Genomic DNA, 72,089 nt, shown 5'->3' with positions numbered 1-72,089 from the left:
CCATTATATTCCATTCCATTCCATTCCGTTCCATTCCATTCGGGTTGATTCCATTCCATTGCATTCCATTCCATTGCATGCCATTCCATTCTGGTTGATTCCGTTCCATTCCATTCCATTCGATTAATTTCCATTCCGTTCAGTTTGAATCCATTCAATTCCATTCCATTCCACTGCATTCAATTCCATTCCATTCGTGTTGATTCCATTCCATTCCATTCCATTCCATTCCTTTCCATTCTATTTCATTCAGTTTGATTCCATTCCATTCCATTTCATTCCATTCCATTCGGGTTGATTCCATTCCATTCCATTCCATTGCATTCCACTGCATTCGGCTTCATTCCATTCCATTGTATTCCTTTCCATTCCATTCCATTGCATTCCATTGCATTCGGGTTGATTCCATTCCATTCCATTCCATTTGATTCATTTTCATTCTATTCAGTTTGATTCCATTACATTCCATTCCACTGCATTCCATTCCATTCCATCCGAGTTGATTCCATTCCATTCCATTCCATTCCACTCCATTCCATTCCATTACATTCCATTCCATTCGGATTGAATCCATTCCATTCCATTCCATGCCATTCCATTCCTTTCCTTACGTTTTGATTCCATTCCATTCCATTCCATTCCATTCCGTTCCATTCTATTTCATTCAGTTTGATTCCATTCCATTCCACTCCATTCAATTCCTTTCCATTCCATTACATTCGGGTTGATAGCTTTCCATTGCATTCCATTCCATTCCAGTCCATTCCATTCCATTCCATTCCATTCTGGTTGATTCCCTTCCATTCCATTCCATTCCATTCGGCTTCATTCCATGCCATTCCATTCCATTCCATTCCATTCCATTCCAGGTGATTCCATTCCATTCCATTCCCTTCCCTTCCATTCCATTCGGGTTGATTCCATTCCATTGCATTCCACACCGTTCCATTCCATTCCATTCCATTCCATTCCATTTGAGTTGATTCCATTGCATTCCATTGCATTCCATTCCATTCCAGTTTATTCCATTCCATTCCATTGCATTCCATTCGAGTTGATTCCGTTCCATTCCATTGGATTCCGTTCCAGTTGATTCCATTCCATTCCATTCGATTCCATTCCATTCCATTACATTCGGTTTGATTCCATTCCATTGCATTCCACTCCATTCCATTCCATTCCATTCCATTCCATTCCATTCGAGTTGATTTCATTCCATTCCATTCCATTCCATTCCATTCCATTCCATGCCATTCGGGATGACTGCTTTTCATTCCCTTCCATTCCGCTCCATTCGCCTTGATTCCATACCATTCCATTCCATTCCATTCCATTCGGGTTGATTGCATTCCATTCCACTCCATTCCATTCCATTCCATTTCATTCCATTCCATTCCATTCTGGTTGATTCCATACTATTCCATTCCATTCCATTTCATTCCATTCAATTAGGGTTGATTCCATTCCATTCCATTCCATTTCCTTCCATTCGGATTGATTCCATTCGATGCCATTCCATTCCATTCCATTCCATTCGGGCTTATTCCATTCCATTCCATTCCATTTCATTGCATTCCATTCCATTCGTGTTGATTCCATTCCATTCCATTCCATTCCATTCCGTTCCATTCCAGTTGATTCCATTCCATTGCATTCCATTCCATTCCATTCCATTCCATTCCGGTTGATTCCATTCCATTCCATTCGGATTTATTGCATTCCATTCCATTCCATTCCATTGTATTTCTTACGGGTTGTTTCCATTCAATTCCATTCCATTCCATTGCATTCCATTCCATTCGGGTTGATTCCATTCCAAGCCATTCCATTCCATTCCATTCCATTCCATTCCATTACGGTTGATTCCATTCCATTCCATTCCATTTCATTCCATTCCCGTTGATTCCACTCCATTCCATTCCATTCCATTCGGGTTGATTCCATTCCATTCCATTCCATTTGTTTCCATTCCATTCCATTCAAGTTGATTCCATTCCATTCCATTCCATTCCATTCCATTCCTTTCAGGTTGATTCCATTCCATTCCACTCCATTCCATTCCATTCCATTCCATTCCATTCCATTCCATTCCATTCCATTCGGGTTGATTCCCTCCCATTCCATTCCATTCCTTTCCATTCCATTCCATTCGGGATGATTGCTTTCCGTTCCATTCCATTCCGCTCCATTGGCCTTGATTCCATACGATTCCATTCCATTCCATTCCATTCGGGTTGCTTTCATTAAATTCCATTTCATTCCATTCCATGACATTCCATTCCAATCCATTCGGATTGATTCCATACTATTCCATTCTATTCCATTCCATTCCATTCGGGTTGATTCCATTACATTCCATTCCTTTTCCTTCCATTCGGGTTGATTCCATTCCATGCCATTCCATTCCATTCTATTCCATTCGGGTTTATTCCATTCCATTCCATTCCATTTCAATCCATTCCATTCCATTCGTGTTGATTCCATTCCATTCCATTCCATTCCATTCCATTCCATTCCATTCCATTCCATTCCATTTGGGTTGATTCCATTCCATTCCATTCCAGTTGATTCCATTCAATTGCATTCCATTCCATTCCATTCCGGTTGATTTCATTCCATTCCATTCCATTCCATTCCATTCCATTCGGATTTATTGCATTCCATTCCATTCCATTCCATTCTATTCCATACGGTTTGATTCCATTCCATTCCATTCCATTCCATTCCATTCCATTCCACTCGGCTTGATACCATTCCAAGCCATTCCATTCCATTCCATTCCTTTCCATTCCGTCCCTTGCCGTTCCGTTACATTCCATTTCGGTTGATTCCATTCAAATGCGTTCCATTCCATTGCATTCCATTCGGGATGATTCCATTCCATTCCATTCCATTGCATTCCATTCCATTCCTTTCCATTCGGGTTTATTCCATTCCATTCCATTGCATTCCATTCCATTCCACTCCTTTCCAATCAATTCCATTCCATTCCATTCGGGTTGATTCCATTCCATTTCATTCAATTCCCTTCCATTCCATTCCATTCGGGTTGATTCCATTCCATTCCATTCCATTCCATTCCATTCCATTCCATTCCATTCTATTACATTCAGTTTGATTCCATTCCATTCCTCTACATTCCATTCATTTCCATTCCATTCCATTCTGGTTGATTCCATTCCATTCCATTCCCTTCTACTCCATTCCATTCCATTACATTAGGTTTGATTCCATTCTTTTCCATTCTATTCCATTCCATTCCATTCCATCCCATTCGGCTTCATTCCGTTCCATTCAATTCCATTCCATTCCGTTCCATTCCATTACATTCCATTCGGGTTGATTCCTTTCCATTTCATTGAATTCCATTCCATTCCATTCCATGGAATTCCATTCCATTCCATTCCATTCGAGTTGATTCAATTGCATTCCATTCCATTCCATTCCATTCCAGTTGATATCATTCCATTCCATTCCATTCCATCCATTCCATTACATTCGGGTTGACTCCTTTCCATTCCATTCCATTCCATTCCATTCCATTCCATTCCATTCGGTTAAAATCGGGTTGATTTCATTTGATTCCACTCCATTCCTTTCCATTCCCTTCCATTTCATTCCATTCCATTTCATTCGGGTTTATTCTACTCCATTCCATTCCATTCTTTCGGGTTTATTTCATTCCATTCAACTCCATTCCATTCCATTCCATTCGGTGTGATTCCATTCCCATCCATTCCATTCCATTACATTCGGGTTTATTCCACCCCATTCCATTCCATTCCATTCCATTCTATTCCATTCCATTCCATTCCATTCCATGCCATTCCATTACATTGGATACGGGTTGATTCCATTCCATTCCATTGCATTACATTCCTTTGGGTTTGATTGCATTCCATTCTATTCCATTCCATTCCGTTCCAATGGTTTGTGGTTGATTCCAATCCATTCCATTCCATTCCAATCCATTCCATTCCATTCCATTCCATTCCATTCCTTCCATTCCATTTGGGTTGAATCCATTCCATTCCATTCCATTCCATTCGGTTTGATTCCATTCCATTCCATTCCATTCCATTCCATTCCATTCGGTTTGATTCCTTTCCATTCCATTCCATTCCATTTTATTCCATTCCATTCCATTCGGGTTTATTCCATTCCATTGCATTCCATTCCATTCCATTCCTTTCCCTGCCATTCCATTGCATTCCTTTCCGGTTCATTCCATTACATTCCATTCCTTTCCATTCCATTCCATTCCATTCTTTGGGGTTATTTCCATTCTATTCCTTTCCATTCCATTCCATTCCATTGCATTCCATTCTATTCGGGTTGATTCCTTTCCATTCCATTCCATTCGATTCCATTCCATTCGGGTTGATTCCGTTCCGTTCCATTCCATTCCATTCCACTCCATTCCATTCCTTTCCATTCCTTTCGGGTTGAATCCACTCTATACCATTCCATTCCGTTCCATTCCATGCCATTCGATTACATTCCGTTCGTGATGATTCCATTCCTTTCCATTCCATTCCATTACTTTCGGCTTGTTTCCATACCATTCCATTCCATTCCATTCCATTCCATTCCATTCCACTCGGGTTGATTCCATTCCATTCCATTCCATTCCACTCCATTCCATTCCTTTCCGTTCCATTCCATTCCATTCGGTTTGATTCCACTCCTTTCCATTCCATTCCATTCTGGTTGATTCCAACCCATTCCACTCCATTCCATTCCTTCCCATTTCATTCCATTCGAGTTGATTCCATTACATTACATTACATTACATTCCGTTGGGATTGATTCCATTCCATTCCCTTCCATTCTATTCCATTCATTTCCATTCCATTCCTTTCTGTTGGATTCCATACCATTCCATTCCATTAGGTTTGATTCCATTCCATTCCCTTCCATTCCATTCCATTCGGGTTTATTCCATTCCATTCCATTGCATTAGTTTCCATTGTTTTCCATGCCATTCCATTACATTCCATTGGGGTTGATCCCATTCCTTTCCATTCCATTCCATTCCACTCCTTTGGGGTTGATTCCAATCCATTCCATTCCATTCCATTCCATTCCATTATATTCCTTTCCATTCCATTGCATTCCATGCGGATTGATTCCATTCCATTCCATTCCATTCCCTCCCATTCCATGGCATTCCATTAGGGTTGATTAGCATCCATTCCAATCCATTCCATTCCGTTCCATTCGGGTTGATTCCATTCCATTCCATTCCATTCCATTCGGGTTGATTCCATTCCATTCCATTCCTTTCCATTGCATTCCATTCGGCTTGATTCCATTCCTTTCACTTCCATTCCATTCCATTCCATTCCGGTTGATTCCATTCCATTGCATTCCATTCCATTCCATTCCACTCCATTCCATTCCATTCCATTCTATTCCATTCCATTCCATTCGGGTTGATTCCATTCCATTCCATTCCATTCCATTCCATTCCACTCCATTCCGTTGCATTCTATTTCATTCAGTTTGATTCCATTCCATTCCACTCCATTCAATTCCTTTCCATTCCATTCCATTCGGGTTGATTGCTTTCCATTGCATTCCATTCCATTCCAGTCCATTCCATTCCATTCCATTCAATTCTGGTTGATTCCCTTCCATTCCATTCCATTCCATTCGGCTTCATTCCATGCCATTCCATTTTTTTCCATTCCATTCCATTCCATTCCAGGTGATTACATTCCATTCCATTCCATTCCCTTCCATTCCATTCGGGTTGATTCCATTCCATTGCGTTCCACTCCGTTCCATTCCATTCCATTCCATTCCATTCGAGTTGATTCCATTGCATTCCATTGCATTCCATTCCATTCCAGTTTATTCCATTCCATTCCATTGCATTCCATTCGAGTTGATTCCGTTCCATTCCATTGGATTCCATTCCAGTTGATTCCATTCCATTCCATTCCATTCCATTCGAGTTGATTCCATTCCATTCCATTGCATTCCATTCCATTCCATTCCATTCCAGTTGATTCCATTCCGTTCCACTCCATTCCATTCAGGTTGATTCCATTCCATTCCATTACATCTCATTCGGGTTGACTCCTTTCCATTCCATTCCATTCCGCTAAATTCGGGTTGATTCCATTTGAATCCATTCCATTCCGTTCCATTCCATTCCATTCGATTCTGGTTGATTCCATTATATTGGATTCCATTCCATTCCATTCAATTAGTGTTGATTCCATTCCATTGCATTCCATTATATTCCATTCCATTCCATTCCGTTCCATTCCATTCGGGTTGATTCCATTCCATTGCATTCCATTCCATTGCATGCCATTCCATTCTGGTTGATTCCGTTCCATTCCATTCCATTCGATTAATTTCCATTCCGTTCAGTTTGAATCCATTCAATTCCATTCCATTCCACTGCATTCAATTCCATTCCATTCGTGTTGATTCCATTCCATTCCATTCCATTCCATTCCATTCCTTTCCATTCTATTTCATTCAGTTTGATTCCATTCCATTCCATTTCATTCCATTCCATTCGGGTTGATTCCATTCCATTCCATTCCATTGCATTCCACTGCATTCGGCTTCATTCCATTCCATTGTATTCCTTTCCATTCCATTCCATTGCATTCCATTGCATTCGGGTTGATTCCATTCCATTCCATTCCATTTGATTGATTTTCATTCTATTCAGTTTGATTCCATTCCATTCCATTCCACTGCATTCCATTCCATTCCATCCGAGTTGATTCCATTCCATTCCATTCCATTCCACTCCATTCCATTCCATTACATTCCATTCCATTCGGATTGAATCCATTCCATTCCATTCCATGCCATTCCATTCCTTTCCTTACGGTTTGATTCCATTCCATTCCATTCCATTCCATTCCGTTCCATTCTATTTCATTCAGTTTCATTCCATTCCATTCCACTCCATTCAATTCCTTTCCATTCCATTACATTCGGGTTGATAGCTTTCCATTGCATTCCATTCCATTCCAGTCCATTCCATTCCATTCCATTCCATTCTGGTTGATTCCCTTCCATTCCATTCCATTCCATTCGGCTTCATTCCATGCCATTCCATTCCATTCCATTCCATTCCATTCCAGGTGATTCCATTCCATTCCATTCCCTTCCCTTCCATTCCATTCGGGTTGATTCCATTCCATTGCATTCCACACCGTTCCATTCCATTCCATTCCATTTGAGTTGATTCCATTGCATTCCATTGCATTCCATTCCATTCCAGTTTATTCCATTCCATTCCATTGCATTCCATTCGAGTTGATTCCGTTCCATTCCATTGGATTCCATTCCAGTTGATTCCATTCCATTCCATTCGATTCCATTCCATTCCATTACATTCGGTTTGATTCCATTCCATTGCATTCCACTCCATTCCATTCCATTCCATTCCATTCCATTCGAGTTGATTTCATTCCATTCCATTCCATTCCATTCCATTCCATTCCATTCCATTCGGGATGACTGCTTTTCATTCCCTTCCATTCCGCTCCATTCGCCTTGATTCCATACCATTCCATTCCATTCCATTCCATTCGGGTTGATTGCATTCCATTCCACTCCATTCCATTCCATTCCATTTCATTACATTCCATTCCATTCTGGTTGATTCCATACTATTCCATTCCATTCCATTTCATTCCACTCCATTAGGGTTGATTCCATTCCATTCCATTCCATTTCCTTCCATTCGGATTGATTCCATTCCATGCCATTCCATTCCATTCCATTCCATTCCATTCGGGCTTATTCCATTCCATTCCATTCCATTTCATTGCATTCCATTCCATTCGTGTTGATTCCATTCCATTCCATTCCATTCCATTCCATTCCATTCCAGTTGATTCCATTCCATTGCATTCCATTCCATTCCATTCCATTCCATTCCGGTTGATTCCATTCCATTCCATTCGGATTTATTGCATTCCATTCCATTCCATTCCATTGTATTTCTTACGGGTTGTTTCCATTCAATTCCATTCCATTCCATTGCATTCCATTCCATTCGGGTTGATTCCATTCCAAGCCATTCCATTCCATTCCATTCCATTCCATTCCATTTGGGTTGATTCCATTCCATTCCATTCCATTTCATTCCATTCCCGTTGATTCCACTCCATTCCATTCCATTCCATTCGGGTTGATTCCATTCCATTCCATTCCATTTGTTTCCATTCCATTCCATTCAAGTTGATTCCATTCCATTCCATTCAAGTTGATTCCATTCCATTCCATTCCATTCCATTCCATTCCTTTCAGGTTGATTACATTCCATTCCACTCCATTCCATTCCATTCCATTCCATTCCATTCCATTCCATTCCATTCGGGTTGATTCCCTCCCATTCCATTCCATTCCTTTCCATTCCATTCCATTCGGGATGATTGCTTTCCGTTCCATTCCATTCCGCTCCATTGGCCTTGATTCCATACGATTCCATTCCATTCCATTCCATTCGGGTTGCTTTCATTCCATTCCATTTCATTCCATTCCATGACATTCCATTCCAATCCATTCGGATTGATTCCATACTGTTCCATTCTATTCCATTCCATTCCATTCGGGTTGATTCCATTACATTCCATTCCTTTTCCTTCCATTCGGGTTGATTCCATTCCATGCCATTCCATTCCATTCTATTCCATTCGGGTTTATTCCATTCCATTCCATTCCATTTCAATCCATTCCATTCCATTCGTGTTGATTCCATTCCATTCCATTCCATTCCATTCCATTCCATTCCATTCCATTCCATTCCATTTGGGTTGATTCCATTCCATTCCATTCCAGTTGATTCCATTCAATTGCATTCCATTCCATTCCATTCCGGTTGATTTCATTCCATTCCATTCCATTCCATTCGGATTTATTGCATTCCATTCCATTCCATTCCATTCTATTCCATACGGTTTGATTCCATTCCATTCCATTCCATTCCATTCCATTCCATTCCATTCCACTCGGCTTGATAACATTCCAAGCCATTCCATTCCATTCCTTTCCATTCCGTCCCTTGCCGTTGCGTTACATTCCATTTCGGTTGATTCCATTCAAATGCGTTCCATTCCATTGCATTCCATTCGGGATGATTCCATTCCATTCCATTCCATTGCATTCCATTCCATTCCTTTCCATTCGGGTTTATTCCATTCCATTCCATTGCATTCCATTCCATTCCACTCCTTTCCAATCAATTCCATTCCATTCCATTCGGGTTGATTCCATTCCATTTCATTCAATTCCCTTCCATTCCATTCCATTCGGGTTGATTCCATTCCATTCCATTCCATTCCATTCCATTCCATTCCATTCCATTCTATTACATTCAGTTTGATTCCATTCCATTCCTCTACATTCCATTCATTTCCATTCCATTCCATTCTGGTTGATTCCATTCCATTCCATTCCCTTCTACTCCATTCCATTCCATTACATTAGGTTTGATTCCATTCTTTTCCATTCTATTCCATTCCATTCCATTCCATCCCATTCGGCTTCATTCCGTTCCATTCAATTCCATTCCATTCCGTTCCATTCCATTACATTCCATTCGGGTTGATTCCTTTCCATTTCATTGAATTCCATTCCATTCCATTCCATGGAATTCCATTCCATTCCATTCCATTCGAGTTGATTCAATTGCATTCCATTCCATTCCATTCCATTCCAGTTGATATCATTCCATTCCATTCCATTCCATCCATTCCATTACATTCGGGTTGACTCCTTTCCATTCCATTCCATTCCATTCCATTCCATTCCATTCCATTCGGTTAAAATCGGGTTGATTTCATTTGATTCCACTCCATTCCTTTCCATTCCCTTCCATTTCATTCCATTCCATTTCATTCGGGTTTATTCTACTCCATTCCATTCCATTCTTTCGGGTTTATTTCATTCCATTCAACTCCATTCCATTCCATTCCATTCGGTGTGATTCCATTCCCATCCATTCCATTCCATTACATTCGGGTTTATTCCACCCCATTCCATTCCATTCCATTCCATTCTATTCCATTCCATTCCATTCCATTCCATGCCATTCCATTACATTGGATACGGGTTGATTCCATTCCATTCCATTGCATTACATTCCTTTGGGTTTGATTGCATTCCATTCTATTCCATTCCATTCCGTTCCAATGGTTTGTGGTTGATTCCAATCCATTCCATTCCATTCCAATCCATTCCATTCCATTCCATTCCATTCCATTCCTTCCATTCCATTTGGGTTGAATCCATTCCATTCCATTCCATTCCATTCGGTTTGATTCCATTCCATTCCATTCCATTCCATTCCATTCCATTCGGTTTGATTCCTTTCCATTCCATTCCAATCCATTTTATTCCATTCCATTCCATTCGGGTTTATTCCATTCCATTGCATTCCATTCCATTCCATTCCTTTCCCTGCCATTCCATTGCATTCCTTTCCGGTTCATTCCATTACATTCCATTCCTTTCCATTCCATTCCATTCCATTCTTTGGGGTTATTTCCATTCTATTCCTTTCCATTCCATTCCATTCCATTGCATTCCATTCTATTCGGGTTGATTCCTTTCCATTCCATTCCATTCGATTCCATTCCATTCGGGTTGATTCCGTTCCGTTCCATTCCATTCCATTCCACTCCATTCCATTCCTTTCCATTCCTTTCGGGTTGAATCCACTCTATACCATTCCATTCCGTTCCATTCCATGCCATTCGATTACATTCCGTTCGTGATGATTCCATTCCTTTCCATTCCATTCCATTACTTTCGGCTTGTTTCCATACCATTCCATTCCATTCCATTCCATTCCATTCCATTCCATTCCACTCGGGTTGATTCCATTCCATTCCATTCCATTCCACTCCATTCCATTCCTTTCCGTTCCATTCCATTCCATTCGGTTTGATTCCACTCCTTTCCATTCCATTCCATTCTGGTTGATTCCAACCCATTCCACTCCATTCCATTCCTTCCCATTTCATTCCATTCGAGTTGATTCCATTCCATTACATTACATTCCATTCCGTTGGGATTGATTCCATTCCATTCCCTTCCATTCTATTCCATTCATTTCCATTCCATTCCTTTCTGTTGGATTCCATACCATTCCATTCCATTAGGTTTGATTCCATTCCATTCCCTTCCATTCCATTCCATTCGGGTTTATTCCATTCCATTCCATTGCATTAGTTTCCATTGTTTTCCATGCCATTCCATTACATTCCATTGGGGTTGATCCCATTCCTTTCCATTCCATTCCATTCCACTCCTTTGGGGTTGATTCCAATCCATTCCATTCCATTCCATTCCATTCCATTATATTCCTTTCCATTCCATTGCATTCCATGCGGATTGATTCCATTCCATTCCATTCCATTCCCTCCCATTCCATGGCATTCCATTAGGGTTGATTAGCATCCATTCCAATCCATTCCATTCCGTTCCATTCGGGTTGATTCCATTCCATTCCATTCCATTCCATTCGGGTTGATTCCATTCCATTCCATTCCTTTCCATTGCATTCCATTCGGCTTGATTCCATTCCTTTCACTTCCATTCCATTCCATTCCATTCCGGTTGATTCCATTCCATTGCATTCCATTCCATTCCATTCCACTCCATTCCATTCCATTCCATTCTATTCCATTCCATTCCATTCGGGTTGATTCCATTCCATTCCATTCCATTCCATTCCATTCCACTCCATTCCGTTGCATTCTATTTCATTCAGTTTGATTCCATTCCATTCCACTCCATTCAATTCCTTTCCATTCCATTCCATTCGGGTTGATTGCTTTCCATTGCATTCCATTCCATTCCAGTCCATTCCATTCCATTCCATTCAATTCTGGTTGATTCCCTTCCATTCCATTCGGCTTCATTCCATGCCATTCCATTTTTTTCCATTCCATTCCATTCCATTCCAGGTGATTACATTCCATTCCATTCCATTCCCTTCCATTCCATTCGGGTTGATTCCATTCCATTGCGTTCCACTCCGTTCCATTCCATTCCATTCCATTCCATTCGAGTTGATTCCATTGCATTCCATTGCATTCCATTCCATTCCAGTTTATTCCATTCCATTCCATTGCATTCCATTCGAGTTGATTCCGTTCCATTCCATTGGATTCCATTCCAGTTGATTCCATTCCATTCCATTCCATTCCATTCGAGTTGATTCCATTCCATTCCATTGCATTCCATTCCATTCCATTCCATTCCAGTTGATTCCATTCCGTTCCACTCCATTCCATTCAGGTTGATTCCATTCCATTCCATTCCATCTCATTCGGGTTGACTCCTTTCCATTCCATTCCATTCCGCTAAATTCGGGTTGATTCCATTTGAATCCATTCCATTCCGTTCCATTCCATTCCATTCGATTCTGGTTGATTCCATTATATTGGATTCCATTCCATTCCATTCAATTAGTGTTGATTCCATTCCATTGCATTCCATTATATTCCATTCCATTCCATTCCGTTCCATTCGGGTTGATTCCATTCCATTGCATTCCATTCCATTGCATGCCATTCCATTCTGGTTGATTCCGTTCCATTCCATTCCATTCGATTAATTTCCATTCCGTTCAGTTTGAATCCATTCAATTCCATTCCATTCCACTGCATTCAATTCCATTCCATTCGTGTTGATTCCATTCCATTCCATTCCATTCCATTCCATTCCTTTCCATTCTATTTCATTCAGTTTGATTCCATTCCATTCCATTTCATTCCATTCCATTCGGGTTGATTCCATTCCATTCCATTCCATTGCATTCCACTGCATTCGGCTTCATTCCATTCCATTGTATTCCTTTCCATTCCATTCCATTGCATTCCATTGCATTCGGGTTGATTCCATTCCATTCCATTCCATTTGATTCATTTTCATTCTATTCAGTTTGATTCCATTACATTCCATTCCACTGCATTCCATTCCATTCCATCCGAGTTGATTCCATTCCATTCCATTCCATTCCACTCCATTCCATTACATTCCATTCCATTCGGATTGAATCCATTCCATTCCATTCCATGCCATTCCATTCCTTTCCTTACGGTTTGATTCCATTCCATTCCATTCCATTCCACTCCATTCCATTCCATTCCATTCCATTCGGATTGAATCCATTCCATTCCATTCCATGCCATTCCATTCCTTTCCTTACGGTTCGATTCCATTCCATTCCATTCCATTCCATTCCATTCCATTCCATTCCGTTCCATTCTATTTCATTCAGTTTGATTCCATTCCATTCCACTCCATTCAATTCCTTTCCATTCCATTACATTCGGGTTGATAGCTTTCCATTGCATTCCATTCCATTCCAGTCCATTCCATTCCATTCCATTCCATTCTGGTTGATTCCCTTCCATTCCATTCCATTCCATTCGGCTTCATTCCATGCCATTCCATTCCATTCCATTCCAGGTGATTCCATTCCATTCCATTCCATTCCCTTCCATTCCATTCGGGTTGATTCCATTCCATTGCATTCCACTCCGTTCCATTCCATTCCATTCCATTCCATTCCATTCCATTTGAGTTGATTCCATTGCATTCCATTGCATTCCATTCCATTCCAGTTTATTCCATTCCATTCCATTGCATTCCATTCGAGTTGATTCCGTTCCATTCCATTGGATTCCATTCCAGTTGATTCCATTCCATTCCATTCGATTCCATTCCATTCCATTACATTCGGTTTGATTCCATTCCATTGCATTCCACTCCATTCCATTCCATTCCATTCCATTCCATTCCATTCCATTCCATTCGAGTTGATTTCATTCCATTCCATTCCATTCCATTCCATTCCATTCCATTCCATTCCATTCGGGATGACTGCTTTTCATTCCCTTCCATTCCGCTCCATTCGCCTTGATTCCATACCATTCCATTCCATTCCATTCCATTTGGGTTGATTGCATTCCATTCCACTCCATTCCATTCCATTCCATTTCATTCCATTCCATTCCATTCTGGTTGATTCCATACTATTCCATTCCATTCCATTTCATTCCATTCCATTAGGGTTGATTCCATTCCATTCCATTCCATTTCCTTCCATTCGGATTGGTTCCATTCCATGCCATTCCATTCCATTCCATTCCATTCGGCTTATTCCATTCCATTCCATTCCATTTCATTGCATTCCATTCCATTCGTGTTGATTCCATTCCATTCCATTCCATTCCATTCCATTCCATTCCATTCCAGTTGATTCCATTCCATTGCATTCCATTCCATTCCATTCCATTCCATTCCGGTTGATTCCATTCCATTCCATTCGGATTTATTGCATTCCATTCCATTCCATTCCATTGTATTTCTTACGGGTTGTTTCCATTCAATTCCATTCCATTCCATTGCATTCCATTCCATTCGGGTTGATTCCATTCCAAGCCATTCCATTCCATTCCATTCCATTCCATTCCATTCGGGTTGATTCCATTCCATTCCATTCCATTTCATTCCATTCCCGTTGATTCCACTCCATTCCATTCCATTCCATTCGGGTTGATTCCATTCCATTCCATTCCATTTGTTTCCATTCCATTCCATTCAAGTTGATTCCATTCCATTCCATTCCATTCCATTCCATTCCATTCCATTCCTTTCAGGTTGATTGCATTCCATTCCACTCCATTCCATTCCATTCCATTCCATTCCATTCCATTCCATTCGGGTTGATTCCCTCCCATTCCATTCCATTCCTTTCCATTCCATTCCATTCGGGATGATTGCTTTCCGTTCCATTCCATTCCGCTCCATTGGCCTTGATTCCATACGATTCCATTCCATTCCATTCCATTCGGGTTGCTTTCATTCCATTCCATTTCATTCCATTCCATGACATTCCATTCCAATCCATTCGGATTGATTCCATACTGTTCCATTCTATTCCATTCCATTCCATTCGGGTTGATTCCATTACATTCCATTCCTTTTCCTTCCATTCGGGTTGATTCCATTCCATGCCATTCCATTCCATTCTATTCCATTCGGGTTTATTCCATTCCATTCCATTCCATTTCAATCCATTCCATTCCATTCGTGTTGATTCCATTCCATTCCATTCCATTCCATTCCATTCCATTCCATTCCATTCCATTCCATTCCATTCCATTTGGGTTGATTCCATTCCATTCCATTCCAGTTGATTCCATTCAATTGCATTCCATTCCATTCCATTCCGGTTGATTTCATTCCATTCCATTCCATTCCATTCCATTCCATTCGGATTTATTGCATTCCATTCCATTCCATTCCATTCTATTCCATACGGTTTGATTCCATTCCATTCCATTCCATTCCATTCCATTCCATTCCATTCCACTCGGCTTGATAACATTCCAAGCCATTCCATTCCATTCCATTCCTTTCCATTCCGTCCCTTGCCGTTCCGTTACATTCCATTTCGATTGATTCCATTCAAATGCGTTCCATTCCATTGCATTCCATTCGGGATGATTCCATTCCATTCCATTCCATTGCATTCCATTCCATTCCTTTCCATTCGGGTTTATTCCATTCCATTCCATTGCATTCCATTCCATTCCACTCCTTTCCAATCAATTCCATTCCATTCCATTCGGGTTGATTCCATTCCATTTCATTCAATTCCCTTCCATTCCATTCCATTCGGGTTGATTCCATTCCATTCCATTCCATTCCATTCTATTACATTCAGTTTGATTCCATTCCATTCCTCTACATTCCATTCATTTCCATTCCATTCCATTCTGGTTGATTCCATTCCATTCCATTCCCTTCTACTCCATTCCATTCCATTACATTAGGTTTGATTCCATTCTTTTCCATTCTATTCCATTCCATTCCATTCCATCCCATTCGGCTTCATTCCGTTCCATTCAATTCCATTCCATTCCGTTCCATTCCATTACATTCCATTCGGGTTGATTCCTTTCCATTTCATTGAATTCCATTCCATTCCATTCCATGGAATTCCATTCCATTCCATTCCATTCGAGTTGATTCAATTGCATTCCATTCCATTCCATTCCATTCCAGTTGATATCATTCCATTCCATTCCATCCATTCCATTACATTCGGGTTGACTCCTTTCCATTCCATTCCATTCCATTCCATTCCATTCCATTCGGTTAAAATCGGGTTGATTTCATTTGATTCCACTCCATTCCTTTCCATTCCCTTCCATTTCATTCCATTCCATTTCATTCGGGTTTATTCTATTCCATTCCATTCCATTCTTTCGGGTTTATTTCATTCCATTCAACTCCATTCCATTCCATTCCATTCGGTGTGATTCCATTCCCATCCATTCCATTCCATTACATTCGGGTTTATTCCACCCCATTCCATTCCATTCCATTCTATTCCCTTCCATTCCATTCCATTCCATGCCATTCCATTACATTGGATACGGGTTGATTCCATTCCATTCCATTGCATTACATTCCTTTGGGTTTGATTGCATTCCATTCTATTCCATTCCATTCCGTTCCAATGGTTTGTGGTTGATTCCAATCCATTCCATTCCATTCCAATCCATTCCATTCCATTCCATTCCATTCCTTCCATTCCATTTGGGTTGAATCCATTCCATTCCATTCCATTCCATTCGGTTTGATTCCATTCCATTCCATTCCATTCCATTCCATTCCATTCCATTCGGTTTGATTCCTTTCCATTCCATTCCATTCCATTTTATTCCATTCCATTCCATTCGGGTTTATTCCATTCCATTGCATTCCATTCCATTCCATTCCTTTCCCTGCCATTCCATTGCATTCCTTTCCGGTTCATTCCATTACATTCCATTCCTTTCCATTCCATTCCATTCCATTCTTTGGGGTTATTTCCATTCTATTCCTTTCCATTCCATTCCATTCCATTGCATTCCATTCTATTCGGGTTGATTCCTTTCCATTCCATTCCATTCGATTCCATTCCATTCGGGTTGATTCCGTTCCGTTCCATTCCATTCCATTCCACTCCATTCCATTCCTTTCCATTCCTTTCGGGTTGAATCCACTCTATACCATTCCATTCCGTTCCATTCCATGCCATTCGATTACATTCCGTTCGTGTTGATTCCATTCCTTTCCATTCCATTCCATTCCTTTCGGCTTGTTTCCATACCATTCCATTCCATTCCATTCCATTCCATTCCACTCGGGTTGATTCCATTCCATTCCATTCCATTCCACTCCATTCCATTCCTTTCCGTTCCATTCCATTCCATTCGGTTTGATTCCACTCCTTTCCATTCCATTCCATTCTGGTTGATTCCATCCCATTCCACTCCATTCCATTCCTTCCCATTTCATTCCATTCGAGTTGATTCCATTACATTACATTACATTACATTCCGTTGGGATTGATTCCATTCCATTCCCTTCCATTCTATTCCATTCATTTCCATTCCATTCCTTTCTGTTGGATTCCATACCATTCCATTCCATTCCATTCCATTCGGTTTGATTCCATTCCATTCCCTTCCATTCCATTCCATTCGGGTTTATTCCATTCCATTCCATTGCATTAGTTTCCATTGTTTTCCATGCCATTCCATTACATTCCATTGGGGTTGATCCCATTCCTTTCCATTCCATTCCATTCCACTCCTTTGGGGTTGATTCCAATCCATTCCATTCCATTCCATTCCATTCCATTCCATTATATTCCTTTCCATTCCATTGCATTCCATGCGGATTGATTCCATTCCATTCCATTCCATTCCCTCCCATTCCATGGCATTCCATTAAGGTTGATTAGCATCCATTCCAATCCATTCCATTCCGTTCCATTCGGGTTGATTCCATTCCATTCCATTCCATTCCATTCGGGTTGATTCCATTCCATTCCATTCCTTTCCATTGCATTCCATTCGGCTTGATTCCATTCCTTTCACTTCCATTCCATTCCATTCCATTCCGGTTGATTCCATTCCATTGCATTCCATTCCATTCCATTCCACTCCATTCCATTCCATTCCATTCTATTCCATTCCATTCCATTCGGGTTGATTCCATTCCATTCCATTCCATTCCATTCCATTCCACTCCATTCCGTTGCATTCTATTTCATTCAGTTTGATTCCATTCCATTCCACTCCATTCAATTCCTTTCCATTCCATTCCATTCGGGTTGATTGCTTTCCATTGCATTCCATTCCATTCCAGTCCATTCCATTCCATTCCATTCAATTCTGGTTGATTCCCTTCCATTCCATTCCATTCCATTCGGCTTCATTCCATGCCATTCCATTTTTTTCCATTCCATTCCATTCCATTCCAGGTGATTACATGCCATTCCATTCCATTCCCTTCCATTCCATTCGGGTTGATTCCATTCCATTGCGTTCCACTCCGTTCCATTCCATTCCATTCCATTCCATTCCATTCGAGTTGATTCCATCGCATTCCATTGCATTCCATTCCATTCCAGTTTATTCCATTCCATTCCATTGCATTCCATTCGAGTTGATTCCGTTCCATTCCATTGGATTCCATTCCAGTTGATTCCATTCCATTCCATTCCATTCCATTCGAGTTGATTCCATTCCATTCCATTGCATTCCATTCCATTCCATTCCATTCCAGTTGATTCCATTCCGTTCCACTCCATTCCATTCAGGTTGATTCCATTCCATTCCATTCCATCTCATTCGGGTTGACTCCTTTCCATTCCATTCCATTCCGCTAAATTCGGGTTGATTCCATTTGAATCCATTCCATTCCGTTCCATTCCATTCCATTCGATTCTGGTTGATTCCATTATATTGGATTCCATTCCATTCCATTCAATTAGTGTTGATTCCATTCCATTGCATTCCATTATATTCCATTCCATTCCATTCCGTTCCATTCCATTCGGGTTGATTCCATTCCATTGCATTCCATTCCATTGCATGCCATTCCATTCTGGTTGATTCCGTTCCATTCCATTCCATTCGATTAATTTCCATTCCGTTCAGTTTGAATCCATTCAATTCCATTCCATTCCACTGCATTCAATTCCATTCCATTCGTGTTGATTCCATTCCATTCCATTCCATTCCATTCCTTTCCATTCTATTTCATTCAGTTTGATTCCATTCCATTCCATTTCATTCCATTCCATTCGGGTTGATTCCATTCCATTCCATTCCATTGCATTCCAATGCATTCGGCTTCATTCCATTCCATTGTATTCCTTTCCATTCCATTCCATTGCATTCCATTGCATTCGGGTTGATTCCATTCCATTCCATTCCATTTGATTCATTTTCATTCTATTCAGTTTGATTCCATTACATTCCATTCCACTGCATTCCATTCCATTCCATCCGAGTTGATTCCATTCCATTCCATTCCATTCCACTCCATTCCATTACATTCCATTCCATTCGGATTGAATCCATTCCATTCCATTCCATGCCATTCCATTCCTTTCCTTACGGTTTGATTCCATTCCATTCCATTCCATTCCACTCCATTCCATTCCATTCCATTCGGATTGAATCCATTCCATTCCATTCCATGCCATTCCATTCCTTTCCTTACGGTTCGATTCCATTCCATTCCATTCCATTCCATTCCATTCCATTCCGTTCCATTCTATTTCATTCAGTTTGATTCCATTCCATTCCACTCCATTCAATTCCTTTCCATTCCATTACATTCGGGTTGATAGCTTTCCATTGCATTCCATTCCATTCCAGTCCATTCCATTCCATTCCATTCAATTCTGGTTGATTCCCTTCCATTCCATTCCATTCCATTCGGCTTCATTCCATGCCATTCCATTCCATTCCATTCCATTCCATTCCATTCCATTCCATTCCAGGTGATTCCATTCCATTCCATTCCCTTCCCTTCCATTCCATTCGGGTTGATTCCATTCCATTGCATTCCACTCCGTTCCATTCCATTCCATTCCATTCCATTCCATTTGAGTTGATTCCATTGCATTCCATTGCATTCCATTCCATTCCAGTTTATTCCATTCCATTCCATTGCATTCCATTCGAGTTGATTCCGTTCCATTCCATTGGATTCCATTCCAGTTGATTCCATTCCATTCCATTCCATTCCATTCCATTCCATTACATTCGGTTAGATTCCATTCCATTGCATTCCACTCCATTCCATTCCATTCCATTCCATTCCATTCCATTCCATTCGAGTTGATTTCATTCCATTCCATTCCATTCCATTCCATTCCATTCGGGATGACTGCTTTTCATTCCCTTCCATTCCGCTCCATTCGCCTTGATTCCATACCATTCCATTCCATTCCATTCCATTCGGGTTGATTGCATTCCATTCCACTCCATTCCATTCCATTCCATTTCATTCCATTCCATTCCATTCTGGTTGATTCCATACTATTCCATTCCATTCCATTTCATTCCATTCCATTAGGGTTGATTCCATTCCATTCCATTCCATTTCCTTCCATTCGGATTGATTCCATTCCATGCCATTCCATTCCATTCCATTCCATTCGGGCTTATTCCATTCCATTCCATTCCATTTCATTGCATTCCATTCCATTCGTGTTGATTCCATTCCATTCCATTCCATTCCATTCCATTCCATTCCAGTTGATTCCATTCCATTGCATTCCATTCCATTCCATTCCATTCCATTCCGGTTGATTCCATTCCATTCCATTCGGATTTATTGCATTCCATTCCATTCCATTCCATTGTATTTCTTACGGGTTGTTTCCATTCAATTCCATTCCATTCCATTGCATTCCATTCCATTCGGGTTGATTCCATTCCAAGCCATTCCATTCCATTCCATTCCATTCCATTCCATTCCATTCGGGTTGATTCCATTCCATTCCATTCCATTTCATTCCATTCCCGTTGATTCCACTCCATTCCATTCCATTCCATTCGGGTTGATTCCATTCCATTCCATTCCATTTGTTTCCATTCCATTCCATTCAAGTTGATTCCATTCCATTCCATTCCATTCCATTCCATTCCTTTCAGGTTGATTACATTCCATTCCACTCCATTCCATTCCATTCCACTCCATTCCATTCCATTCCATTCTATTCCATTCCATTCCATTCGGGTTGATTCCATTCCATTCCATTCCATTCCATTCCATTCCACTCCATTCCGTTGCATTCTATTTCATTCAGTTTGATTCCATTCCATTCCACTCCATTCAATTCCTTTCCATTCCATTCCATTCGGGTTGATTGCTTTCCATTGCATTCCATTCCATTCCAGTCCATTCCATTCCATTCCATTCAATTCTGGTTGATTCCCTTCCATTCCATTCCATTCCATTCGGCTTCATTCCATGCCATTCCATTTTTTTCCATTCCATTCCATTCCATTCCAGGTGATTACATGCCATTCCATTCCATTCCCTTCCATTCCATTCGGGTTGATTCCATTCCATTGCGTTCCACTCCGTTCCATTCCATTCCATTCCATTCCATTCCATTCGAGTTGATTCCATCGCATTCCATTGCATTCCATTCCATTCCAGTTTATTCCATTCCATTCCATTGCATTCCATTCGAGTTGATTCCGTTCCATTCCATTGGATTCCATTCCAGTTGATTCCATTCCATTCCATTCCATTCCATTCGAGTTGATTCCATTCCATTCCATTGCATTCCATTCCATTCCATTCCATTCCAGTTGATTCCATTCCGTTCCACTCCATTCCATTCAGGTTGATTCCATTCCATTCCATTCCATCTCATTCGGGTTGACTCCTTTCCATTCCATTCCATTCCGCTAAATTCGGGTTGATTCCATTTGAATCCATTCCATTCCGTTCCATTCCATTCCATTCGATTCTGGTTGATTCCATTATATTGGATTCCATTCCATTCCATTCAATTAGTGTTGATTCCATTCCATTGCATTCCATTATATTCCATTCCATTCCATTCCGTTCCATTCCATTCGGGTTGATTCCATTCCATTGCATTCCATTCCATTGCATGCCATTCCATTCTGGTTGATTCCGTTCCATTCCATTCCATTCGATTAATTTCCATTCCGTTCAGTTTGAATCCATTCAATTCCATTCCATTCCACTGCATTCAATTCCATTCCATTCGTGTTGATTCCATTCCATTCCATTCCATTCCATTCCTTTCCATTCTATTTCATTCAGTTTGATTCCATTCCATTCCATTTCATTCCATTCCATTCGGGTTGATTCCATTCCATTCCATTCCATTGCATTCCACTGCATTCGGCTTCATTCCATTCCATTGTATTCCTTTCCATTCCATTCCATTGCATTCCATTGCATTCGGGTTGATTCCATTCCATTCCATTCCATTTGATTCATTTTCATTCTATTCAGTTTGATTCCATTACATTCCATTCCACTGCATTCCATTCCATTCCATCCGAGTTGATTCCATTCCATTCCATTCCATTCCACTCCATTCCATTACATTCCATTCCATTCGGATTGAATCCATTCCATTCCATTCCATGCCATTCCATTCCTTTCCTTACGGTTTGATTCCATTCCATTCCATTCCATTCCACTCCATTCCATTCCATTCCATTCGGATTGAATCCATTCCATTCCATTCCATGCCATTCCATTCCTTTCCTTACGGTTCGATTCCATTCCATTCCATTCCATTCCATTCCATTCCATTCCGTTCCATTCTATTTCATTCAGTTTGATTCCATTCCATTCCACTCCATTCAATTCCTTTCCATTCCATTACATTCGGGTTGATAGCTTTCCATTGCATTCCATTCCATTCCAGTCCATTCCATTCCATTCCATTCAATTCTGGTTGATTCCCTTCCATTCCATTCCATTCCATTCGGCTTCATTCCATGCCATTCCATTCCATTCCATTCCATTCCATTCCATTCCATTCCAGGTGATTCCATTCCATTCCATTCCCTTCCCTTCCATTCCATTCGGGTTGATTCCATTCCATTGCATTCCACTCCGTTCCATTCCATTCCATTCCATTCCATTCCATTTGAGTTGATTCCATTGCATTCCATTGCATTCCATTCCATTCCAGTTTATTCCATTCCATTCCATTGCATTCCATTCGAGTTGATTCCGTTCCATTCCATTGGATTCCATTCCAGTTGATTCCATTCCATTCCATTCCATTCCATTCCAGTGCATTCCATTACATTTCACTCGGGTTGATTCCATTCCATTCCATTCTATTCCATTCCATTCCATTCCACTCCAGTTTATTCCATTCCATTCCATTAGATTCCATTTCCCTCAAGTTGATTCCATTCTATTCCTTTCCATTCCATTCCATTCCATTCCATTCCATTCCATTCCATTCCATTCCCTTCCATTCCACGCAGGTTGATTCCATTCTATTCCATTCCATTCCATTCCATTCCATTCCATTCCTTTCCTTTTCATTCCTCTCGTGTTGACTCCATTCCATTCGATTCCGTTCCATTCTATTCCATTCCATTCCGGTCCAGTCCAGTCCATTCCATTACATTCCACTCGGGTTGATTCCATTCCATTCCATTCTATACCATTTCATTCCATTCCACTCCAGTTTATTCTATTCCATTCCATTAGATTCCATTTCCCTCAAGTTGATTCCATTCTATTCCATTCCATTCCATTCCATTCCACTCAGGTTGATTCCATTCTCTTCCATTCCATTCCATTCCATTTCTTTCCACTCCATTCCATTCCATTCCACTCCATTCCATTCCAGTCCTTTCCATTCCCTTCCATTCTGGTTGATTCCATTCCATTCCACTCTATTCAATTCCATTCCTTTCCACTCTGGTTGATTCCATTCCATACCATTGCATTCCATTCCACTTGGGTTGATTCCACTTCATTCCATTCCATTCCACTCAGGCTGATTAGATTCCATTCCATTCCATTGCATTCCAATCCAATTCATTCCTATCCACTCTAGTTGATTCTATTCCTTTCCATTCCATTTCACTGCATTCCTTCCCATTCCATTCTGCTCAGGTTGTTTCCATTCCTTTCCTTTCCATTCCACTCTATTCCATTCCATTCCGTTCCACTTGGCATTATTCCATTGCATTCCATTCCATTCCATTTCATTCCATTCCATTCCATTACATTCCATTCCATTACATTCGGGAGGATTCCATTCCATTCCATTGCGTTCCATTCCACTCCATTCCATTGTAGTTGTTTCCATTCCATTCCATTCCATTCTATCCCATTCAGTTTGATTCCCTTCCATTCCACTCCATTCCGTTCCTTTCCCTTCCATTCCATTCGGGTTGATTCCATTCCGTTCCATTCCTTTCCATTCCATTCCACTCGGGTTGATTCCATTCCATTCCATTCCATTCCATTAAATTCCATTCCATTCGGTTTCATTCCATTCCATTCAATTCCATTCCAATCCATTCCATTCCATTCCATTCCGTTCCATTCCATTCCATTCCATTCCGGTTGATTGCATTCCATTCCATTCCATGCCATTCGGGTTGATTCCATTCCATTCCACTCCATTTCATTCCATTTCATTACATTCGGGTTGATTCCATTCCATTTCTTTCCGTTCCATTCCATTCCTTTCCATTCTGTTCCATTCAGTTTGATACCATTCCATTCCACTCCATTCCATACCTTTCCATTCCATTCCATTCGTGTTGATTACGTTCCATTCCATTCTATTACATTCCATTCCATTTCATTCCGTTCATGTTGATTCCATTCCATTGCATTCCATTCCGTTCCACTCCATTCCATTCCATTCCATTCGGGTTGTTTCCATTCCATTCCATTCCAATGCATTCCATTCCATTAGGGTTGATTCCTTTCCATTCCATTCCATTCCATTCATTTCCACTCCGTTCCACTCCATTCCTTTCCATTCCATACCATTCGGTTTCATTCCATTCCATTCCATTCCATTCCGTTCCATTACATTCCATTCAATTCGGGTTGATTCCATTCCATTCCATTCCATTCCATTCCATTCCATTAAATTCGGGTTCGTTCCATTCCAATCAATTCCATTCCATTCCATTCCATTCCATTCTATTTGACTGCATTCCATTTCATTCCATTCCACTCCATTCCATTCCATTCCATTCCATTCCTTACCATTCGGGTTTATTCCATTGCATTCCATTCCATTCCATTTCATTACATTCGGTTTGATTCCTTTCCATTCCATTGCATTGCATTCCATTCCATTCCATTCCATTCAGGTTGACTCCATTCCATTGCAATGCATTCCATTCGGTTCCATTCAATTCCATTCCATTCCCCTCCATTTTTTTTGGTTGATTCCATTCCATTCCATTACATTCCATTCCATTAGTGTTGATTCCATTCCTTTGCATTTCATTCCATTACATTCCATTCAATTCCATTCCGGTCGATTCCATTCCATTCCATTCTATTGCATTCCATTGCATTCGTGTTGATTCCATTCCATTCCATTCCATTCCATTCCATTCCATTCCATTCCATGCAGGTTTGTTCCATTCCGTTCCATTCCTTTCCATTCCAATTCTTTTGGGTTGATTCCGTTACATTTCATTCCATTCCATTCGGGTTGATTCCATTCCATTCTATTCCATTCCATTCCATTCCATTCAATTATATTCCATTCCATTCCATTCCATTCCATTCCATTCCATTATATTCGGGTTGATTCCATTCCATTCCATTGCGTTCCATTCCATTCCATTCCATTGGACTTGATTCCATTCCATTCCATTCCTTTCCATTCTATTCCATTCAGTTTTATTCCCTTCCATTCCACTCCATTCTGTTCCGTTCCCTTCCATTCCATTCGGGTTGATTCCGTTCCGTTCCATTCCATTCCATTTCATTCCACTCGGGTTGATTCCATTCCATTCCATTCCTTTCCATTCCATTCCATTAAACTCCATTCGGTTTCATTCCATTGCATTCCATTCCATTCCATTCCATTCCACTCGGTTTCATTCCATTCCATTCCATTCCTTTCAGGTTGACTGCATGCCATTCCATTCCATTCCATTCCATTCCATTCCATTGCATTCCATTCCCGTTGATTCCATTAAATTCCATTCCATTCCATTCCATTCCATTCCATTCCATTCCATTCCATTCCATTGCATTCCATTCCATTCGGGTTGATTCCATTCTATTCCATTCCATTCCATTCCATTCATTTTCATTCTATTCAGGTTGATTCCATTCCATTCCATTCCATTCCATTCCATGCAGGTTTTTTCCATTCCGTTCCATTCCTTTCCATTCCATTCCATTTGGGTTGATTCCGTTACATTTCATTCCATTCCATTCGGGTTGATTCCATTCCAATCAGTTCCATTCCATTCCATTCCATTCCTTTCCTTTTCATTCCTCTCGTGTTGACTCCATTCCATTCGATTCCGTTCCATTCTATTCCATTCCATTCCGGTCCAGTCCAGTCCATTCCATTACATTCCACTCGGGTTGATTCCATTCCATTCCATTCTATACCATTTCATTCCATTCCACTCCAGTTTATTCCATTCCATTCCATTAGATTCCATTTCCCTCAAGTTGATTCCATTCTATTCCATTCCATTCCATTCCATTCCACTCAGGTTGATTCCATTCTCTTCCATTCCATTCCATTCCATTTCTTTCCACTCCATTCCATTCCATTCCACTCCATTCCATTCCAGTCCTTTCCATTCCCTTCCATTCTGGTTGATTCCATTCCATTCCACTCTATTCAATTCCATTCCTTTCCACTCTGGTTGATTCCATTCCATTCCATTGCATTCCATTCCACTTGGGTTGATTCCACTTCATTCCATTCCATTCCACACAGGCTGATTAGATTCCATTCCATTCCATTGCATTCCAATCCAATTCATTCCTATCCACTCTAGTTGATTCTATTCCTTTCCATTCCATTTCACTGCATTCCTTCCCATTCCATTCTGCTCAGGTTGTTTCCATTCCTTTCCTTTCCATTCCACTCTATTCCATTCCATTCCGTTCCACTTGGCATTATTCCATTGCATTCCATTCCATTCCATTCCATTACATTCCATTCCATTACATTCCATTCCATTACATTCGGGAGGATTCCATTCCATTCCATTGCGTTCCATTCCACTCCATTCCATTGTAGTTGTTTCCATTCCATTCCATTCCATTCTATCCCTTTCAGTTTGATTCCCTTCCATTCCACTCCATTCCGTTCCTTTCCCTTCCATTCCATTCGGGTTGATTCCATTCCGTTCCATTCCTTTCCATTCCATTCCACTCGGGTTGATTCCATTCCATTCCATTCCATTCCATTCCAGTAAATTCCATTCCATTCGGTTTCATTCCATTCCATTCAATTCCATTCCAATCCATTCCATTCCATTCCATTCCGTTCCATTCCATTCCATTCCATTCCGGTTGATTGCATTCCATTCCATTCCATGCCATTCGGGTTGATTCCATTCCATTCCACTCCATTTCATTCCATTTCATTACATTCGGGTTGATTCCATTCCATTTCTTTCCGTTCCATTCCATTCCTTTCCATTCTATTCCATTCAGTTTGATACCATTCCATTCCACTCCATTCCATACCTTTCCATTGCATTCCATTCGTGTTGATTACGTTCCATTCCATTCTATTACATTCCATTCCATTTCATTCCATTCATGTTGATTCCATTCCATTGCATTCCATTCCGTTCCACTCCATTCCATTCCATTCCATTCGGGTTGTTTCCATTCCATTCCATTCCAATGCATTCCATTCCATTAGGGTTGATTCCTTTCCATTCCATTCCATTCCATTCATTTCCACTCCGTTCCACTCCATTCCTTCCCATTCCATACCATTCGGTTTCATTCCATTCCATTTCATTCCATTCCGTTCCATTACATTCCATTCCATTCGGGTTGATTCCATTCCATTCCATTCCATTCTATTCCATTCCATTAAATTCGGGTTCGTTCCATTCCAATCAATTCCATTCCACTCCATTCCATTCCATTCCATTCCATTCCTTACCATTCGGGTTTATTCCATTGCATTCCATTCCATTCCATTTCATTACATTCGGTTTGATTCCTTTCCATTCCATTGCATTGCATTCCATTCCATTCCATTCCATTCAGGTTGACTCCATTCCATTGCAATGCATTCCATTCGGTTCCATTCAATTCCATTCCATTCCCCTCCATTTTTTTTGGTTGATTCCATTCCATTCCATTACATTCCATTCCATTAGTGTTGATTCCATTCCTTTGCATTTCATTCCATTACATTCCATTCAATTCCATTCCGGTCGATTCCATTCCATTCCATTCTATTGCATTCCATTGCATTCGTGTTGATTCCATTCCATTCCATTCCATTCCATTCCATTCCATTCCATTCCATTCCATGCAGGTTTGTTCCATTCCGTTCCATTCCTTTCCATTCCATTCCATTTGGGTTGATTCCGTTACATTTCATTCCATTCCATTCGGGTTGATTCCATTCCATTCTATTCCATTCCATTCAATTATATTCCATTCCATTCCATTCCATTCCATTCCATTCCATTCCATTCCATTCCATTCCATTATATTCGGGTTGATTCCATTCCATTCCATTGCGTTCCATTCCATTCCATTCCATTGGACTTGATTCCATTCCATTCCATTCCTTTCCATTCTATTCCATTCAGTTTTATTCCCTTCCATTCCACTCCATTCTGTTCCGTTCCCTTCCATTCCATTCGGGTTGAGTCCGTTCCGTTCCATTCCATTCCATTTCATTCCACTCGGGTTGATTCCATTCCATTCCATTCCTTTCCATTCCATTCCATTAAACTCCATTCGGTTTCATTCCATTGCATTCCATTCCATTCCATTCCATTCCACTCGGTTTCATTCCATTCCATTCCATTCCTTTCAGGTTGACTGCATGCCATTCCATTCCATTCCATTCCATTCCATTGCATTCCATTCCCGTTGATTCCATTAAATTCCATTCCATTCCATTCCATTCCATTCCATTCCATTCCATTCCATTCCATTGCATTCCATTCCATTCGGGTTGATTCCATTCTATTCCATTCCATTCCATTCCATTCATTTTCATTCTATTCAGGTTGATTCCATTCCATTCCATTCCATTCCATTCCATTCCATGCAGGTTTTTTCCATTCCGTTCCATTCCTTTCCATTCCATTCCATTTGGGTTGATTCCGTTACAATTCATTCCATTCCATTCCATTCGGGTTGATTCCATTCCAAACAATTCCATTCCATTCCATTCCATTCAATTCCATTCCATTCCATTACATTACATTACATTACATTCAAGTTGATTCCATTCCATTCCATTGCGTTCCATTCCATTCCAGTCCATTGGAGTTGATTCCATTCCATTCCATTCAATTCCATGCAGGTTTTTTCCATTCCATTCCATTCCTTTCCATTCCATTCCATGCAGGTTGATTCCGTTACATTTCATTCCATTCCATTCCATTCCATTCCGTTCAATTCCATTCCTTTACATTCCATTCGGTTTGACTCCATTCCATTCTATTGCGTTCCATTCGATGCCATTCCATTGGAGTTGATTCCATTCCATTCCATTCCACTCCATTCCATTGCATTCCATTCAGTTTGATTCCCTTCCAATCCACTCCATTCCCTTCCTTTCCGTTCCATTCCATTCGGGTTGATTCCGATCCATTCCATTGCATTCCATTCCATTCCATTCCACTCAGGTTCATTCCATTCCATTCCATTCCAGTCCATTCGGGTTCATTCCATTCCATTCAATTCCATTCCAATCCATTCCATTCCATTCCGTTCCATTTGGGTTGATTGTATTCCATTCCGTTCCGTTCCGTTCCATTCCATTCCATTCCATTCCATTCCATTCCATTCCATTCCATTCCATTCTATTCGGGTTGATTCCATTCCATTGGAATGCATTCCATTCCATTCCATTCCATTCCATTTCATTCCATTCCAATCCATTCCTTTCCATACCATTCGTGTTGATTCCGTTTCATTCCATTCCATACCATTCCATTCCATTCCTTTCCATTCCTTTCCATTCGGATTGATTCAATTGCATTCCATTCCATTCCATTCCATTCGCGTTGATTCCATACCATTCCATTGTGGTTTAATCCATTCATTCCATCCCATTCCATTCCATTCCATTCCATTCCATTCCATTCCATTCCTTTCCATTCAGGTTGATTCCATTCCATTCCATTCCACTCGGGTTTACTCCATTCCATTCCATTCCATTCCATTCCTTTCCATTCGCGTTGATTCCATTCCATTCCATTCCATTACCTTCCATTCCTTTCCATTCAGTTTGATTCCATTCCATTCCATTCCATTCGGGTTTACTCCATTCCATTCCATTCCATTCCTTTCCATTCGTGTTGATTCAATTCCATTCCATTCCATTCCATTCCATTCCATTCCTTTCCATTCTGGTTGATTCCATTCCATTCCATTCCATTCGGTTTTACTCCATTCCATTCCATTCCATTCCTTTCCATTCGCGTTGATTCCATTCCATTCCATTCCATTCCAGTGGGGTTTTTTCCATTCCATTCCATTCCATTCCATTCCATTCCATTCCATTCCATTCCATTCCACTGCATTCCATCCGGGTTGACTCCATTCCATTCCATTCCATTGTATTCGGGTTTATTCCATTCGATTCCATTCCATTTCATTCCATTCCATTCCATTCCATTCCATTCGCTTTGACTGCATTCCAATCCAATCAATTCCATTTGGGTTTATTCCATTCCATTCCATTCCATTCCTTTCCATTCCATTCCATTAAATTCCATTCGGTTTCATTCCATTCCATTTCATTCCATTCCATTGCATTCCATTCCATTCTATTCCAAGCCATTCCATTTCATTCCATTAGGGTTCATTCCATTCCATTCCATTCCATTCCATTCCATTCCATTCCGTTCCATTCCTTTCCATTTGGTCTGATTCCATTCCATTCCATTCAGGTTGATTCCATTCCATTGCACTCTATTTCATTCTATTCCATTTGGTTTGATTCGATTCCATTCCATTCTATTCTATTCTATTCCATTCCATTTGGGTTTATTCGTTTCCATTCCACTCCATTCCATTCCTTTCCATTCCATTCTATTTGGGTTGATTCCATTCCATTCCATTCCATTCCATTCCATTCCATTCCATTCCATTCTGCTTCATTCCATTCCATTCCATTCCATTCCATTCCAGTCCTTTTCAATCCATTCGGGTTGATTCCATTCCATTCCTTTGCGTTCCTTTCCATTCCATTCCATTGGAGTTGACTCCATTCCATTAAATTCCATGCCATTCCATTCTGGTTGATTCCATTCCATTCCATTCCATTCCATTCCATTCGCTTTGATTCCATTCCATTCCTTTCCATTCCATTCGGTTTTATTCCTTTCCATTCCATTCCATTACATTCATTTCCACTGCATTCTTCTCCATTTCTTTCCATTCCATTCCATTCGCGTTCATTCCGTTCCATTCCATTCCATTCCATTCCATTCGTGTTGATTCAAATCCATTCCATTCCATTCCATTGAATTCCATTGCATTAAATTCGGTTTCATTCCATTCCAAACATTTCCATTCACTTCGATTGCATTCCATTCCTTTCAGGTTAATTCAATTCCATTCCATTCCAATCGATTCATTTCCATTCCATTCAGGTTGATTCCATTCCTTTCCATTCCATTCCACTGCATTCCATTCCATTCCATTCGGGTTGATTCCATTCCATTCCATTCCATTCCATTGCATTCCATTCCATTCGGCTTCATTCCATTCCATTCAATTCTATTCCATTCGGTTCCATTCCATTAAATTCTATTTGGGTTGATTCCATTCAAATGCATTCCATTCCATTGTATTCCATTCGGCATGATTCCATTCCATTCCATTCCTTTCCATTCCATTCCATTCCATTCGTTTTCATTCCACTCCGTTCCATTGTAATCCATTCCTTTCCCTTCCATAGGGTTTATTCCACTCCATTCCATTGCACACAATTCCGTTCGATTCTTTTCCAATCCATTCCATTGCATTCCGTCCAGGTAGATTCCATTCCTTTCCATTCCATTGCATTCCATTCCATTCCATTCCATACCATTCCATTCCATTCCATTCCACTCGGGTTCTTTCCATTCCATTCCATTCCATTCCATTCCATTCCATTCCATTCTATTCCATTCCATTCAGTTTGACTGCATTCCATTCCTTTCCATTCCATACCATTCAATTCCGTTCCATTCGGGTTTATTCCATTCCATTCCATTCCATTCCATTCCATTCCATTCCATTCCGGTCCATTCCATTCCATTTGGTTTGACTCCATTCCATTCCACTCCATTCCATTCGGGTTTATTCCATTCCATTCCATTCCATTCCATTCCTTTCCATTCCGTCCCTTGCCGTTCCGTTACATTCCATTTCGGTTGATTCCATTCAAATGCGTTCCATTCCATTGCATTCCATTCGGGATGATTCCATTCCATTCCATTCCATTGCATTCCATTCCATTCCTTTCCATTCGGGTTTATTCCATTCCATTCCATTGCATTCCATTCCATTCCACTCCTTTCCAATCAATTCCATTCCATTCCATTCGGGTTGATTCCATTCCATTTCATTCAATTCCCTTCCTTTCCATTCCATTCGGGTTGATTCCATTCCATTCCATTTCATTCCATTCCATTCCATTCCATTCTATTACATTCAGTTTGATTCCATTCCATTCCTCTACATTCCATTCATTTCCATTCCATTCCATTCTGGTTGATTCCATTCCATTCCATTCCCTTCCACTCCATTCCATTTCGTTACATTAGGTTTGATTCCATTCTTTTCCATTCTATTCCATTCCATTCCATTCCATCCCATTCGGCTTCATTCCGTTCCATTCAATTCCATTCCATTCCGTTCCATTCCATTACATTCCATTCGGGTTGATTCCTTTCCATTTCATTGAATTCCATTCCATTCCATTCCATGGAATTCCATTCCATTCCATTCCATTCGAGTTGATTCAATTGCATTCCATTCCATTCCATTCCATTCCAGTTGATATCATTCCATTCCATTCCATACCATCCATTCCATTACATTCGGGTTGACTCCTTTCCATTCCATTCCATTCCATTCCGTTAAAATCGGGTTGATTTCATTTGATTCCACTCCATTCCTTTCCATTCCCTTCCATTTCATTCCATTCCATTTCATTCGTGTTTATTCTTTTCCATTCCATTCCATTCTTTCGGGTTTATTTCATTCCATTCAACTCCATTCCATTCCATTCCATTCGGTGTGATTCCATTCCCATCCATTCCATTCCATTACATTCGGGTTTATTCCACCCCATTCCATTCCATTCCATTCTATTCCATTCCATTCCATTCCATTCCGTTAAAATCGGGTTGATTTCATTTGATTCCACTCCATTCCTTTCCATTCCCTTCCATTTCATTCCATTCCATTTCATTCGGGTTTATTCTATTCCATTCCATTCCATTCTTTTGGGTTTATTTCATTCCATTCAACTCCATTCCATTCCATTCCATTCGGTGTGATTCCATTCCCATCCATTCCATTCCATTACATTCGGGTTTATTCCACCCCATTCCATTCCATTCCATTCTATTCCATTCCATTCCATGCCATTCCATGCCATGCCATTACATTGGATACGGGTTGATTCCATTCCATTCCATTGCATTACATTCCTTTGGGTTTGATTCCATTCCATTCTATTCCATTCCATTCCGTTCCAATGGTTTGTGGTTGATTCCAATCCATTCCATTCCATTCCAATCCATTCCATTCCATTCCATTCCATTCCATTCCTTCCATTCCATTTGGGTTGAATCCATTCCATTCCATTCCATTCCATTCGGTTTGATTCCATTCCATTCCATTCCATTCCATTCCATTCGGTTTGATTCCTTTCCATTCCATTCCATTCAATTTTATTCCATTCCATTCCATTCGGGTTTATTCCATTCCATTCCATTGCATTCCATTCCATTCCATTCCTTTCCCTGCCATTCCATTGCATTCCTTTCCGGTTCATTCCATTACATTCCATTCCTTTCCATTCCATTCCATTCCATTCTTTGGGGTTATTTCCATTCTATTCCTTTCCATTCCATTCCATTCCATTGCATTCCATTCTATTCGGGTTGATTCCTTTCCATTCCATTCCATTCGATTCCATTCCATTTGGGTTGATTCCGTTCCGTTCCATTCCATTCCATTCCACTCCATTCCATTCCATTCCATTCCTTTCGGGTTGAATCCACTCTATACCATTCCATTCCGTTCCATTCCATGCCATTCGATTACATTCCGTTCGTGTTGATTCCATTCCTTTCCATTCCATTCCATTCCTTTCGGCTTGTTTCCATACCATTCCATTCCATTCCATTCCATTCCACTCGGGTTGATTCCATTCCATTCCATTCCATTCCACTCCATTCCATTCCTTTCCGTTCCATTCCATTCCATTAGCTTTGATTCCACTCCTTTCCATTCCATTCCATTCTGGTTGATTCCATCCCATTCCACTCCATTCCATTCCTTCCCATTTCATTCCATTCGAGTTGATTCCATTCCATTCCATTCCATTCCATTCCATTCCGTTGGGATTGATTCCATTCCATTCCCTTCCAGTCTATTCCATTCATTTCCATTCCATTCCTTTCTGTTGGATTCCATACCATTCCATTCCATTCCATTCCATTCGGTTTGATTCCATTCCATTCCCTTCCATTCCATTCCATTCGGGTTTATTCCATTCCATTCCATTGCATTAGTTTCCATTGTTTTCCATGCCATTCCATTACATTCCATTGGGGTTGATCCCATTCCTTTCCATTCCATTCCATTCCACTCCTTTGGGGTTGATTCCAATCCATTCCATTCCATTCCATTCCATTATATTCCTTTCCATTCCATTGCATTCCATGCGGATTGATTCCATTCCATTCCATTCCATTCCCTCCCATTCCATGGCATTCCGTTAGGGTTGATTAGCATCCATTCCAATCCATTCCATTCCGTTCCATTCGGGTTGATTCCATTCCATTCCATTCCATTCCATTCGGGTTGATTCCATTCCATTCCATTCCTTTCCATTGCATTCCATTCGGCTTGATTCCATTCCATTCACTTCCATTCCATTCCATTCCATTCCGGTTGATTCCATTCCATTGCATTCCATTCCATTCCATTCCATTCCATTCCATTCCATTCCATTCCATTCTATTCCATTCCATTCCATTCGGCTTGATTCCATTCAATTTCATTCCATTCCATTCCATTCCACTCCATTCCGTTGCATTCTATTTCATTCAGTTTGATTCCATTCCATTCCACTCCATTCAATTCCTTTCCATTCCATTCCATTCGGGTTGATTGCTTTCCATTGCATTCCATTCCATTCCAGTCCATTCCATTCCATTCCATTCAATTCTGGTTGATTCCCTTCCATTCCATTCCATTCCATTCGGCTTCATTCCATGCCATTCCATTTTTTTCCATTCCATTCCATTCCATTCCAGGTGATTCCATTCCATTCCATTCCATTCCCTTCCATTCCATTCGGGTTGATTCCATTCCATTGCGTTCCACTCCGTTCCATTCCATTCCATTCCATTCCATTCCATTCCATTCGAGTTGATTCCATTGCATTCCATTGCATTCCATTCCATTCCAGTTTATTCCATTCCATTCCATTGCATTCCATTCGAGTTGATTCCGTTCCATTCCATTGGATTCCATTCCAGTTGATTCCATTCCATTCCATTCCATTCCATTCGAGTTGATTCCATTCCATTCCATTGCATTCCATTCCATTCCATTCCATTCCAGTTGATTCCATTCCGTTCCACTCCATTCCATTCAGGTTGATTCCATTCCATTCCATTCCATCTCATTCGGGTTGACTCCTTTCCATTCCATTCCATTCCGCTAAATTCGGGTTGATTCCATTTGAATCCATTCCATTCCGTTCCATTCCATTCCATTCGATTCTGGTTGATTCCATTATATTGGATTCCATTCCATTCCATTCAATTAGTGTTGATTCCATTCCATTGCATTCCATTATATTCCATTCCATTCCATTCCGTTCCATTCCATTCGGGTTGATTCCATTCCATTGCATTCCATTCCATTGCATGCCATTCCATTCTGGTTGATTCCGTTCCATTCCATTCCATTCGATTAATTTCCATTCCGTTCAGTTTGAATCCATTCAATTCCATTCCATTCCACTGCATTCAATTCCATTCCATTCGTGTTGATTCCATTCCATTCCATTCCATTCCTTTCCATTCTATTTCATTCAGTTTGATTCCATTCCATTCCATTTCATTCCATTCCATTCGGGTTGATTCCATTCCATTCCATTCCATTGCATTCCACTGCATTCGGCTTCATTCCATTCCATTGTATTCCTTTCCATTCCATTCCATTGCATTCCATTGCATTCGGGTTGATTCCATTCCATTCCATTCCATTCGATTCTTTTTCATTCTATTCAGTTTGATTCCATTACATTACATTCCACTGCATTCCATTCCATTCCATCCGAGTTGATTCCATTCCATTCCATTCCATTCCACTCCATTCCATTCCATTACATTCCATTCCATTCGGATTGAATCCATTCCATTCCATTCCATGCCATTCCATTCCTTTCCTTACGGTTTGATTCCATTCCATTCCATTCCATTCCATTCCATTCCGTTCCATTCTATTTCATTCAGTTTGATTCCATTCCATTCCACTCCATTCAATTCCTTTCCATTCCATTACATTCGGGTTGATAGCTTTCCATTGCATTCCTTTCCATTCCAGTCCATTCCATTCCATTCCATTCAATTCTGGTTGATTCCCTTCCATTCCATTCCATTCCATTCGGCTTCATTCCATGCCATTCCATTCCATTCCATTCCAGGTGATTCCATTCCATTCCATTCCATTCCCTTCCATTCCATTCGGGTTGATTCCATTCCATTGCATTCCACTCCGTTCCATTCCATTCCATTCCATTCCATTCCATTTGAGTTGATTCCATTGCATTCCATTGCATTCCATTCCATTCCAGTTTATTCCATTCCATTCCATTGCATTCCATTCGAGTTGATTCCGTTCCATTCCATTGGATTCCATTCCAGTTGATTCCATTCCATTCCATTCCATTCCATTCCATTCCATTACATTCGGTTTGATTCCATTCCCTTGCATTCCACTCCATTCCATTCCATTCCATTCCATTCGAGTTGATTTCATTCCATTCCATTCCATTCCATTCCATTCCATTCCATTCCATTCCATTCGGGATGACTGCTTTTCATTCCCTTCCATTCCGCTCCATTCGCCTTGATTCCATACCATTCCATTCCATTCCATTCCATTCGGGTTGATTGCATTCCATTCCACTCCATTCCATTCCATTCCATTTCATTCCATTCCATTCCATTCTGGTTGATTCCATACTATTCCATTCCATTCCATTTCATTCCATTCCATTAGGGTTGATTCCATTCCATTCCATTCCATTTCCTTCCATTCGGATTGATTCCATTCCATGCCATTCCATTCCATTCCATTCCATTCGGGCTTATTCCATTCCATTCCATTCCATTTCATTGCATTCCATTCCATTCGTGTTGATTCCATTCCATTCCATTTCATTCCATTCCATTCCATTCCAGTTGATTCCGTTCTATTGCATTCCATTCCATTCCATTCCATTCCGGTTGATTCCATTCCATTCCATTCGGATTTATTGCATTCCATTCCATTCCATTCCATTGTATTTCTTACGGGTTGTTTCCACTCAATTCCATTCCATTCCATTCCATTCCATTCCATTCCATTCGGGTTGATTCCATTCCAAGCCATTCCATTCCATTCCATTCCATTCCATTCCATTCCATTCGGGTTGATTCCATTCCATTCCATTCCATTTCATTCCATTCCCGTTGATTCCACTCCATTCCATTCCATTCCATTCGGGTTGATTCCATTCCATTCCATTCCATTTGTTTCCATTCCATTCCTTTCAAGTTGATTCCATTCCATTCCATTCCATTCCATTCCATTCCTTTCAGGTTGATTACATTCCATTCCACTCCATTCCATTCCATTCCATTCCATTCCATTCCATTCCATTCGGGTTGATTCCCTCCCATTCCATTCCATTCCTTTCCATTCCATTCCATTCGGGATGATTGCTTTCCGTTCCATTCCATTCCGCTCCATTGGCCTTGATTCCATACGATTCCATTCCATTCCATTCCATTCGGGTTGCTTTCATTCCATTCCATTTCATTCCATTCCATGACATTCCATTCCAATCCATTCGGATTGATTCCATACTATTCCATTCTATTCCATTCCATTCCATTCGGGTTGATTCCATTACATTCCATTCCTTTTCCTTCCATTCGGGTTGATTCCATTCCATGCCATTCCATTCCATTCTATTCCATTCGGGTTTATTCCATTCCATTCCATTCCATTTCAATCCATTCCATTCCATTCGTGTTGATTCCATTCCATTCCATTCCATTCCATTCCATTCCATTTGGGTTGATTCCATTCCATTCCATTCCAGTTGATTCCATTCAATTGCATTCCATTCCATTCCATTCCGGTTGATTTCATTCCATTCCATTCCATTCCATTCCATTCCATTCGGATTTATTGCATTCCATTCCATTCCATTCCATTCTATTCCATACGGTTTGATTCCATTCCATTCCATTCCATTCCATTCCATTCCATTCCATTCCACTCGGCTTGATACCATTCCAAGCCATTCCATTCCATTCCATTCCTTTCCATTCCGTCCCTTGCCGTTCCGTTACATTCCATTTCGGTTGATTCCATTCAAATGCGTTCCATTCCATTGCATTCCATTCGGGATGATTCCATTCCATTCCATTCCATTGCATTCCATTCCATTCCTTTCCATTCGGGTTTATTCCATTCCATTCCATTGCATTCCATTCCATTCCACTCCTTTCCAATCAATTCCATTCCATTCCATTCGGGTTGATTCCATTCCATTTCATTCAATTCCCTTCCATTCCATTCCATTCGGGTTGATTCCATTCCATTCCATTCCATTCAATTCCATTCCATTCCATTCCATTCCATTCTATTACATTCAGTTTGATTCCATTCCATTCCTCTACATTCCATTCATTTCCATTCCATTCCATTCTGGTTGATTCCATTCCATTCCATTCCCTTCTACTCCATTCCATTCCATTACATTAGGTTTGATTCCATTCTTTTCCATTCTATTCCATTCCATTCCATTCCATCCCATTCGGCTTCATTCCGTTCCATTCAATTCCATTCCATTCCGTTCCATTCCATTACATTCCATTCGGGTTGATTCCTTTCCATTTCATTGAATTCCATTCCATTCCATTCCATGGAATTCCATTCCATTCCATTCCATTCGAGTTGATTCAATTGCATTCCATTCCATTCCATTCCATTCCAGTTGATATCATTCCATTCCATTCCATTCCATCCATTCCATTACATTCGGGTTGACTCCTTTCCATTCCATTCCATTCCATTCCATTCCATTCCATGCCATTCGGTTAAAATCGGGTTGATTTCATTTGATTCCACTCCATTCCTTTCCATTCCCTTCCATTTCATTCCATTCCATTTCATTCCGGTTTATTCTATTCCATTCCATTCCATTCTTTCGGGTTTATTTCATTCCATTCCACTCCATTCCATTCCATTCCATTCGGTGTGATTCCATTCCCATCCATTCCATTCCATTACATTCGGGTTTATTCCACCCCATTCCATTCCATTCCATTCTATTCCATTCCATTCCATTCCATTCCATGCCATTCCATTACATTGGATACGGGTTGATTCCATTCCATTCCATTGCATTACATTCCTTTGGGTTTGATTGCATTCCATTCTATTCCATTCCATTCCGTTCCAATGGTTTGTGGTTGATTCCAATCCATTCCATTCCATTCCAATCCATTCCATTCCATTCCATTCCATTCCTTCCATTCCATTTGGGTTGAATCCATTCCATTCCATTCCATTCCATTCGGTTTGATTCCATTCCATTCCATTCCATTCCATTCCATTCCATTCGGTTTGATTCCTTTCCATTCCATTCCATTCCATTTTATTCCATTCCATTCCATTCGGGTTTATTCCATTCCATTGCATTCCATTCCATTCCATTCCTTTCCCTGCCATTCCATTGCATTCCTTTCCGGTTCATTCCATTACATTCCATTCCTTTCCATTCCATTCCATTCCATTCTTTGGGGTTATTTCCATTCTATTCCTTTCCATTCCATTCCATTCCATTGCATTCCATTCTATTCGGGTTGATTCCTTTCCATTCCATTCCATTCGATTCCATTCCATTCGGGTTGATTCCGTTCCATTCCATTCCATTCCATTCCACTCCATTCCATTCCTTTCCATTCCTTTCGGGTTGAATCCACTCTATACCATTCCATTCCGTTCCATTCCATGCCATTCGATTACATTCCGTTCGTGTTGATTCCATTCCTTTCCATTCCATTCCATTCCTTTCGGCTTGTTTCCATACCATTCCATTCCATTCCATTCCATTCCACTCGGGTTGATTCCATTCCATTCCATTCCATTCCACTCCATTCCATTCCTTTCCGTTCCATTCCATTCCATTCGGTTTGATTCCACTCCTTTCCATTCCATTCCATTCTGGTTGATTCCATCCCATTCCACTCCATTCCATTCCTTCCCATTTCATTCCATTCGAGTTGATTCCATTACATTACATTACATTACATTCCGTTGGGATTGATTCCATTCCATTCCCTTCCATTCTATTCCATTCATTTCCATTCCATTCCTTTCTGTTGGATTCCATACCATTCCATTCCATTCCATTCGGTTTGATTCCATTCCATTCCCTTCCATTCCATTCCATTCGGGTTTATTCCATTCCATTCCATTGCATTAGTTTCCATTGTTTTCCATGCCATTCCATTACATTCCATTGGGCTTGATCCCATTCCTTTCCATTCCATTCCATTCCACTCCTTTGGGGTTGATTCCAATCCATTCCATTCCATTCCATTCCATTCCATTCCATTATATTCCTTTCCATTCCATTGCATTCCATGCGGATTGATTCCATTCCATTCCATTCCATTCCCTCCCATTCCATGGCATTCCATTAGGGTTGATTAGCATCCATTCCAATCCATTCCATTCCGTTCCATTCGGGTTGATTCCATTCCATTCCATTCCATTCCATTCGGGTTGATTCCATTCCATTCCATTCCTTTCCATTGCATTCCATTCGGCTTGATTCCATTCCTTTCACTTCCATTCCATTCCATTCCATTCCGGTTGATTCCATTCCATTGCATTCCATTCCATTCCATTCCATTCCATTCCATTCCATTCCATTCCATTCCATTCTATTCCATTCCATTCCATTCGGGTTGATTCCATTCCATTCCATTCCATTCCATTCCATTCCACTCCATTCCGTTGCATTCTATTTCATTCAGTTTGATTCCATTCCATTCCACTCCATTCAATTCCTTTCCATTCCATTCCATTCGGGTTGATTGCTTTCCATTGCATTCCATTCCATTCCAGTCCATTCCATTCCATTCCATTCAATTCTGGTTGATTCCCTTCCATTCCATTCCATTCCATTCGGCTTCATTCCATGCCATTCCATTTTTTTCCATTCCATTCCATTCCATTCCAGGTGATTCCATTCCATTCCATTCCATTCCCTTCCATTCCATTCGGGTTGATTCCATTCCATTGCGTTCCACTCCGTTCCATTCCATTCCATTCCATTCCATTCGAGTTGATTCCATTGCATTCCATTGCATTCCATTCCATTCCAGTTTATTCCATTCCATTCCATTGCATTCCATTCGAGTTGATTCCGTTCCATTCCATTGGATTCCATTCCAGTTGATTCCATTCCATTCCATTCCATTCCATTCGAGTTGATTCCATTCCATTCCATTGCATTCCATTCCATTCCATTCCATTCCAGTTGATTCCATTCCGTTCCACTCCATTCCATTCAGGTTGATTCCATTCCATTCCATTACATCTCATTCGGGTTGACTCCTTTCCATTCCATTCCATTCCGCTAAATTCGGGTTGATTCCATTTGAATCCATTCCATTCCGTTCCATTCCATTCCATTCGATTCTGGTTGATTCCATTATATTGGATTCCATTCCATTCCATTCAATTAGTGTTGATTCCATTCCATTGCATTCCATTATATTCCATTCCATTCCATTCCGTTCCATTCCATTCGGGTTGATTCCATTCCATTGCATTCCATTCCATTGCATGCCATTCCATTCTGGTTGATTCCGTTCCATTCCATTCCATTCGATTAATTTCCATTCCGTTCAGTTTGAATCCATTCAATTCCATTCCATTCCACTGCATTCAATTCCATTCCATTCGTGTTGATTCCATTCCATTCCATTCCATTCCATTCCTTTCCATTCTATTTCATTCAGTTTGATTCCATTCCATTCCATTTCATTCCATTCCATTCGGGTTGATTCCATTCCATTCCATTCCATTGCATTCCACTGCATTCGGCTTCATTCCATTCCATTGTATTCCTTTCCATTCCATTCCATTGCATTCCATTGCATTCGGGTTGATTCCATTCCATTCCATTCCATTCGATTCTTTTTCATTCTATTCAGTTTGATTCCATTACATTACATTCCACTGCATTCCATTCCATTCCATCCGAGTTGATTCCATTCCATTCCATTCCATTCCACTCCATTCCATTCCATTACATTCCATTCCATTCGGATTGAATCCATTCCATTCCATTCCATGCCATTCCATTCCTTTCCTTACGGTTTGATTCCATTCCATTCCATTCCATTCCATTCCATTCCGTTCCATTCTATTTCATTCAGTTTGATTCCATTCCATTCCACTCCATTCAATTCCTTTCCATTCCATTACATTCGGGTTGATAGCTTTCCATTGCATTCCTTTCCATTCCAGTCCATTCCATTCCATTCCATTCAATTCTGGTTGATTCCCTTCCATTCCATTCCATTCCATTCGGCTTCATTCCATGCCATTCCATTCCATTCCATTCCAGGTGATTCCATTCCATTCCATTCCATTCCCTTCCATTCCATTCGGGTTGATTCCATTCCATTGCATTCCACTCCGTTCCATTCCATTCCATTCCATTCCATTCCATTTGAGTTGATTCCATTGCATTCCATTGCATTCCATTCCATTCCAGTTTATTCCATTCCATTCCATTGCATTCCATTCGAGTTGATTCCGTTCCATTCCATTGGATTCCATTCCAGTTGATTCCATTCCATTCCATTCCATTCCATTCCATTCCATTACATTCGGTTTGATTCCATTCCCTTGCATTCCACTCCATTCCATTCCATTCCATTCCATTCGAGTTGATTTCATTCCATTCCATTCCATTCCATTCCATTCCATTCCATTCCATTCCATTCCATTCGGGATGACTGCTTTTCATTCCCTTCCATTCCGCTCCATTCGCCTTGATTCCATACCATTCCATTCCATTCCATTCCATTCGGGTTGATTGCATTCCATTCCACTCCATTCCATTCCATTCCATTTCATTCCATTCCATTCCATTCTGGTTGATTCCATACTATTCCATTCCATTCCATTTCATTCCATTCCATTAGGGTTGATTCCATTCCATTCCATTCCATTTCCTTCCATTCGGATTGATTCCATTCCATGCCATTCCATTCCATTCCATTCGGGCTTATTCCATTCCATTCCATTCCATTTCATTGCATGCCATTCCATTCGTGTTGATTCCATTCCATTCCATTTCATTCCATTCCATTCCATTCCAGTTGATTCCGTTCTATTGCATTCCATTCCATTCCATTCCATTCCGGTTGATTCCATTCCATTCCATTCGGATTTATTGCATTCCATTCCATTCCATTCCATTGTATTTCTTACGGGTTGTTTCCACTCAATTCCATTCCATTCCATTCCATTCCATTCCATTCCATTCGGGTTGATTCCATTCCAAGCCATTCCATTCCATTCCATTCCATTCCATTCGGGTTGATTCCATTCCATTCCATTCCATTTCATTCCATTCCCGTTGATTCCACTCCATTCCATTCCATTCCATTCGGGTTGATTCCATTCCATTCCATTCCATTTGTTTCCATTCCATTCCTTTCAAGTTGATTCCATTCCATTCCATTCCATTCCATTCCATTCCTTTCAGGTTGATTACATTCCATTCCACTCCATTCCATTCCATTCCATTCCATTCCATTCCATTCCATTCCATTCCATTCGGGTTGATTCCCTCCCATTCCATTCCATTCCTTCCCATTCCATTCCATTCGGGATGATTGCTTTCCGTTCCATTCCATTCCGCTCCATTGGCCTTGATTCCATACGATTCCATTCCATTCCATTCCATTCGGGTTGCTTTCATTCCATTCCATTTCATTCCATTCCATGACATTCCATTCCAATCCATTCGGATTGATTCCATACTATTCCATTCTATTCCATTCCATTCCATTCGGGTTGATTCCATTACATTCCATTCCTTTTCCTTCCATTCGGGTTGATTCCATTCCATGCCATTCCATTCCATTCTATTCCATTCGGGTTTATTCCATTCCATTCCATTCCATTTCAATCCATTCCATTCCATTCGTGTTGATTCCATTCCATTCCATTCCATTCCATTCCATTCCATTTGGGTTGATTCCATTCCATTCCATTCCAGTTGATTCCATTCAATTGCATTCCATTCCATTCCATTCCGGTTGATTTCATTCCATTCCATTCCATTCCATTCCATTCCATTCGGATTTATTGCATTCCATTCCATTCCATTCCATTCTATTCCATACGGTTTGATTCCATTCCATTCCATTCCATTCCATTCCATTCCATTCCATTCCACTCGGCTTGATACCATTCCAAGCCATTCCATTCCATTCCATTCCTTTCCATTCCGTCCCTTGCCGTTCCGTTACATTCCATTTCGGTTGATTCCATTCAAATGCGTTCCATTCCATTGCTTTCCATTCGGGATGATTCCATTCCATTCCATTCCATTGCATTCCATTCCATTCCTTTCCATTCGGGTTTATTCCATTCCATTCCATTGCATTCCATTCCATTCCACTCCTTTCCAATCAATTCCATTCCATTCCATTCGGGTTGATTCCATTCCATTTCATTCAATTCCCTTCCATTCCATTCCATTCGGGTTGATTCCATTCCATTCCATTCCATTCCATTCCATTCCATTCCATTCCATTCTATTACATTCAGTTTGATTCCATTCCATTCCTCTACATTCCATTCATTTCCATTCCATTCCATTCTGGTTGATTCCATTCCATTCCATTCCCTTCTACTCCATTCCATTCCATTACATTAGGTTTGATTCCATTCTTTTCCATTCTATTCCATTCCATTCCATTCCATCCCATTCGGCTTCATTCCGTTCCATTCAATTCCATTCCATTCCGTTCCATTCCATTACATTCCATTCGGGTTGATTCCTTTCCATTTCATTGAATTCCATTCCATTCCATTCCATGGAATTCCATTCCATTCCATTCCATTCGAGTTGATTCAATTGCATTCCATTCCATTCCATTCCATTCCAGTTGATATCATTCCATTCCATTCCATTCCATCCATTCCATTACATTCGGGTTGACTCCTTTCCATTCCATTCCATTCCATTCCATTCCATTCCATGCCATTCGGTTAAAATCGGGTTGATTTCATTTGATTCCACTCCATTCCTTTCCATTCCCTTCCATTTCATTCCATTCCATTTCATTCCGGTTTATTCTATTCCATTCCATTCCATTCTTTCGGGTTTATTTCATTCCATTCAACTCCATTCCATTCCATTCCATTCGGTGTGATTCCATTCCCATCCATTCCATTCCATTACATTCGGGTTTATTCCACCCCATTCCATTCCATTCCATTCTATTCCATTCCATTCCATTCCATTCCATGCCATTCCATTACATTGGATACGGGTTGATTCCATTCCATTCCATTGCATTACATTCCTTTGGGTTTGATTGCATTCCATTCTATTCCATTCCATTCCGTTCCAATGGTTTGTGGTTGATTCCAATCCATTCCATTCCATTCCAATCCATTCCATTCCATTCCATTCCATTCCTTCCATTCCATTTGGGTTGAATCCATTCCATTCCATTCCATTCCATTCGGTTTGATTCCATTCCATTCCATTCCATTCCATTCCATTCCATTCGGTTTGATTCCTTTCCATTCCATTCCATTCCATTTTATTCCATTCCATTCCATTCGGGTTTATTCCATTCCATTGCATTCCATTCCATTCCATTCCTTTCCCTGCCATTCCATTGCATTCCTTTCCGGTTCATTCCATTACATTCCATTCCTTTCCATTCCATTCCATTCCATTCTTTGGGGTTATTTCCATTCTATTCCTTTCCATTCCATTCCATTCCATTGCATTCCATTCTATTCGGGTTGATTCCTTTCCATTCCATTCCATTCGATTCCATTCCATTCGGGTTGATTCCGTTCCATTCCATTCCATTCCATTCCACTCCATTCCATTCCTTTCCATTCCTTTCGGGTTGAATCCACTCTATACCATTCCATTCCGTTCCATTCCATGCCATTCGATTACATTCCGTTCGTGTTGATTCCATTCCTTTCCATTCCATTCCATTCCTTTCGGCTTGTTTCCATACCATTCCATTCCATTCCATTCCATTCCACTCGGGTTGATTCCATTCCATTCCATTCCATTCCACTCCATTCCATTCCTTTCCGTTCCATTCCATTCCATTCGGTTTGATTCCACTCCTTTCCATTCCATTCCATTCTGGTTGATTCCATCCCATTCCACTCCATTCCATTCCTTCCCATTTCATTCCATTCGAGTTGATTCCATTACATTACATTACATTCCATTCCGTTGGGATTGATTCCATTCCATTCCCTTCCATTCTATTCCATTCATTTCCATTCCATTCCTTTCTGTTGGATTCCATACCATTCCATTCCATTCCATTCGGTTTGATTCCATTCCATTCCCTTCCATTCCATTCCATTCGGGTTTATTCCATTCCATTCCATTGCATTAGTTTCCATTGTTTTCCATGCCATTCCATTACATTCCATTGGGCTTGATCCCATTCCTTTCCATTCCATTCCATTCCACTCCTTTGGGGTTGATTCCAATCCATTCCTTTCCATTCCATTCCATTCCACTCCTTTGGGGTTGATTCCAATCCATTCCATTCCATTCCATTCCATTCCATTCCATTATATTCCTTTCCATTCCATTGCATTCCATGCGGATTGATTCCATTCCATTCCATTCCATTCCCTCCCATTCCATGGCATTCCATTAGGGTTGATTAGCATCCATTCCAATCCATTCCATTCCGTTCCATTCGGGTTGATTCCATTCCATTCCATTCCATTCCATTCGGGTTGATTCCATTCCATTCCATTCCTTTCCATTGCATTCCATTCGGCTTGATTCCATTCCTTTCACTTCCATTCCATTCCATTCCATTCCGGTTGATTCCATTCCATTGCATTCCATTCCATTCCATTCCATTCCATTCCATTCCATTCCATTCTATTCCATTCCATTCCATTCGGGTTGATTCCATTCCATTCCATTCCATTCCATTCCATTCCACTCCATTCCGTTGCATTCTATTTCATTCAGTTTGATTCCATTCCATTCCACTCCATTCAATTCCTTTCCATTCCATTCCATTCGGGTTGATTGCTTTCCATTGCATTCCATTCCATTCCAGTCCATTCCATTCCATTCCATTCAATTCTGGTTGATTCCCTTCCATTCCATTCCATTCCATTCGGCTTCATTCCATGCCATTCCATTTTTTTCCATTCCATTCCATTCCATTCCAGGTGATTCCATTCCATTCCATTCCATTCCCTTCCATTCCATTCGGGTTGATTCCATTCCATTGCGTTCCACTCCGTTCCATTCCATTCCATTCCATTCCATTCGAGTTGATTCCATTGCATTCCATTGCATTCCATTCCATTCCAGTTTATTCCATTCCATTCCATTGCATTCCATTCGAGTTGATTCCGTTCCATTCCATTGGATTCCATTCCAGTTGATTCCATTCCATTCCATTCCATTCGAGTTGATTCCATTCCATTCCATTGCATTCCATTCCATTCCATTCCATTCCAGTTGATTCCATTCCGTTCCACTCCATTCCATTCAGGTTGATTCCATTCCATTCCATTACATCTCATTCGGGTTGACTCCTTTCCATTCCATTCCATTCCGCTAAATTCGGGTTGATTCCATTTGAATCCATTCCATTCCGTTCCATTCCATTCCATTCGATTCTGGTTGATTCCATTATATTGGATTCCATTCCATTCCATTCAATTAGTGTTGATTCCATTCCATTGCATTCCATTATATTCCATTCCATTCCATTCCGTTCCATTCCATTCGGGTTGATTCCATTCCATTGCATTCCATTCCATTGCATGCCATTCCATTCTGGTTGATTCCGTTCCATTCCATTCCATTCGATTAATTTCCATTCCGTTCAGTTTGAATCCATTCAATTCCATTCCATTCCACTGCATTCAATTCCATTCCATTCGTGTTGATTCCATTCCATTCCATTCCATTCCATTCCTTTCCATTCTATTTCATTCAGTTTGATTCCATTCCATTCCATTTCATTCCATTCCATTCGGGTTGATTCCATTCCATTCCATTCCATTGCATTCCACTGCATTCGGCTTCATTCCATTCCATTGTATTCCTTTCCATTCCATTCCATTGCATTCCATTGCATTCGGGTTGATTCCATTCCATTCCATTCCATTTGATTGATTTTCATTCTATTCAGTTTGATTCCATTCCATTCCATTCCACTGCATTCCATTCCATTCCATCCGAGTTGATTCCATTCCATTCCATTCCATTCCACTCCATTCCATTCCATGCCATTCCATTCCTTTCCTTACGGTTTGATTCCATTCCATTCCATTCCATTCCATTCCGTTCCATTCTATTTCATTCAGTTTGATTCCATTCCATTCCACTCCATTCAATTCCTTTCCATTCCATTACATTCGGGTTGATAGCTTTCCATTGCATTCCATTCCATTCCAGTCCATTCCATTCCATTCCATTCCATTCTGGTTGATTCCCTTCCATTCCATTCCATTCCATTCGGCTTCATTCCATGCCATTCCATTCCATTCCATTCCATTCCATTCCAGGTGATTCCATTCCATTCCATTCCCTTCCCTTCCATTCCATTCGGGTTGATTCCATTCCATTGCATTCCACACCGTTCCATTCCATTCCATTCCATTTGAGTTGATTCCATTGCATTCCATTGCATTCCATTCCATTCCAGTTTATTCCATTCCATTCCATTGCATTCCATTCGAGTTGATTCCGTTCCATTCCATTGGATTCCATTCCAGTTGATTCCATTCCATTCCATTCGATTCCATTCCATTCCATTACATTCGGTTTGATTCCATTCCATTGCATTCCACTCCATTCCATTCCATTCCATTCCATTCCATTCGAGTTGATTTCATTCCATTCCATTCCATTCCATTCCATTCCATTCCATTCCATTCGGGATGACTGCTTTTCATTCCCTTCCATTCCGCTCCATTCGCCTTGATTCCATACCATTCCATTCCATTCCATTCCATTCGGGTTGATTGCATTCCATTCCACTCCATTCCATTCCATTCCATTTCATTACATTCCATTCCATTCTGGTTGATTCCATACTATTCCATTCCATTCCATTTCATTCCACTCCATTAGGGTTGATTCCATTCCATTCCATTCCATTTCCTTCCATTCGGATTGATTCCATTCCATGCCATTCCATTCCATTCCATTCCATTCCATTCGGGCTTATTCCATTCCATTCCATTCCATTTCATTGCATTCCATTCCATTCGTGTTGATTCCATTCCATTCCATTCCATTCCATTCCATTCCAGTTGATTCCATTCCATTGCATTCCATTCCATTCCATTCCATTCCATTCCGGTTGATTCCATTCCATTCCATTCGGATTTATTGCATTCCATTCCATTCCATTCCATTGTATTTCTTACGGGTTGTTTCCATTCAATTCCATTCCATTCCATTGCATTCCATTCCATTCGGGTTGATTCCATTCCAAGCCATTCCATTCCATTCCATTCCATTCCATTCCATTTGGGTTGATTCCATTCCATTCCATTCCATTTCATTCCATTCCCGTTGATTCCACTCCATTCCATTCCATTCCATTCGGGTTGATTCCATTCCATTCCATTCCATTTGTTTCCATTCCATTCCATTCAAGTTGATTCCATTCCATTCCATTCAAGTTGATTCCATTCCATTCCATTCCATTCCATTCCATTCCTTTCAGGTTGATTACATTCCATTCCACTCCATTCCATTCCATTCCATTCCATTCCATTCCATTCCATTCCATTCGGGTTGATTCCCTCCCATTCCATTCCATTCCTTTCCATTCCATTCCATTCGGGATGATTGCTTTCCGTTCCATTCCATTCCGCTCCATTGGCCTTGATTCCATACGATTCCATTCCATTCCATTCCATTCGGGTTGCTTTCATTCCATTCCATTTCATTCCATTCCATGACATTCCATTCCAATCCATTCGGATTGATTCCATACTATTCCATTCTATTCCATTCCATTCCATTCGGGTTGATTCCATTACATTCCATTCCTTTTCCTTCCATTCGGGTTGATTCCATTCCATGCCATTCCATTCCATTCTATTCCATTCGGGTTTATTCCATTCCATTCCATTCCATTTCAATCCATTCCATTCCATTCGTGTTGATTCCATTCCATTCCATTCCATTCCATTCCATTCCATTCCATTTGGGTTGATTCCATTCCATTCCATTCCAGTTGATTCCATTCAATTGCATTCCATTCCATTCCATTCCGGTTGATTTCATTCCATTCCATTCCATTCCATTCCATTCCATTCGGATTTATTGCATTCCATTCCATTCCATTCCATTCTATTCCATACGGTTTGATTCCATTCCATTCCATTCCATTCCATTCCATTCCATTCCATTCCACTCGGCTTGATACCATTCCAAGCCATTCCATTCCATTCCATTCCTTTCCATTCCGTCCCTTGCCGTTCCGTTACATTCCATTTCGGTTGATTCCATTCAAATGCGTTCCATTCCATTGCATTCCATTCGGGATGATTCCATTCCATTCCATTCCATTGCATTCCATTCCATTCCTTTCCATTCGGGTTTATTCCATTCCATTCCATTGCATTCCATTCCATTCCACTCCTTTCCAATCAATTCCATTCCATTCCATTCGGGTTGATTCCATTCCATTTCATTCAATTCCCTTCCATTCCATTCCATTCGGGTTGATTCCATTCCATTCCATTCCATTCCATTCCATTCTATTACATTCAGTTTGATTCCATTCCATTCCTCTACATTCCATTCATTTCCATTCCATTCCATTCTGGTTGATTCCATTCCATTCCATTCCCTTCTACTCCATTCCATTCCATTACATTAGGTTTGATTCCATTCTTTTCCATTCTATTCCATTCCATTCCATTCCATCCCATTCGGCTTCATTCCGTTCCATTCAATTCCATTCCATTCCGTTCCATTCCATTACATTCCATTCGGGTTGATTCCTTTCCATTTCATTGAATTCCATTCCATTCCATTCCATGGAATTGCATTCCATTCCATTCCATTCGAGTTGATTCAATTGCATTCCATTCCATTCCATTCCATTCCAGTTGATATCATTCCATTCCATTCCATTCCATCCATTCCATTACATTCGGGTTGACTCCTTTCCATTCCATTCCATTCCATTCCATTCCATTCCATTCGGTTAAAATCGGGTTGATTTCATTTGATTCCACTCCATTCCTTTCCATTCCCTTCCATTTCATTCCATTCCATTTCATTCGGGTTTATTCTACTCCATTCCATTCCATTCTTTCGGGTTTATTTCATTCCATTCAACTCCATTCCATTCCATTCCATTCGGTGTGATTCCATTCCCATCCATTCCATTCCATTACATTCGGGTTTATTCCACCCCATTCCATTCCATTCCATTCTATTCCATTCCATTCCATTCCATTCCATGCCATTCCATTACATTGGATACGGGTTGATTCCATTCCATTCCATTGCATTACATTCCTTTGGGTTTGATTGCATTCCATTCTATTCCATTCCATTCCGTTCCAATGGTTTGTGGTTGATTCCAATCCATTCCATTCCATTCCAATCCATTCCATTCCATTCCATTCCATTCCATTCCTTCCATTCCATTTGGGTTGAATCCATTCCATTCCATTCCATTCCATTCGGTTTGATTCCATTCCATTCCATTCCATTCCATTCCATTCCATTCCATTCGGTTTGATTCCTTTCCATTCCATTCCATTCCATTTTATTCCATTCCATTCCATTCGGGTTTATTCCATTCCATTGCATTCCATTCCATTCCATTCCTTTCCCTGCCATTCCATTGCATTCCTTTCCGGTTCATTCCATTACATTCCATTCCTTTCCATTCCATTCCATTCCATTCTTTGGGGTTATTTCCATTCTATTCCTTTCCATTCCATTCCATTCCATTGCATTCCATTCTATTCGGGTTGATTCCTTTCCATTCCATTCCATTCGATTCCATTCCATTCGGGTTGATTCCGTTCCGTTCCATTCCATTCCATTCCACTCCATTCCATTCCTTTCCATTCCTTTCGGGTTGAATCCACTCTATACCATTCCATTCCGTTCCATTCCATGCCATTCGATTACATTCCGTTCGTGTTGATTCCATTCCTTTCCATTCCATTCCATTACTTTCGGCTTGTTTCCATACCATTCCATTCCATTCCATTCCATTCCACTCGGGTTGATTCCATTCCATTCCATTCCATTCCATTCCACTCCATTCCATTCCTTTCCGTTCCATTCCATTCCATTCGGTTTGATTCCACTCCTTTCCATTCCATTCCATTCTGGTTGATTCCATCCCATTCCACTCCATTCCATTCCTTCCCATTTCATTCCATTCGAGTTGATTCCATTCCATTACATTACATTCCATTCCGTTGGGATTGATTCCATTCCATTCCCTTCCATTCTATTCCATTCATTTCCATTCCATTCCTTTCTATTGGATTCCATACCATTCCATTCCATTCCATTCCATTCGGTTTGATTCCATTCCATTCCCTTCCATTCCATTCCATTCGGGTTTATTCCATTCCATTCCATTGCATTAGTTTCCATTGTTTTCCATGCCATTTCATTACATTCCATTGGGGTTGATCCCATTCCTTTCCATTCCATTCCATTCCACTCCTTTGGGGTTGATTCCAATCCATTCCATTCCATTCCATTCCATTCCATTCCATTCCATTCCATTATATTCCTTTCCATTCCATTGCATTCCATGCGGATTGATTCCATTCCATTCCATTCCATTCCCTCCCATTCCATGGCATTCCATTAGGGTTGATTAGCATCCATTCCAATCCATTCCATTCCGTTCCATTCGGGTTGATTCCATTCCATTCCATTCCATTCCATTCGGGTTGATTCCATTCCATTCCATTCCTTTCCATTGCATTCCATTCGGCTTGATTCCATTCCTTTCACTTCCATTCGATTCCATTCCATTCCGGTTGATTCCATTCCATTGCATTCCATTCCATTCCATTCCACTCCATTCCATTCCATTCCATTCTATTCCATTCCATTCCATTCGGGTTGATTCCATTCCATTCCATTCCATTCCATTCCATTCCATTCCACTCCATTCCGTTTTATTCTATTTCATTCAGTTTGATTCCATTCCATTCCACTCCATTCAATTCCTTTCCATTCCATTCCATTCGGGTTGATTGCTTTCCATTGCATTCCATTCCATTCCAGTCCATTCCATTCCATTCCATTCAATTCTGGTTGATTCCCTTCCATTCCATTCCATTCCATTCGGCTTCATTCCATGCCATTCCATTTTTTTCCATTCCATTCCATTCCATTCCAGGTGATTCCATTCCATTCCATTCCATTCCCTTCCATTCCATTCGGGTTGATTCCATTCCATTGCGTTCCACTCCGTTCCATTCCATTCCATTCCATTCCATTCCATTCCATTCCATTCCATTCGAGTTGATTCCATTGCATTCCATTGCATTCCATTCCATTCCAGTTTATTCCATTCCATTCCATTGCATTCCATTCGAGTTGATTCCGTTCCATTCCATTGGATTCCATTCCAGTTGATTCCATTCCATTCCATTCCATTCCATTCGAGTTGATTCCATTCCATTCCATTGCATTCCATTCCATTCCATTCCATTCCAGTTGATTCCATTCCGTTCCACTCCATTCCATTCAGGTTGATTCCATTCCATTCCATTCCATCTCATTCGGGTTGACTCCTTTCCATTCCATTCCATTCCGCTAAATTCGGGTTGATTCCATTTGAATCCATTCCATTCCGTTCCATTCCATTCCATTCGATTCTGGTTGATTCCATTATATTGGATTCCATTCCATTCCATTCAATTAGTGTTGATTCCATTCCATTGCATTCCATTATATTCCATTCCATTCCATTCCGTTCCATTCCATTCGGGTTGATTCCATTCCATTGCATTCCATTCCATTGCATGCCATTCCATTCTGGTTGATTCCGTTCCATTCCATTCCATTCGATTAATTTCCATTCCGTTCAGTTTGAATCCATTCAATTCCATTCCATTCCACTGCATTCAATTCCATTCCATTCGTGTTGATTCCATTCCATTCCCTTCCATTCCATTCCTTTCCATTCTATTTCATTCAGTTTGATTCCATTCCATTCCATTTCATTCCATTCCATTCGGGTTGATTCCATTCCATTCCATTCCATTGCATTCCACTGCATTCGGCTTCATTCCATTCCATTGTATTCCTTTCCATTCCATTCCATTGCATTCCATTGCATTCGGGTTGATTCCATTCCATTCCATTCCATTTGATTCATTTTCATTCTATTCAGTTTGATTCCATTACATTCCATTCCACTGCATTCCATTCCATTCCATCCCAGTTGATTCCATTCCATTCCATTCCATTCCACTCCATTCCATTCCATTACATTCCATTCCATTCGGATTGAATCCATTCCATTCCATTCCATGCCATTCCATTCCTTTCCTTACGGTTTGATTCCATTCCATTCCATTCCATTCCATTCCGTTCCATTCTATTTCATTCAGTTTGATTCCATTCCATTCCACTCCATTCAATTCCTTTCCATTCCATTACATTCGGGTTGATAGCTTTCCATTGCATTCCATTCCATTCCAGTCCATTCCATTCCATTCCATTCAATTCTGGTTGATTCCCTTCCATTCCTTTCCATTCCATTCGGCTTCATTCCATGCCATTCCATTCCATTCCATTCCATTCCATTCCATTCCATTCCAGGTGATTCCATTCCATTCCATTCCCTTCCCTTCCATTCCATTCGGGTTGATTCCATTCCATTGCATTCCACTCCGTTCCATTCCATTCCATTCCATTTGAGTTGATTCCATTGCATTCCATTGCATTCCATTCCATTCCAGTTTATTCCATTCCATTCCATTGCATTCCATTCGAGTTGATTCCGTTCCATTCCATTGGATTCCATTCCAGTTGATTCCATTCCATTCCATTCGATTCCATTCCATTCCATTACATTCGGTTTGATTCCATTCCATTGCATTCCACTCCATTCCATTCCATTCCATTCGATTCCATTCCATTCGAGTTGATTTCATTCCATTCCATTCCATTCCATTCCATTCCATTCCATTCCATTCGGGATGACTGCTTTTCATTCCCTTCCATTCCGCTCCATTCGCCTTGATTCCATACCATTCCATTCCATTCCATTCCATTCGGGTTGATTGCATTCCATTCCACTCCATTCCATTCCATTCCATTTCATTCCATTCCATTCCATTCTGGTTGATTTCATACTATTCCATTCCATTCCATTTCATTCCATTCCATTAGGGTTGATTCCATTCCATTCCATTCCATTTCCTTCCATTCGGATTGATTCCATTCCATGCCATTCCATTCCATTCCATTCCATTCGGGCTTATTCCATTCCATTCCATTCCATTTCATTGCATTCCATTCCATTCGTGTTGATTCCATTCCATTCCATTTCATTCCATTCCATTCCATTCCAGTTGATTCCGTTCCATTGCATTCCATTCCATTCCATTCCATTCCGGTTGATTCCATTCCATTCCATTCGGATTTATTGCATTCCATTCCATTCCATTCCATTGTATTTCTTACGGGTTGTTTCCATTCCATTCCATTCCATTCCATTCCATTCCATTCGGGTTGATTCCATTCTAAGCCATTCCATTCCATTCCATTCCATTCCATTCCATTCCATTCGGGTTGATTCCATTCCATTCCATTCCATTTCATTCCATTCCCGTTGATTCCACTCCATTCCATTCCATTCCATTCGGGTTGATTCCATTCCATTCCATTCCATTTGTTTCCATTCCATTCCATTCAAGTTGATTCCATTCCATTCCATTCCATTCCATTCCATTCCATTCCTTTCAGGTTGATTACATTCCATTCCACTCCATTCCACTCCATTCCATTCCATTCCATTCCATTCCATTCCATTCCATTCCATTCGGGTTGATTCCCTCCCATTCCATTCCATTCCTTTCCATTCCATTCCATTCGGGATGATTGCTTTCCGTTCCATTCCATTCCGCTCCATTGGCCTTGATTCCATACGATTCCATTCCATTCCATTCCATTCGGGTTGCTTTCATTCCATTCCACTTCATTCCATTCCATGACATTCCATTCCAATCCATTCGGATTGATTCCATACTATTCCATTCTATTCCATTCCATTCCATTCGGGTTGATTCCATTACATTCCATTCCTTTTCCTTCCATTCGGGTTGATTCCATTCCATGCCATTCCATTCCATTCTATTCCATTCGGGTTTATTCCATTCCATTCCATTCCATTTCAATCCATTCCATTCCATTCGTGTTGATTCCATTCCATTCCATTCCATTCCATTCCATTCCATTCCATTCCATTCCATTCCATTTGGGTTGTTTCCATTCCATTCCATTCCATTCCATTCCAGTTGATTCCATTCAATTGCATTCCATTCCATTCCATTCCATTCCGGTTGATTTCATTCCATTCCATTCCATTCCATTCCATTCGGATTTATTGCATTCCATTCCATTCCATTCCATTCTATTCCATACGGTTTGATTCCATTCCATTCCATTCCATTCCATTCCATTCCACTCGGCTTGATACCATTCCAAGCCATTCCATTCCATTCCATTCCTTTCCATTCCGTCCCTTGCCGTTCCGTTACATTCCATTTCGGTTGATTCCATTCAAATGGGTTCCATTCCATTGCATTCCATTCGGGATGATTCCATTCCATTCCATTCCATTGCATTCCATTCCATTCCTTTCCATTCGGGTTTATTCCATTCCATTCCATTGCATTCCATTCCATTCCACTCCTTTCCAATCAATTCCATTCCATTCCATTCGGGTTGATTCCATTCCATTTCATTCAATTCCCTTCCATTCCATTCCATTCGGGTTGATTCCATTCCATTCCATTCCATTCCATTCCATTCCATTCCATTCTATTACATTCAGTTTGATTCCATTCCATTCCTCTACATTCCATTCATTTCCATTCCATTCCATTCTGGTTGATTCCATTCCATTCCATTCCCTTCTACTCCATTCCATTCCATTACATTAGGTTTGATTCCATTCTTTTCCATTCTATTCCATTCCATTCCATTCCATCCCATTCGGCTTCATTCCGTTCCATTCAATTCCATTCCATTCCGTTCCATTCCATTACATTCCATTCGGGTTGATTCCTTTCCATTTCATTGAATTCCATTCCATTCCATTCCATGGAATTCCATTCCATTCCATTCCATTCGAGTTGATTCAATTGCATTCCATTCCATTCCATTCCATTCCAGTTGATATCATTCCATTCCATTCCATTCCATCCATTCCATTACATTCGGGTTGACTCCTTTCCATTCCATTCCATTCCATTCCATTCCATTCCATTCCATTCCATTCCATTCGGTTAAAATCGGGTTGATTTCATTTGATTCCACTCCATTCCTTTCCATTCCCTTCCATTTCATTCCATTCCATTTCATTCGGGTTTATTCTATTCCATTCCATTCCATTCTTTCGGGTTTATTTCATTCCATTCAACTCCATTCCATTCCATTCCATTCGGTGTGATTCCATTCCCATCCATTCCATTCCATTACATTCGGGTTTATTCCACCCCATTCCATTCCATTCCATTCTATTCCCTTCCATTCCATTCCATTCCATGCCATTCCATTACATTGGATACGGGTTGATTCCATTCCATTCCATTGCATTACATTCCTTTGGGTTTGATTGCATTCCATTCTATTCCATTCCATTCCGTTCCAATGGTTTGTGGTTGATTCCAATCCATTCCATTCCATTCCAATCCATTCCATTCCATTCCATTCCATTCCTTCCATTCCATTTGGGTTGAATCCATTCCATTCCATTCCATTCCATTCGGTTTGATTCCATTCCATTCCATTCCATTCCATTCCATTCCATTCGGTTTGATTCCTTTCCATTCCATTCCATTCCATTTTATTCCATTCCATTCCATTCGGGTTTATTCCATTCCATTGCATTCCATTCCATTCCATTCCTTTCCCTGCCATTCCATTGCATTCCTTTCCGGTTCATTCCATTACATTCCATTCCTTTCCATTCCATTCCATTCCATTCTTTGGGGTTATTTCCATTCTATTCCTTTCCATTCCATTCCATTCCATTGCATTCCATTCTATTCGGGTTGATTCCTTTCCATTCCATTCCATTCGATTCCATTCCATTCGGGTTGATTCCGTTCCGTTCCATTCCATTCCATTCCACTCCATTCCATTCCTTTCCATTCCTTTCGGGTTGAATCCACTCTATACCATTCCATTCCGTTCCATTCCATGCCATTCGATTACATTCCGTTCGTGTTGATTCCATTCCTTTCCATTCCATTCCATTCCTTTCGGCTTGTTTCCATACCATTCCATTCCATTCCATTCCATTCCACTCGGGTTGATTCCATTCCATTCCATTCCATTCCACTCCATTCCATTCCTTTCCGTTCCATTCCATTCCATTCGGTTTGATTCCACTCCTTTCCATTCCATTCCATTCTGGTTGATTCCATCCCATTCCACTCCATTCCATTCCTTCCCATTTCATTCCATTCGAGTTGATTCCATTACATTACATTGCATTCCATTCCGTTGGGATTGATTCCATTCCATTCCCTTCCATTCTATTCCATTCATTTCCATTCCATTCCTTTCTGTTGGATTCCATACCATTCCATTCCATTCCATTCCATTCGGTTTGATTCCATTCCATTCCCTTCCATTCCATTCCATTCGGGTTTATTCCATTCCATTCCATTGCATTAGTTTCCATTGTTTTCCATGCCATTCCATTACATTCCATTGGGGTTGATCCCATTCCTTTCCATTCCATTCCATTCCACTCCTTTGGGGTTGATTCCAATCCATTCCATTCCATTCCATTCCATTCCATTCCATTCCATTCCATTATATTCCTTTCCATTCCATTGCATTCCATGCGGATTGATTCCATTCCATTCCATTCCATTCCCTCCCATTCCATGGCATTCCATTAGGGTTGATTAGCATCCATTCCAATCCATTCCATTCCGTTCCATTCGGGTTGATTCCATTCCATTCCATTCCATTCCATTCGGGTTGATTCCATTCCATTCCATTCCTTTCCATTGCATTCCATTCGGCTTGATTCCATTCCTTTCACTTCCATTCCATTCCATTCCATTCCGGTTGTTTCCATTCCATTGCATTCCATTCCATTCCATTCCATTCCATTCCATTCCATTCCATTCCATTCTATTCCATTCCATTCCATTCGGGTTGATTCCATTCCATTCCATTCCATTCCATTCCATTCCATTCCACTCCATTCCGTTGCATTCTATTTCATTCAGTTTGATTCCATTCCATTCCACTCCATTCAATTCCTTTCCATTCCATTCCATTCGGGTTGATTGCTTTCCATTGCATTCCATTCCATTCCAGTCCATTCCATTCCATTCCAGTCAATTCTGGTTGATTCCCTTCCATTCCATTCCATTCCATTCGGCTTCATTCCATGCCATTCCATTTTTTTCCATTCCATTCCATTCCATTCCAGGTGATTCCATTCCATTCCATTCCATTCCCTTCCATTCCATTCGGGTTGATTCCATTCCATTGCGTTCCACTCCGTTCCATTCCATTCCATTCCATTCCATTCCATTCCATTCCATTCCATTCCTTTCCATTCGAGTTGATTCCATTGCATTCCATTGCATTCCATTCCATTCCAGTTTATTCCATTCCATTCCATTGCATTCCATTCGAGTTGATTCCGTTCCATTCCATTGGATTCCATTCCAGTTGATTCCATTCCATTCCATTCCATTCCATTCGAGTTGATTCCATTCCATTCCATTGCATTCCATTCCATTCCATTCCATTCCAGTTGATTCCATTCCGTTCCACTCCATTCCATTCAGGTTGATTCCATTCCATTCCATTCCATCTCATTCGTGTTGACTCCTTTCCATTCCATTCCATTCCGCTAAATTCGGGTTGATTCCATTTGAATCCATTCCATTCCGTTCCATTCCATTCCATTCGATTCTGGTTGATTCCATTATATTGGATTCCATTCCATTCCATTCAATTAGTGTTGATTCCATTCCATTGCATTCCATTATATTCCATTCCATTCCATTCCGTTCCATTCCATTCGGGTTGATTCCATTCCATTGCATTCCATTCCATTGCATGCCATTCCATTCTGGTTGATTCCGTTCCATTCCATTCCATTCGATTAATTTCCATTCCGTTCAGTTTGAATCCATTCAATTCCATTCCATTCCACTGCATTCAATTCCATTCCATTCGTGTTGATTCCATTCCATTCCATTCCATTCCATTCCTTTCCATTCTATTTCATTCAGTTTGATTCCATTCCATTCCATTTCATTCCATTCCATTCGGGTTGATTCCATTCCATTCCATTCCATTGCATTCCACTGCATTCGGCTTCATTCCATTCCATTGTATTCCTTTCCATTCCATTCCATTGCATTCCATTGCATTCGGGTTGATTCCATTCCATTCCATTCCATTTGATTCATTTTCATTCTATTCAGTTTGATTCCATTACATTCCATTCCACTGCATTCCATTCCATTCCATCCGAGTTGATTCCATTCCATTCCATTCCATTCCACTCCATTCCATTCCATTACATTCCATTCCATTCGGATTGAATCCATTCCATTCCATTCCATGCCATTCCATTCCTTTCCTTACGGTTTGATTCCATTCCATTCCATTCCATTCCATTCCGTTCCATTCTATTTCATTCAGTTTGATTCCATTCCATTCCACTCCATTCAATTCCTTTCCATTCCATTACATTCGGGTTGATAGCTTTCCATTGCATTCCATTCCATTCCAGTCCATTCCATTCCATTCCATTCCATTCTGGTTGATTCCCTTCCATTCCATTCCATTCCATTCGGCTTCATTCCATGCCATTCCATTCCATTCCATTCCATTCCATTCCAGGTGATTCCATTCCATTCCATTCCATTCCATTCCCTTCCATTCCATTCGGGTTGATTCCATTCCATTGCATTCCACACCGTTCCATTCCATTCCATTCCATTCCATTCCATTTGAGTTGATTCCATTGCATTCCCTTGCATTCCATTCCATTCCAGTTTATTCCATTCCATTCCATTGCATTCCATTCGAGTTGATTCCGTTCCATTCCATTGGATTCCATTCCAGTTGATTCCATTCCATTCCATTCGATTCCATTCCATTCCATTACATTCGGTTTGATTCCATTCCATTGCATTCCACTCCATTCCATTCCATTCCATTCCATTCCATTCCATTCGAGTTGATTTCATTCCATTCCATTCCATTCCATTCCATTCCATTCCATTCGGGATGACTGCTTTTCATTCCCTTCCATTCCGCTCCATTCGCCTTGATTCCATACCATTCCATTCCATTCCATTCCATTCGGGTTGATTGCATTCCATTCCACTCCATTCCATTCCATTCCATTTCATTCCATTCCATTCCATTCTGGTTGATTCCATACTATTCCATTCCATTCCATTTCATTCCATTCCATTAGGGTTGATTCCATTCCATTCCATTCCATTTCCTTCCATTCGGATTGATTCCATTCCATGCCATTCCATTCCATTCCATTCCATTCGGGCTTATTCCATTCCATTCCATTCCATTTCATTGCATTCCATTCCATTCGTGTTGATTCCATTCCATTCCATTCCATTCCATTCCATTCCATTCCAGTTGATTCCATTCCATTGCATTCCATTCCATTCCATTCCATTCCATTCCGGTTGATTCCATTCCATTCCATTCGGATTTATTGCATTCCATTCCATTCCATTCCATTGTATTTCTTACGGGTTGTTTCCATTCAATTCCATTCCATTCCATTGCATTCCATTCCATTCGGGTTGATTCCATTCCAAGCCATTCCATTCCATTCCATTCCATTCCATTCCATTCCATTCCATTCGGGTTGATTCCATTCCATTCCATTCCATTTCATTCCATTCCCGTTGATTCCACTCCATTCCATTCCATTCCATTCGGGTTGATTCCATTCCATTCCATTCCATTTGTTTCCATTCCTTTCCATTCAAGTTGATTCCATTCCATTCCATTCCATTCCATTCCATTCCTTTCAGGTTGATTACATTCCATTCCACTCCATTCCATTCCATTCCATTCCATTCCATTCCATTCCATTCGGGTTAATTCCCTCCCATTCCATTCCATTCCTTTCCATTCCATTCCATTCGGGATGATTGCTTTCCGTTCCATTCCATTCCGCTCCATTGGCCTTGATTCCATACGATTCCATTCCATTCCATTCCATTCGGGTTGCTTTCATTCCATTCCATTTCATTCCATTCCATGACATTCCATTCCAATCCATTCGGATTGATTCCATACTATTCCATTCTATTCCATTCCATTCCATTCGGGTTGATTCCATTACATTCCATTCCTTTTCCTTCCATTCGGGTTGATTCCATTCCATGCCATTCCATTCCATTCTATTCCATTCGGGTTTATTCCATTCCATTCCATTCCATTTCAATCCATTCCATTCCATTCGTGTTGATTCCATTCCATGCCATTCCATTCCATTCCATTCCATTCCATTCCATTTGGGTTGATTCCATTCCATTCCATTCCAGTTGATTCCATTCAATTGCATTCCATTCCATTCCATTCCGGTTGATTTCATTCCATTCCATTCCATTCCATTCCATTCCATTCGGATTTATTGCATTCCATTCCATTCCATTCCATTCTATTCCATACGGTTTGATTCCATTCCATTCCATTCCATTCCATTCCATTCCATTCCACTCGGCTTGATACCATTCCAAGCCATTCCATTCCATTCCATTCCTTTCCATTCCGTCCCTTGCCGTTCCGTTACATTCCATTTCGGTTGATTCCATTCAAATGCATTCCATTCCATTGCATTCCATTCGGGATGATTCCATTCCATTCCATTCCATTGCATTCCATTCCATTCCTTTCCATTCGGGTTTATTCCATTCCATTCCATTGCATTCCATTCCATTCCACTCCTTTCCAATCAATTCCATTCCATTCCATTCGGGTTGATTCCATTCCATTTCATTCAATTCCCTTCCATTCCATTCCATTCGGGTTGATTCCATTCCATTCCATTCCATTCCATTCCATTCCATTCCATTCCATTCTATTACATTCAGTTTGATTCCATTCCATTCCTCTACATTCCATTCATTTCCATTCCATTCCATTCTGGTTGATTCCATTCCATTCCATTCCCTTCTACTCCATTCCATTCCATTACATTAGGTTTGATTCCATTCTTTTCCATTCTATTCCATTCCATTCCATTCCATCCCATTCGGCTTCATTCCGTTCCATTCAATTCCATTCCATTCCGTTCCATTCCATTACATTCCATTCGGGTTGATTCCTTTCCATTTCATTGAATTCCATTCCATTCCATTCCATGGAATTCCATTCCATTCCATTCCATTCGAGTTGATTCAATTGCATTCCATTCCATTCCATTCCATTCCAGTTGATATCATTCCATTCCATTCCATTCCATCCATTCCATTACATTCGGGTTGACTCCTTTCCATTCCATTCCATTCCATTCCATTCCATTCCATTCCATTCGGTTAAAATCGGGTTGATTTCATTTGATTCCACTCCATTCCTTTCCATTCCCTTCCATTTCATTCCATTCCATTTCATTCGGGTTTATTCTACTCCATTCCATTCCATTCTTTCGGGTTTATTTCATTCCATTCAACTCCATTCCATTCCATTCCATTCGGTGTGATTCCATTCCCATCCATTCCATTCCATTACATTCGGGTTTATTCCACCCCATTCCATTCCATTCCATTCTATTCCATTCCATTCCATTCCATTCCATGCCATTCCATTACATTGGATACGGGTTGATTCCATTCCATTCCATTGCATTACATTCCTTTGGGTTTGATTGCATTCCATTCTATTCCATTCCATTCCGTTCCAATGGTTTGTGGTTGATTCCAATCCATTCCATTCCATTCCAATCCATTCCATTCCATTCCATTCCATTCCTTCCATTCCATTTGGGTTGAATCCATTCCATTCCATTCCATTCCATTCGGTTTGATTCCATTCCATTCCATTCCATTCCATTCCATTCGGTTTGATTCCTTTCCATTCCATTCCATTCCATTTTATTCCATTCCATTCCATTCGTGTTTATTCCATTCCATTGCATTCCATTCCATTCCATTCCTTTCCCTGCCATTCCATTGCATTCCTTTCCGGTTCATTCCATTACATTCCATTCCTTTCCATTCCATTCCATTCCATTCTTTGGGGTTATTTCCATTCTATTCCTTTCCATTCCATTCCATTCCATTGCATTCCATTCTATTCGGGTTGATTCCTTTCCATTCCATTCCATTCGATTCCATTCCATTCGGGTTGATTCCGTTCCGTTCCATTCCATTCCATTCCACTCCATTCCATTCCTTTCCATTCCTTTCGGGTTGAATCCACTCTATACCATTCCATTCCGTTCCATTCCATGCCATTCGATTACATTCCGTTCGTGATGATTCCATTCCTTTCCATTCCATTCCATTTCCTTTCGGCTTGTTTCCATACCATTCCATTCCATTCCATTCCATTCCATTCCATTCCACTCGGGTTGATTCCATTCCATTCCATTCCATTCCACTCCATTCCATTCCTTTCCGTTCCATTCCATTCCATTCGGTTTGATTCCACTCCTTTCCATTCCATTCCATTCTGGTTGATTCCAACCCATTCCACTCCATTCCATTCCTTCCCATTTCATTCCATTCGAGTTGATTCCATTACATTACATTACATTCCATTCCGTTGGGATTGATTCCATTCCATTCCCTTCCATTCTATTCCATTCATTTCCATTCCATTCCTTTCTGTTGGATTCCATACCATTCCATTCCATTCCATTCCATTAGGTTTGATTCCATTCCATTCCCTTCCATTCCATTCCATTCGGGTTTATTCCATTCCATTCCATTGCATTAGTTTCCATTGTTTTCCATGCCATTCCATTACATTCCATTGGGGTTGATCCCATTCCTTTCCATTCCATTCCATTCCACTCCTTTGGGGTTGATTGCAATCCATTCCATTCCATTCCATTCCATTCCATTATATTCCTTTCCATTCCATTGCATTCCATGCGGATTGATTCCATTCCATTCCATTCCATTCCCTCCCATTCCATGGCATTCCATTAGGGTTGATTAGCATCCATTCCAATCCATTCCATTCCGTTCCATTCGGGTTGATTCCATTCCATTCCATTCCATTCCATTCGGGTTGATTCCATTCCATTCCATTCCTTTCCATTGCATTCCATTCGGCTTGATTCCATTCCTTTCACTTCCATTCCATTCCATTCCATTCCGGTTGATTCCATTCCATTGCATTCCATTCCATTCCATTCCACTCCATTCCATTCCATTCCATTCTATTCCATTCCATTCCATTCGGGTTGATTCCATTCCATTCCATTCCATTCCATTCCATTCCACTCCATTCCGTTGCATTCTATTTCATTCAGTTTGATTCCATTCCATTCCACTCCATTCAATTCCTTTCCATTCCATTCCATTCGGGTTGATTGCTTTCCATTGCATTCCATTCCATTCCAGTCCATTCCATTCCATTCCATTCAATTCTGGTTGATTCCCTTCCATTCCATTCCATTCCATTCGGCTTCATTCCATGCCATTCCATTTTTTTCCATTCCATTCCATTCCATTCCAGGTGATTACATTCCATTCCATTCCATTCCCTTCCATTCCATTCGGGTTGATTCCATTCCATTGCGTTCCACTCCGTTCCATTCCATTCCATTCCATTCCATTCCATTCCATTCCATTCCATTCGAGTTGATTCCATTGCATTCCATTGCATTCCATTCCATTCCAGTTTATTCCATTCCATTCCATTGCATTCCATTCGAGTTGATTCCGTTCCATTCCATTGGATTCCATTCCAGTTGATTCCATTCCATTCCATTCCATTCCATTCGAGTTGATTCCATTCCATTCCATTGCATTCCATTCCATTCCATTCCATTCCAGTTGATTCCATTCCGTTCCACTCCATTCCATTCAGGTTGATTCCATTCCATTCCATTCCATCTCATTCGGGTTGACTCCTTTCCATTCCATTCCATTCCGCTAAATTCGGGTTGATTCCATTTGAATCCATTCCATTCCGTTCCATTCCATTCCATTCCATTCTGGTTGATTCCATTATATTGGATTCCATTCCATTCCATTCAATTAGTGTTGATTCCATTCCATTGCATTCCATTATATTCCATTCCATTCCATTCCGTTCCATTCCATTCGGGTTGATTCCATTCCATTGCATTCCATTCCATTGCATGCCATTCCATTCTGGTTGATTCCGTTCCATTCCATTCCATTCGATTAATTTCCATTCCGTTCAGTTTGAATCCATTCAATTCCATTCCATTCCACTGCATTCAATTCCATTCCATTCGTGTTGATTCCATTCCATTCCATTCCATTCCATTCCATTCCTTTCCATTCTATTTCATTCAGTTTGATTCCATTCCATTCCATTTCATTCCATTCCATTCGGGTTGATTCCATTTCATTCCATTCCATTGCATTCCACTGCATTCGGCTTCATTCCATTCCATTGTATTCCTTTCCATTCCATTCCATTGCATTCCATTGCATTCGGGTTGATTCCATTCCATTCCATTCCATTTGATTCATTTTCATTCTATTCAGTTTGATTCCATTACATTCCATTCCACTGCATTCCATTCCATTCCATCCGAGTTGATTCCATTCCATTCCATTCCATTCCACTCCATTCCATTACATTCCATTCCATTCGGATTGAATCCATTCCATTCCATTCCATGCCATTCCATTCCTTTCCTTACGGTTTGATTCCATTCCATTCCATTCCATTCCACTCCATTCCATTCCATTCCATTCCATTCGGATTGAATCCATTCCATTCCATTCCATGCCATTCCATTCCTTTCCTTACGGTTCGATTCCATTCCATTCCATTCCATTCCATTCCATTCCGTTCCATTCTATTTCATTCAGTTTGATTCCACTCCATTCCACTCCATTCAATTCCTTTCCATTCCATTACATTCGGGTTGATAGCTTTCCATTGCATTCCATTCCATTCCAGTCCATTCCATTCCATTCCATTCAATTCTGGTTGATTCCCTTCCATTCCATTCCATTCCATTCGGCTTCATTCCATGCCATTCCATTCCATTCCATTCCAGGTGATTCCATTCCATTCCATTCCCTTCCATTCCATTCGGGTTGATTCCATTCCATTGCATTCCACTCCGTTCCATTCCATTCCATTCCATTCCATTCCATTTGAGTTGATTCCATTGCATTCCATTGCATTCCATTCCATTCCAGTTTATTCCATTCCATTCCATTGCATTCCATTCGAGTTGATTCCGTTCCATTCCATTGGATTCCATTCCAGTTGATTCCATTCCATTCCATTCGATTCCATTCCATTCCATTACATTCGGTTTGATTCCATTCCATTGCATTCCACTCCATTCCATTCCATTCCATTCCATTCCATTCCATTCCATTCGAGTTGATTTCATTCCATTCCATTCCATTCCATTCCATTCCATTCCATTCCATTCCATTCGGGATGACTGCTTTTCATTCCCTTCCATTCCGCTCCATTCGCCTTGATTCCATACCATTCCATTCCATTCCATTCCATTCGGGTTGATTGCATTCCATTCCACTCCATTCCATTCCATTCCATTTCATTCCATTCCATTCCATTCTGGTTGATTCCATACTATTCCATTCCATTCCATTTCATTCCATTCCATTAGGGTTGATTCCATTCCATTCCATTCCATTTCCTTCCATTCGGATTGATTCCATTCCATGCCATTCCATTCCATTCCATTCCATTCGGGCTTATTCCATTCCATTCCATTCCATTTCATTGCATTCCATTCCATTCGTGTTGATTCCATTCCATTCCATTCCATTCCATTCCATTCCATTCCATTCCAGTTGATTCCATTCCATTGCATTCCATTCCATTCCATTCCATTCCATTCCGGTTGATTCCATTCCATTCCATTCGGATTTATTGCATTCCATTCCATTCCATTCCATTGTATTTCTTACGGGTTGTTTCCATTCAATTCCATTCCATTCCATTGCATTCCATTCCATTCGGGTTGATTCCATTCCAAGCCATTCCATTCCATTCCATTCCATTCCATTCCATTCGGGTTGATTCCATTCCATTCCATTCCATTTCATTCCATTCCCGTTGATTCCACTCCATTCCATTCCATTCCATTCGGGTTGATTCCATTCCATTCCATTCCATTTGTTTCCATTCCATTCCATTCAAGTTGATTCCATTCCATTCCATTCCATTCCATTCCATTCCTTTCAGGTTGATTACATTCCATTCCACTCCATTCCATTCCATTCCATTCCATTCCATTCCATTCCATTCCATTCCATTCGGGTTGATTCCCTCCCATTCCATTCCATTCCTTTCCATTCCATTCCATTCGGGATGATTGCTTTCCGTTCCATTCCATTCCGCTCCATTGGCCTTGATTCCATACGATTCCATTCCATTCCATTCCATTCGGGTTGCTTTCATTCCATTCCATTTCATTCCATTCCATGACATTCCATTCCAATCCATTCGGATTGATTCCATACTGTTCCATTCTATTCCATTCCATTCCATTCGGGTTGATTCCATTACATTCCATTCCTTTTCCTTCCATTCGGGTTGATTCCATTCCATGCCATTCCATTCCATTCTATTCCATTCGGGTTTATTCCATTCCATTCCATTCCATTTCAATCCATTCCATTCCATTCGTGTTGATTCCATTCCATTCCATTCCATTCCATTCCATTCCATTCCATTCCATTCCATTTGGGTTGATTCCATTCCATTCCATTCCAGTTGATTCCATTCAATTGCATTCCATTCCATTCCATTCCGGTTGATTTCATTCCATTCCATTCCATTCCATTCGGATTTATTGCATTCCATTCCATTCCATTCCATTCTATTCCATACGGTTTGATTCCATTCCATTCCATTCCATTCCATTCCATTCCATTCCACTCGGCTTGATAACATTCCAAGCCATTCCATTCCATTCCATTCCATTCCGTCCCTTGCCGTTCCGTTACATTCCATTTCGATTGATTCCATTCAAATGCGTTCCATTCCATTGCATTCCATTCGGGATGATTCCATTCCATTCCATTCCATTGCATTCCATTCCATTCCTTTCCATTCGGGTTTATTCCATTCCATTCCATTGCATTCCATTCCATTCCACTCCTTTCCAATCAATTCCATTCCATTCCATTCGGGTTGATTCCATTCCATTTCATTCAATTCCCTTCCATTCCATTCCATTCGGGTTGATTCCATTCCATTCCATTCCATTCCATTCCATTCCATTCCATTCTATTACATTCAGTTTGATTCCATTCCATTCCTCTACATTCCATTCATTTCCATTCCATTCCATTCTGGTTGATTCCATTCCATTCCATTCCCTTCTACTCCATTCCATTCCATTACATTAGGTTTGATTCCATTCTTTTCCATTCTATTCCATTCCATTCCATTCCATCCCATTCGGCTTCATTCCGTTCCATTCAATTCCATTCCATTCCGTTCCATTCCATTACATTCCATTCGGGTTGATTCCTTTCCATTTCATTGAATTCCATTCCATTCCATTCCATGGAATTCCATTCCATTCCATTCCATTCGAGTTGATTCAATTGCATTCCATTCCATTCCATTCCATTCCAGTTGATATCATTCCATTCCATTCCATTCCATCCATTCCATTACATTCGGGTTGACTCCTTTCCATTCCATTCCATTCCATTCCATTCCATTCGGTTAAAATCGGGTTGATTTCATTTGATTCCACTCCATTCCTTTCCATTCCCTTCCATTTCATTCCATTCCATTTCATTCGGGTTTATTCTATTCCATTCCATTCCATTCTTTCGGGTTTATTTCATTCCATTCAACTCCATTCCATTCCATTCCATTCGGTGTGATTCCATTCCCATCCATTCCATTCCATTACATTCGGGTTTATTCCACCCCATTCCATTCCATTCCATTCTATTCCCTTCCATTCCATTCCATTCCATGCCATTCCATTACATTGGATACGGGTTGATTCCATTCCATTCCATTGCATTACATTCCTTTGGGTTTGATTGCATTCCATTCTATTCCATTCCATTCCGTTCCAATGGTTTGTGGTTGATTCCAATCCATTCCATTCCATTCCAATCCATTCCATTCCATTCCATTCCATTCCATTCCTTCCATTCCATTTGGGTTGAATCCATTCCATTCCATTCCATTCCATTCGGTTTGATTCCATTCCATTCCATTCCATTCCATTCCATTCCATTCCATTCGGTTTGATTCCTTTCCATTCCATTCCATTCCATTTTATTCCATTCCATTCCATTCGGGTTTATTCCATTCCATTGCATTCCATTCCATTCCATTCCTTTCCCTGCCATTCCATTGCATTCCTTTCCGGTTCATTCCATTACATTCCATTCCTTTCCATTCCATTCCATTCCATTCTTTGGGGTTATTTCCATTCTATTCCTTTCCATTCCATTCCATTCCATTGCATTCCATTCTATTCGGGTTGATTCCTTTCCATTCCATTCCATTCGATTCCATTCCATTCGGGTTGATTCCGTTCCGTTCCATTCCATTCCATTCCACTCCATTCCATTCCTTTCCATTCCTTTCGGGTTGAATCCACTCTATACCATTCCATTCCGTTCCATTCCATGCCATTCGATTACATTCCGTTCGTGTTGATTCCATTCCTTTCCATTCCATTCCATTCCTTTCGGCTTGTTTCCATACCATTCCATTCCATTCCATTCCATTCCATTCCACTCGGGTTGATTCCATTCCATTCCATTCCATTCCACTCCATTCCATTCCTTTCCGTTCCATTCCATTCCATTCGGTTTGATTCCAC

This window comes from Pan troglodytes, chromosome 6 (genome assembly GCF_028858775.2).
Source record: "Pan troglodytes isolate AG18354 chromosome 6, NHGRI_mPanTro3-v2.0_pri, whole genome shotgun sequence".
Classification (NCBI taxonomy): Eukaryota; Metazoa; Chordata; class Mammalia; order Primates; family Hominidae; genus Pan; species Pan troglodytes.
The sequence above is the reverse complement of the archived record's forward strand: the minus strand, read 5'-3'. Positions refer to the sequence as shown.